The following is a 70,458-nucleotide window of genomic DNA, read 5'->3' as shown; positions in this document are numbered from 1 at the left end:
GGGTAATGTCAGTCCAGGTCTGATCCATATGTGACTCCTCCTCCTCCGACCTGGGGCTGGGAGGGACGTGCTCTTCTCTGGCCAGTTTACGGCGGCAAGAGGACTAGTGGAGCTGTGAGATGCCCCCGGAAGCCTGGGCTGGACCTGGCAGGTTGTCACTTCCACCTCAGTCCCCTGGAGTCAGATGGCTGACCCAATGCCCCACGTGGGCAGAGAAGAACTGCAAGGTTATGTTGCAGAGCCAGGGTCCCCGTCAGAGTGGGGTCTTCTCCCCTATCCTTCTGTAGATGGGTGTGCGTCTGCAGAGGGAGTCAAGCCTCTGCTTGCTCAGGGTGGTTTACATCGCTGCTCCGGAAACAACGGCTTCTTAACCAGCCAGGTAACTGTGGCTTCACCACCGAGTGGGATTACCTGATGAGATCCACCCCCCACACCCACCTCCCTCTGGGAGCCAGCCCACCCCCACCCACAGGCAGGAGAACTGTGGTCTTGTTGGCATCGATCTGAGTGTCCTTGGGTGCTTTATCGGGAAGTCAGTTTCCTTCTGGGGAGAGCAGGTGTCTGCGTCCTCTGCGGGAGGCAGGCGTCCTTCTGGCAGGAACCGAGGAGCCCCTGGTGATGGGAGCACATCCACCCAGGCTGGGCTCTCGGGCACCCAGGATGACCCAGCCGGGGCGTGTCTTCATCAGCTCATTAGAACTCAGGAGAGTTTTGCATTTGAACTTCTTTCTACAACCAAACCTTTTATGATGGAGATTTCAGGGGCCGCGGCAGTCTCTACGGAGCCCTCCCAGATGACCTGGCTCCTGTGAGCACTCTTGCACTGTACTTGGATGGCCCCACCTGCCCGCTCTTGCCCTCGCTGGCTTGGTTTACCATCTCTCCACACAGAGGGCATTTGGGTGGGACCATGGTGGGTTCTGGAGATGCAACTGCTTTTGAATCTCTGCCCTGCGGTCCGGTGTGTGACCCGAAGTAAATTGCTTACTTGCTCAAGCCTCAGTTTTCTCATCTGTAAAATGGGACGATGACACAGGAGCTGCTCTAGTTTCTGTGGGTTTTCATTGTGATGGTGGGCAGAGGCCTCAGCACAGAGCCTGCATGCAGCGGGCCCCCCAGTGGAAGCCAACACACCTGCGTGTGGTCCCCAGCTCCCCAGACAGGGCTGGATTCAATGCCCTGACAGTCTTTTTTGCTACTGAAGTATCGCTATTGAAGTATCGTTGACTCACTATCCTTAGTTTCTGCTGTACAGCGAAGTGACTCAGTGATACACGTGTGTACATTTTTCGTATTCTTTTCCACTATCACAGGATACTAAGTAGAGTTTCCTGTGTTGTACTGCAGGACCTTGTTGTTTATCCATCCTAGATATAATAGCCTGGGCATGAGCTCGAGCAAGCTCTGGGAGCTGGTGATGGACAGGGAGCCTGGCGTGCTGCGGTCCATGGGGTCACAAAGAGTAGGACACGACTGAGCGACTGAACTGATATCATAGCTTGCATCCCTCACGACCTTTAATCACATCAGGGTGTTTTTAACTGACAGGGACTAGAGGGCCGGAAGTCCCACTCAAATGGCTCTGACTATGCCTTGTGAAAATAGTGACCCACAGCCTGTTTTATGCTTCGCCCAGACTTTTCTTAACATTCCCAAGTCTCAGAGAAATTTTGTTCTCAAGACACGCAGAATAAAAACTTTCAGAGTAATCAGGTGAGAAGGACCTGAACCAAAGAAAGAGATTATAAGCGAGATTTAAGAGGCATTTGGGTCGGTGACACTTCCGGTCACCTGAACGCTGACCGAGACCCTCGCATTGTTAGCCCCGGAAGTCTTCCAGCGGTGTACCTGCCCACATTTCTCCCAGAGTAAACAGCACCCGCCGGCTGTAATTATCTCTTCCCTGGTGACTGAAGCCTGCTGTCCTGAACGTCGGGGAAGATGGAGTGAGATGAGAGGCAAATAGAATTACAGTGAGGCCGGAATGTTCCCTGGAAAACAAGCACTGCCACTGAAAACCCTAAGATTGCTTCTTCCTCTAAAAGGAGTGTGGGAGGAAAAGGCCTGTCCGTTTGGGCTGTGAACAACCAGGGTTTGCCTGTTCAACTAGAAAATATCGTGGGTCAGGTCTGCCTATTCCGCCGTCATCTTTGCGCAGCTTCAGGTTGTTAACATGAATCCTCGCAGCGCCTCTGATTTTAGATCTGGAAAATGTAATTTGGGTTAAAACTCGATGGGGAGTCGCTGGGGCGCTGGGTTGCCGTGGTGACATGCTGGGGCGGGGAGATGCGTGCAGGAGCCTCTGGGTTGGGCTCTGTCTTTGCACCAGCTGGTGGGCCTCCTCTTTCCAGGCCCCGCCCCCACCTGCTGCCTCCCTGAATCACTGCCCACTACAGAGATGTTCCTGGGGTCCCCGGGCCTGGCGCAGGCTTGCTGGCAGAACTCTGATTTTCTCTACCTACAGAGGGACCGAGAGCCTCTGAGGAGCTAACCCTTTCTAGCTCCAGTGGGTAGATCTCAGTTGGTCTGAGCTAAACATCATCATTTTCGTTCCATGCCAGTGACTGAGTTGGGCCAGGTCACAGGACAGTTCTGGATAATGACAGCGGGAGTCTGCCAGGGGCATCTGGAACTTTCCTTGCAAACAGGAGTTTACAGGCGAGGAAATACTTGTTCGGACTCTAGGTGTCGCATCTGAGGATTGGAAGCTGAGAACCACAGGTGACATCGGATACTTGTGCAGGAAAGTCAAGAGGATGGCAGAGAAGCTGAACCAGAGTCGGGGTATCACCGAGACGCTGAGCTAACCAATCTGGGCATGTCTTTTTATTGGGAGACAAACTTTATTTCCGAATTGCGCTCCCCTAAATTCGTATGTTGAAGCCCTCCCCCTTGTACCTATGAATGTAATTGTATTTGGAAGTAAGGTCTTTTTTAAAATTTTGCTTATTTATTTTGGCTGTGCTGGGTCTCCGTTGCTATGAGGAATTTCTCTAGCTGTGGCGAGTGGAGGCTACTCTCTAGCTGCGTGTGGGGCTTCTCACTGCCGTGGCTTCTCTCGTTGCGGAGCACGGGCTCTAGGCGCTCAGGCTCCAGGAGTTGCAGCAGGCGGGCTCAGTAGTTGTGGCACTTGGGCTTCATCGCTCCGTGGCATATAGGTCCTTCCTGGACCTGGGATTGAACTGGTGTCCCCTGCACTGCAAGACGGACTCTTCACCACTGGACCACCAGGGAAGCCCGAAGTTCCTCTTATAAGAGACTGGTCAAGTTGGATTATGAGTTACTGCACGGCTGTTAGCATAGCAGATGCCGTCTTGGGCCCATACGCTCCCACGTCCTTCTGCTGACCCCACCAGGACTATACTCTGCAGTACAGCTCCTCTCTGTCATCAGGGGCTTTGTGGTGGACAGGGACTGTGTGGCCATCATCAGGTCCAGGTGGCCTCAGGCTCTCTTAGCCTCCAGACAATCATGTAGACCGATGACGCGTTCCGGCAGCACCGAGACTAGTGACCTATTCACAGACCTGCCCAGCCTGTGGCCTCCTCACAAGCCCCACTCCTCTCATGCGCTCCTGCTCAGGCATGTAGACGGGCTTCTTTTTCCACTGTCCCTCAGACGCACTGTGACCTCACGCTGGCGTTTAGCATCTGCTAGTCCCTCTCCCAAGGAGTCTGGACACGCCTCACCTGCACCCAGCCGCCTGCACCCGCCCATGCGCAGCCCTCCCACCCTCAGAGGCCTGCCTGTGAACCGACCATCCTCCTGGGGTGGGCAGGAGTGGGTTGGCGGCCTTCAGGTTCCCTGTGCTCGCTTGTGCGTCTGAGTCCTGCAGTGGCCCCCCAGGGAGGGTCTGGGGCCTGGGTGCTGGCTCTTGGCTTCCGCCCATCCCCACGTGACCTCTCGGTCAGCAGTCCTTCTGGGCTCTGAACGGGACGATCAGACATTCCAAGAGGGCAAAGGTGAACGTTTCCATGTCCCTTGAGGCCTGGCCCTGCACACATCACTCCCTTCATTGCTATTGGGCAGCCCAGCAGTGTGGGAAGATGGAAGGACATCAAAATTCATCCTTTCCTAATCTCGGAACATCTCAGAGCACGTGAGGCTCTCCTTTCTGGAGCTGACCCACACTCCTCTGTCCTCTGCAAACCCTGAGTGGTTGTGGTCAGGACGGTGGTCTTCTCTTATCTTCCATTGTAACTCCTGCACTGGTACAGTGCCCAGAAGAGGGAAAGGGCTTTAATATTTCTTGAATGATCAGATGAATGAGACACAATGATGTCTCCAGGTTCATCTAAAAAGCAGCTATTTTGCTAATGAGGATCCTTTGTGAGGCTAAATCATCCCCCCTTTAAACACCTGAAACGACTTGACAGGAGCGGGTAGAAGAGTTAAGGAGATTCCGGTGCATCTTCTCCGTGGGATATTATACGCAGCTTTTATAACAGTCACCGCTGCGCAGCACGTGGAGAATATACTGATGGTAGAGAACCGATTGAGAAAAGCGGGCCATGGAAGACACGACTGTTGCGTCATTCCATCGCTCAAATGCTGACACGTCGTTCCCCGTCGACACAGCTGCTCCCGCCGGGGGAAACGCCCGCTCCTGGGAGCTGGTGGTCTCTGTCGGTCCCGCCTGGCCGCTCCTGCTTGTCCTCAGAGCCTGGCTCAAGCGTCGGCGCTCGGGAAGCTCTGAGGTCCAGCCACACGCGTGCTGTGACTCTCCCTGCCCTCGCCCATGCCTTCCTCACGCCGTGTCTCTGCACCTGGCACAGCTGAGATGTTGTGCCCAGGGGTGCCAGGGGGCTTAACAGAAGTGCATTTCCTCATGGTTCTGGACACCAGAGGTCTGAAGTCGAGGTGTCGGCAAGGCCGCATTCCTCCCGAAACCTCTGAGGAGGGCCTTTCCCGCCTCTACTGACATAGAGCTGAGGCTGATGACCATCAGCTTACAGTCACATAGCCTCAGCCTCTGCGCCTGCCACCCCGAGGCTCTCCGTCCGTGTCTTCCTCTGGGCGACGGTCTCTCCTCTCCTTCCCGGACCCCAGTCACCCTAATGACCTCTTCTGAGCTTGACCATCTGCCAAGACCCGGTCTCTAGATAAGGTCACCTCCACTGGTGCTGGGGCCGGGCACAAATCCTGGCAGACACAGCTCTGCCCATGACAGTGGGAGAGGGAGGGGAGGAGGAAGCTGGCTGCAAGATGCAGGCGCCTGAAGCTGAGACTCGCTCCCAAGCCCAGCCAGCTTTCCACGCACCTGGCTGGCACTCACACCTCCCCTGGGGGCTCTGGGCTGCCGGGGTCTCCAGCCTTAGAGGACTCCCGGGGGGCTGTGCTCCTCCAGGCCCCAGCTTAGGGTCACCGGGGCGGCTCGTCTCTGGCCTCTCAGCTCGTTTCCCAACCACCCCTCGAGGAACAGCACCACTCCCCAGCCCGGCACCCACATTTCTGGGGTCTTGTGGACAAAACTTTCAAGAAAGACTTAAGCAACGGCCACCACTTCCACCTGCAGGAGACTGAGCTTTCCTTGACGGGTGGGGTGGGGCGCCACCCTCTTCAGGACAGCCTCGCACCCAGGGGTAAGGGCTCGACTCCCCGGATCAGCTGGGGCTCCGCTTAAAGGAGACAGGTAGCTTGGTGGTGGGATGCAGGCAGACCCTGGGCCCCTCTCGGCTCTGTGTCTCAGTATCTGCCCAGGAGAATCTGCTGGTCGCCCACGCTGACACCCGGGACCAAGTGCTGGGGGTGGCTCTGGGGGTTCAGGCGGCCTCGCTCACCCCACTGGTCCAGGCGGGGTGTCTGCAGCCCCCACCCTGCACCGCTGGTTTCTGTGCCCCTTGCTGAGCTCGCTGCCCTCCAGGAAAACGCAAGCACCTTGAAGGCCTGGCTGGGATCTACTCCCGAGACTCCCCTGTCCCTCTCGTCACCTTGCAGACTGCGAGTCCTCGAACGCGGGTGACTCCTGAGCCTTCAGGGCGTGTGCCCAGCACGGTGCAGGAGTGGGCCGTGGGGAGAGGGGTCTGGACTCCCAGGTCACGCGTGCTCTTTTGCTGGAGTGGTGTCAGCACAGGGGCCAGCAGGCTGCGGGCTTCCCGGGCACTGTCCCCACCCACAGGGCTGGGAGGGGGGTGCCCCCAGCCTGCCCTCTGCAGCCCCCAGGGACCATCCCAGCGACTCCGACACCTGCCTCATCTCCTCCCCATTTCCAAATCTCACTCCCAGCAAGAGAGAGAGAAGAGGCCAGGAGAGAGGAGGAGGCAGGCGGAGGGAGGAGACAGGCGGGCCCAGCGGAGGGGAGGGCTCGCCCTCTGGCAGGCAACGTGACCCGCCAACCCCCCCAGGAGGCTCCAGGCCCGCCGCCTGCTCTAATAAACTCGAAACTCCAGTGACTTAAGTGAAGATTTCAGATTAACATTTAAATTAATGCCGGACTAGAAATCTGGAGACCCAGGTCGCTGATGTGACTGTGTTAACTTGTTCTGTGACCTGGGGCGAAAATGTGAAATGATCTGTTCTGCTCGAGCCACCCCTTCCCTGCACAGCGTCGGGACGCAGGCCTGGACGACCTCACGCCCTCCAGGGCTGTCCGGGAAGCCTGGCCTTCTGCGTGGGTGCGGCTTACCTCTTCCCCAAGCTGCTCTGCTTGACCGGTGAGTGTGGTCTCTGGAGGCTGGAACTCCAGGCCGCTGGTGCCACAGAAGAGAAGGCAGGGCCAGGGGCGTGGGGACCACAGCAACCCCGCCATCAACTCTTTCCTCTCCCCACCTGCCCCAGCGCTTTCCAGACTAGGCCCGAGCTGAAAGGAGCAGGACATTAACAGGACCAATTGCCCAGGGGTAGGCACAGCGGCCAGGTTCACCCCATGGGCTCCCCAGAGCCTGGGGCACCCTAGACCTGCCAGATCCTGGAACATCCTGGAACCCGAGTCTGCAGACACAGAGCAGAGAGCCGTGCAGGCCTGGGGTCCCAGGAGGGCTGCCAGGTCCAGCTGGGGAGGGGTGTTTGGTCTGCTGAGTGGATGTGGACGCTAGGTGGCTTCTAGGTTATCCACTCCTCTGATGAAGAGAGAGCTAAGTGAGGCAGAGTGGGCGAAGCAGGCACCCCAGGGCAGGCTCAGAAGCCCCGGGCTGTGAACAGGGACTCCGCTGCCCTCCAAGCGGGCAGCTGTATGAGGAAGGGCTGGGGGCATTGCTGGAGCACGGAGGCCCCCAGTCCCCCGGGCCCTGCTCTGTGGGGCTCCTCAGGCTGGCCTGCTGCGGCCCTCTTGGTGGGGGGACCCATATCGCCCCCTGGAAGCCACCTCCTGGCCCCACGGCCACACCAGCCACTGCCCCTTCGCACTGACCGTTCCCTTCCCTGCGGCCGAGAGACTGGTTCCCACTCCCTTCCCCCTCCTGGGAGCAAGGAGTGAAGGGGGTCGGGAGCCTCGAGGACACCGTTCCTCACACCTGTCCGTCCCCAGGGACCCTGAGCCGTCCTCAGCCGCAACGGGCACCTGTGCTTTCTTCCTGAGAGGCCTCCCGGCCAAGGTGCTGGGCCAGCCGCCAGCTGCAAGGCCGGGGGTGTGTGGTCCCCACCCCCGCCGGTGGGCTCGGCGGGTCAGGGACCCCCTGGAGACTCTTTTTTGGGACTGTAATGGACCCAGAAGGGCAGCGCTGAGGCCCCTCACAAAGGAAGGAAGTTGCCGTCCAGGGGGCCAGGGGAGCTGCCCTGAGCGCCCAGGGCGCTGGTCCACGGCCACAGGAGGGCATCACGGGGCCAGGGGCCTTCAGGAAGTGCTGGGATGCCAGTTACAGGGCCCCGGAAGCTGGGAAGGGGACATGCGGCTGCAGGCTGGGCTTGGAGGAGCAGGCCGTGCCAGGCTCTCCAGGCTTTGGGCATCCATCCGCTGCCCTTCCAGCTCCTGCTGGCTCCATGTACCAACGAGCTGTTCTCAGAGGCCTGGGGATGGAGAAAGAGGGGGTGCTGCTCAGGAGGCCGGCACCTCCATAGTAGGTAATCCTAACGATCAAGGACGGCTCCCACTGCCCGAGGGTCACCGGGTCTGCAGCTGGGCCGGGTGACCCATGGCCTGCCTGCGCACCCCCGCAGACGTGCTGGGCGGCCTGCGGAGAGGGACTAGGGAATGTCGTCCAGTCTCTGTAAGCCTCACCGTGACACAGGGTCACTCTCCAGGCTCCGAGGAGTGTCGAAAGCGTGGCTCACGGCCCAGCACGGGGCAGGCAGGACGTGTCTGTAGCGTCGGCGTCGGTGAGACTGTGGTTGGTCCTTGCTGCCATTGACGCGGGCTGAGCCCACGCCATCCCACTCAGGTGTTACGACCAGGTTGTCGTTCAGTCGCTCAGTCGGGCCCCACTCTTTGTGACCCCATGGATGGCAGCACACAAGGCTTCCCTGTCCTTCACCATCTCCCAAAGTTTGCTCAAACTCAAGTCCATTGAGTCGGTGATGCTAACCAGGAAACAGTGCTAAAACCAGGGTTGGTCATGCTGGTGTTCAAATTTGGGAATTTAAAGGTTATGCTGTTCGCCCCCAAAATGCAGTGCTCAAAACAGACAGAAAATGTGCGCGCGCCTCGTTTAACACCAGGCGAGGGGCTGTGAGCAGCCCAGGCTTTGCTGGGCTCCTGCAACATCCATGTCAGAATGAGGGCAAAGACAGCAAGTTCAGAACCAGAGTCCTGTTGAGCAAACGAGGCTGATGTTGGAGGCATCATCACTTCGTTTACTTTTTCTCAGTGAGAATTCTCAGCTGGGCAGCCCTGCCTGAGAAGAGGAGCAGAATCAGCTCTAGAGCCGGGTAGAAAGGTCAGTTTCAGAGGTTCCCTGAGATTTTAAATTCAGCCAAAGCATGTCTTTGGGAGCAGGGCCCCGTTTCGGACAAAATGTTTCCCTTTGCTGAGGCTCCAAGGGTGTAATGACTGTGACCCAGTGGGGCTTAGGGAACTCTGAAGGACTCGGAGCGGAGGTCTCTCTATTCTTTAAAAAAAAAAAGTGTGTTTTACATGAAAACGTAAAACGTATGTGGTTTATGAAAAACACAGGGGGCAAAAGGACAAGCAAAGGAAGCCTCAGTCTGGCTGTCTGAAAACTCTGCGCGTCTCAGCCTGTGCAGAGGCAACCAGAGGACAGGAGCTTGTCCCAGCCCCGGGGACCGTGGGCTCGCATCCCTGCAGCTGGACTGAGGCTCGGGGTGGGGGGCCCTTCCAGGAGTAACACGCGCTCCTTGCCTTGTTTAGCATGCAGGGCCCTGATGGACGAAGTGGAGCACGACGTCACCAAGGCTCGGCAGGAGAAGACCAAGGTGGGCTCCTTCCGAATAAATCCTGATGGGACGCAGGAGAGGAGAAAGGTAGCGGAAAAGAAATTATGTCCCCGTGTATAATTGCGGGTGCGGGCAATTACCAGCCATTTATCCAAACAGCAGTTGGTCTTAATCTTCTAACCTTTCTCTTGTTCAGGGTATCAGCTCTAAATTGCTTCTGAGTCCTGGGGGACCCAAAGTAATCTTTAAGCTTGAAATTGAAGTCTCTCTCCCAGCACCTAAATTTTGTGTCTTGTCAAGTCGGAAGGCGTTTCGGCACTATTGTGCATCAGGATAAAAATAGCGCTTGCACGGTTCTTGGGCGAGGCCTGCAGGGGACCCAGAGTGGCTGCCGGGGCTGCCTAGGGACCTCAGAGGCTGAGCGCCTCCCCCGGCTCCCCACCCCTGCCGCCAAGATCCGCAGAGGATTCTCCTGGGGGTAAGGATGCGAGACCCTTCTCTGAGACAGACTCAGTCACTTGTCTGAGTGGAAAGATGGATATGTTTCCTTCATGGAGCCCACCTGGGAGGGCCCCCACCCCGGCCCGCCCTGCCCCACCCCGCCCCGCCCTGCAGGGGTCTGAGGATCCAGGAGGGAGGGGCTAGGTGGGCCCAGGGCAAACCTGGGCTCCTGTCTTCTCCCCCCACCCAGCGCTCAGGTGGTAAGTGCTCGGAATAGTAAGCGATTTCATAGTCATCCTAAGCAAAACAAGGGCTTCCCTGGTGGCTTAGCTGGTAAAGAATCTGCCTGCAATGCAGGCGACCTAGGTTCAATCCCTGGGTGGGGAAGATCCCCTGGAGGAGGGCGTGGGAACCCAGCTCAGTATTCTTGCCCGTGGACAGGGGAGCCTGGTGGGCTACGGTTCACGGGGTCGCAAAGAGTCGGACATGACAGAGCGACTAACACACACAAGTGAAACAAGTCTGGAAAAGGTGTTGCACAACGTCACCCAACGCGCTCAGGGCTGAACGGAAGCTGGGTTTGGATTTCCTGATGGTTTGGTGCAGGACTTGAACAAATGACCGAGTTGGGCCGTTGGCTTTTTCCACCTCTTTCTGGAGCACTTGCCCATCAGAGAGCATGAGAGTGGGCTGGTCAAGGCCCAGCAGGGCACTCTGAAGGTTGTCTTTAAGAGACATGTTGGGTCAGGAGCCACCCCAAGAAGGGCAGGGCCTTCCTTCCCGCATCAACCCTTCTTCCATAATTTCACCAAGTAATTCACCAGAATTATTGGATAATTCTGATAACTCGGGTGCTTCCCCAGGAAGGACCATGATGACTTGCATTACCGTGCACCCATGGCAGCTCCATTCAGGCCGATTCCCTGTGACAAGGTGGCCCCGGCGGTCACAGTGACCTGCAGGGGCGGAGCAGCCCTGGCCCCTCCCACCGTCCAGCAGGGCAGGGAAGGTGTGTGTGCAGAGGCCAGTTCGGCCTCTAAAGTAAAGGGAGGGTCACTATGGCAAGAGGTTAGACTGTGGGCTACAGGACCCGTTGCTGGTGCATCTGGGCCAGGACAGAGGAAGGAGTCTTTCTCTCAAGAGCGACCCAGGGGACCTGGAAGGTCCCGGAGGAGGTGGCGGGGTGGGGATCTTGGGGAGCTGGCAGCTGTTGATCGAGAACCCCGCCATGCCAGCCTTTCAGTGACTTCCTGTCCTGACAGCGACCTGCAGAATAAACCTGCTTTCTGATGAGAACACGCAAAGCAGCTCAGCGGTGTCCCAGGGTCCCGAAGGACAGTGGGCCCTGCTCCCTACAAGCTCTCCCACTGCATCCCTGGGGGTTTTCCCTGGGGTCCGTGCGGAGTGCCCCGAGCTCCCACGTGGACTCACCTCCAGCAGCAACAGGCCTGCTCGCCCCACTTGGTTCTGCTCTGAAACGATCCACTTGAAACCACATTTTCAAAGTCGCCACAAACTGTCTGCTGAGCCCTGAGAGCCGCCATTCTGCCGCGTCCATCCCTCGGGTCAGGGTGAGCTCAGAGTCCCGGCAACTGCGAGCCCGGCTGTCCTGGGGCATGTTCAGTGGTTGTGGGGAGAGGTCCCCCTCAACTCCGGCCCTTGGCGTTGGAGCCGGACGCTCTGGGCCGGCATGGGGAGGCTCCACGGTGCCTGGAGAAGCTGGGTCTCCAGCCACGTGTCCTGGAACCATGCGGCTTTGGGGTCAGGGCTGGAGGTCAGTCTCCCGGCCTCTGGCCAACACAAGTCTGGTGACCACAGTGGCGTCTACGCTTCACAGAACCCAGCGGCCTTCCCTCCCACCCACTCAGGAAACGCTCCTCGGCTTCAAAGCCCCATGGCCATTTTCTTGGCCAGCCGGACTTGAAACGCAGGGGCCTTGTACAGCATGAAGTCAGGGCTTCACCCGCTGCCTTGGATGTGGGCCTGGCGGCCTGCCGGCAGGGATGGTGTACAGGTCCTTCTGCTGCAAGCAAGCAGTGTATGCTCAGCTTGGTGTTTGAGAAGCACACATGCGCGCGCGCACACACACACACACACACACACACACAAGAAGCGCCCGGCGGGACTTGGCCTGTGCTCCGGCTGGGAGAGGCCTAGACTCAAGGTGCGTCCCAACATGCCGGCCAAAGGCAGCGAGACACCCCCCGCCTGCCCTATCCTGCTTTCTCGTTTCCTTTTTCGGTCCTGTTTCTCCAAGGATGCAGGGAAGCACTGACCGGCGTGCTGCGCCCTCCAAGCTGAGGGTCTGGGTGTGGCGGGGGGTGGAGAGACAGGCCTTCCTTGGAGGGAGGGGAGGGCCCTGCTGAGAGGCCCGAGCTGGCCTTTCCAGCGTGGTGTGGACGATTCACACCCAAAGCGGCTGGTGATCCGTGCAGGCTGCTTGCCTGTGTGCAGCCCGGAGCTGGGGAGGGTGGCGTGGCGGCAGGGACGTGGACAGCTGCTCTGGGCTAGGTTGCGCTTGGTGAGTGGGCTGCAGCCGGCCCTGCCCAGCGTGCTCCATCCCCCGTGAAGGTGGGCTCGGAAGATGAGGCGCAGGCGGGGGCAGGCCCCGAGGGGCCATGTGTCCCCAGACGGCAGCTCCTGATGCCCCATCGCTGCCGTAGCCTGAGGGACAGGGTGCCCTGTGTGCCTCCCTGCAACCTTTTCTCCACCCTCCACGCTCCGCAGGGGCAGCACTGGGGCCTGTGCAGAAATCCACCTGCCCTGTCTGTTCCCTGACTCCTTCCATGGGCATCCCGGCTGGGAAGCCACAGCCTCTGGTCCAGGAGCCGGGGGAGCCCGGGAGATGCCCTCAGGGAGCTCCAGAGCCTGTCCTCAGGCCACACCTGCTACAGGAGGCAGGCCCGGCTCTGCAGGGTTAGGACCTGCCTGGCCCCGCCACCGGCCGGCTTCACCCTGCTTTGGCTCAGCCAAGCGGCCTCGGGTGCCCCGTGGCCCTGGGCTAGCCTGGCCTTGAGCCCTCCGCCCCTCTTTCCTCTCTCAGCTCCGTACACACCTGTGCAGGGTGGCCTGCTTGGGAGGCTGCTCACGGGACCACAGGCACCAGGACACGCCCCCCGCGGCCACCTGTAGGATGCTGGGAGATGGGGACGTCCGGAGGGCTGGCCCTAGGAGGATGGGGTGGGATTCGGGTGGGGTCAGGTCAGGGTTGAAGTCAGGTTTGGGGTTGCGGTTGGAGGTCAGGGTTGGGGTGGGAGGTCGGGGTTGGGGTGAGAGTCGGCGTTGGGGTGAGAAGTCGGGGTTGGGGTGGGAGGTTGGCATTGGTGTGGGAGGTCGGGGTTGGGGTAGGAGGTCAGGGTTGGGGGTGGGAGGTCGGGGTTGGGGTGAGAGGTCAAGGGATGGGAGATCGGGGTTGGGGTGGGAGGTCAGGGTTGGGGTGGGAGGTCGGAGATGGGGTGAGAGGTCAAGGGATGGGAGATCGGGGTTGGGGTGGGAGGTCGGGGTTGGGGTGACAGGTTAAGGGGTGAGAGATCAGGGTTGGGGTGGGAGGTTGGGGTTGGGGTGACAGGTCAAGGGGTGGGAGATCAGGGTTGGAGTGGGAGGTTGGGGTTGGGGTGTGACGTCAGGTTTGGGGTGGGGGAGTTGTGGCAGATGTGGCTTCTCCCGTATCCCCAGGGGTTCCCACTGACTCCGGGAGCCCTGCTCTCTCCTAGAGTTTTCTCCAGTGAGCAGAAAGGGCCAGACTGGGGGTGGGGCAGCACAGGGAAGGGGGTCCAGTACTCCCGGGTGCGCGAAACCTCTCAGGAGCGCTCCCCCAGCTCTGGACCATCCCCAGTGGGCTCGGGCCGCAGCCGCCCCCAGAAGATCCACCTTTACCTTCTGCCCCCACTTCTGCAGGCACTGCCCCCTCCCCGCCCGTGTTTGGAGAAGGGAGGGGAGGGGGTAATGAGCCTCCAGTGAAACACAGACCCAGAGAGTTACTGTGAGGCCCTCTCAGGCAAAGTGCCCCTCTGGTCCCCCCTGCCCAGGAGGGCCACTAGGCCCCCATCAACTCCCCACCCGGCGTAGTGGGCCGGGAGACCCTTGGGGAGAGGCCCCATTTTCTCTGAGTGGTAACCAAGCAAGGCCTGAGATGGGTGCTTCGCAGACTCAGTGGACAGGGGAGCTTGGGGCTCCCGCCTGGTTCCGGGCCCCAGACCCAGGCAGGCCTGAAGGGAGGGGCGCACAGTGCTGAGGTGAAGAGAAGTCTCATTTGCTTGAACTGACCCCATCCTCATGGCGGCACGGAGGCCTGTTTCCCAGAGAGATGAGAGGGTGAGTGTTGGACAGTCACAGGCCGCCTGGGGGGCAGAGGGGAACTCAGTCCCGTAGTGATGGTCAGACTGCGGGGCCCCCCAGCCAGTGGGCCATCAGTCAGCGTCCAGGGGTGAAACGGCGTGGAAGCATGTACATGAAGTGTCAGAGTGCATCTTGACGACGGAAACTATTGTCTCCTGACGCTTTATGTAATGAGTTGCATCTGAAAAAGTGGGTCATGGCCCAAACATTGAGAGCCACGGCAGCAGATGGCCCTTCTCAGCATGGGACAGCAGCCTAAAGATATTTCATTAGGGAGGACTATTCGTACCCAAACAATGCCACAGGAGTTGCTATTCCCCAAGCGGAAACCAACAGAACCTCTCCTCCAGGGGTTAATGGCAGAAAGCAGGCTGGGTGTTGGTGGTCTGCGCAGTCAGTGGACCCAGGAACCAAGGCTCCCTGGGCATCATGGGTGTCTTCCCAGCCCACGGGGGCCCTGGCAGCCTGGCTCCTGGTTCCCTGGCTCCCGGCTCCCAGTCGCTGTAGCTCAGAGGTTATGCTCTGGACCTAGGCCACCCTGAGCCAGGACGCCTGGTGTGTGTTCAGCCCATGCTGGGTGTGGTGGAGAGAAGTTCTCGGAGTTCAGAGGGGAGCAGCGTGAGCACTGCCTGTGACAGCAGTGAGAGACAGATCTGGCCTTCATCCCCACTCCCGGCATCAGAGCTTGATGGTGTGACCACTGCTCGTTTCAAAAAGGCGGCCCTGGGAAGCTCTCACTGTCTAACAATGGGCCAGCTGGCTAAAGCAGCGTCTCCTGTCCTACACAGGAGACAGTCTGTGTGCCGGTGGCTCTGGGGGTGAGTTCAGAGGTCCACGGACCCCAGGGATGACTGAGCCCCTTTCTGTTTTTCCTGTCTGCCGATCTTGGCAGAAAGAGAGCTCGGCCTGGTGGGCGGATTCTCCCCGTGGTCCCCGATGAGCCACCCGTCTCCTGGTGTCACGTGTAGACAACATTCAGAACAGAAAAATGGAAAAGTGTTGCCTTACGCTCCTTTTCAACAAGTGGGGAATTTGTCCAAAAGACCCCGACACCCCAGCCCCCAGACACTCCGGATGGTATCTTACGGTCAGGATACCACAAGGGAGTGTGCCCGCCCCGGGAGTCCCCGTGAGGTGAGGCCCGCCCGGGGGTGGGGGCTCCTGCCTGAGCAGAGGAGGGGCGACAGGGGCGGGTCTGTCAGCCTGAGGGTTGGGGGGTGGTGGTCTTGTGGCAGGTGGCCACCCGGCGGTCCACACTTCCGCCCTGTGCTGTGAGCGTGAGGGCCCAGAAGACAGTGCGGAGACCCTAGTGCGACGATGGGACTGAAGCGGGATGGGGGACAGTCCTGAGCTCTCTCTCGAATTTTCCTGCAAGCAATAGAAAGAGATGGTGTGCGGATGGGTGCAGGGCCAGAAGCCTCACCGGCAGGCGGGAGTCGGGGGACCACCCCTGACGTTCTATGGACGTCGTCAGCCCATGGTTGTGTGTGTGTTCAGTGGCTCAGTCACGTCCGACTCTTTGTGACCCCGTGGACTGCAGCACGCCAGGCTTCCCTGTCCTTCACCATCTCCCAGAGCTTTGCTCAAACCCACGTCCATTGAGTCAGTGATGCCATCCAACCATCTCATCCTCTGTCGTCCCCTTCTCCTCCTGCCCTCAATCTTCCCCAGCTTCAGGGTCTTTTCCAATGTGTCAGCTCTTCGCATCCGGTGGCCAAAATATTGGAGCTTCAGCATCAGTCCTTGTAATGAATAATCAGGTGTTGCCTAACACCTTAATCGATATATTACTTTGACAATTGTAGATAAAATTAAGTTCACATGAACCTGTGAATCAGCATGTAAAAAATCAGAAAGATGTAGTGCAGTTTTTAAGTACAAAAAGGAAGTGACTACTCAGTGTATACAGACACTCCCCATGAGTGAGCATCTGGTCTTGGAGGATGGGGACACAGGATATATGCCTCAATGGTGGTGGGGTCATCCTGGCATTGCCATGAGGCTTTGGTTTTTTTTTGGCTCATCTTTCTAATGTTTTCCCATCGTGGACAGATTATTACTGTGTAATTAAATTAAGTTTGGGTTGTTTGTTTTTTTTTTTCCGAGAAATCAAAAGAATTCCATGTCATTTCAGGAATTCCAATTCTCAAAAGTAGCCTTTCTCTCAGTGAGGTGGCAGGCACACATGGCTATCTGCTACACAGAACACGTGCCAGAAGCAGGCAGGTGGCCACCGCCTGGTCCATGCGGCCTCTGCCCCCGGTTCCTGGTGGCCCCCCGGGTCAGCGGCGGGGGCCACCTTCCATCCCCGCCCTTGGGAGGTTTGGGCAGTCCCGGGAAGGCAGCGCTGGAGTCAGGGGGCTGTTGTCTCTGTTGCTGATTCTTCTCTCTGTGAGCCACGGGGGCCCCGGACCCTGTCTCTGAGACGAGCGGATCTCCTACCTCAGACGTCCAGAGGACGCGCGCAGAATCCGTGTGTTCCATCCTCAGCAGCCTGGCTGCTCTCCTTCTAGGCCCCCTTTTCCTTCTCTCCCAGAGAAGAGTGAGAAGGAGCGGCCTTTTCGGCTTTCAGGCCTGTGCACTTGGGGCTCTCTGCGCCTCCGTCGTTCGCTTGGTTGGCGGCTCTGACTGTGTGTCGTCTTCTCTTTTCTCTCTCCTTTTCTTTCTTTTCTTTAAACAAGTTACATTTGAACTTGTTTCTATGAAGAATCCTTTTAAAAAAAAATCCATTTATTTATTTTCGGCTGTGCCGCGTCTTCATTGCTGCACGCAGGCTTTCTCTAGTTGCAGCCAGCAGGGGCTACCCTCCGCTGGGGGCGCACAGACTTCTCACGGCGGCGCCTTCTCTTTGCAGAGCACAGGCTCCAGGCACATGGGCTTCAGTAGCTGTGGCTCGCAGGCTTTAGTTGCCCCGTGGCATCTGAATTGGCAGATGGATTCTAACCCACTGAACTGCCAGAGAAGTTCCTCTTTCATTTTTTTAAAAAGAGAAACCCTCTGGCTGTTGTTCTGATTTGTTGATTCAGTGCCTCGGGCATCTTTCCCGTGTGAGTCCAGGGAAGGCTTCCACGACGAGAGCTGCCCTCCTGCCCACCGGCGCAGGAGGCCGGGGGAGGCCGCTGCCGTGGTCATCCGGGGACCAAGTCCTCGGGGTCCCGTGCATGGTCCGAGGGAGGGCGTGGACTTCAGGGCAGGAGGCTCCTGGGGAAGGTCGGGGGGCAGATTGAGAGTGGAGCATCTCCCTTCTGCCCGGAAGGTCGGGGGGCAGATTGAGAGTGGAACGTCTCCCTTCTGCCCGGACGCCCTGGCTCGGGCTCTGGCACCCACGCTCTCCTGGTTGATTGCCAGGGAGCTGCGCCCAGGTGACCGCAGGAGGTTCCGCCCTGTGGCTGCTGGGGACAGGCTGTGCCGCGGTGGTCACCAGGCATCTATGGCGTCACCCAAGTGAGGGCTCCTAAACCGACGACCTGCAGCCCCAGCGCAGAGCAGCTTGAAGCCCATCTCCCCTGCACTGGGGCTACTCGCCTACCTGGGGTTTGTCGAAGCCCAGCCTCGCTCCACAGACACTGAGGTCCCGGGAGGCCCCAGACGGACGCCACTGCAGGCCTGAGACTGGCAGGGTCCCATTTTACACGTGACCCGGTCTCAGCGCCTCTAACTGGGTGAGGCCGGCCAGCTCAGGTCTGCAGACGGTCCTTGCACCCATCACGTCTCAGTCAGGGGTCTGCCGAGTGTAAGAATCTCTGCGGTGATTTTAAACAGAGAGAAATTGAATCCAGGGTTTCAGGGTTTAGATGCTGCCACGCAGCCACCAGAAGGAGGGTTGGGGACCGAGGCCGGTGGCCAGAAGGTTCAGGAAGGTTGGCGCCGAGCGGGCGCAGCTGTGGCTGCTCCAGCCTTGGGGCCAGGACCCTGGGGCGAGGGCGGGAGTTTGGATTCCTCAGCCCTGTGTCAGCGGAGGGTGCTGCCTGACCAGCTCGCCGCCCCCTGCCCAGCTGGTGGACGTCTGGGCCCTGCAGGACTGTCAGTTTCTTTCTCCCCCGGGGCTGACAGGCTGACGGCCCCTGCACTCTGCAGACTCCACGCCAGCCTCCCGCCCCTGCCAGACGGCCCCGAGCTATCTGAGTCGCCTTGGGCCTATCCCCGGGGCAGCGTTGCCACTGGCCGGACCACCAGGTTGGAACTGCCCTCGATGGCCAAACCCTCTTCCTCCTCAGACTCAGCCGCCCCCCGAGAGGCCAGGGAGCAAATGCAAACCTGGGGGGCAGGAGCAAGTGTATGCAGGTGTGTGTGATGTGCGTGTGCACAGACGTGTGAGCATGTGTGCACGCATGTGTGCGTACCGCATGTGCACGGGTGTGAGCGTACACACACACACACACACACACACACACACGAATCCGCGAGGGCGCAGTTGCCCGTCTCAGAGCAGAGAGGGAGACTGGGTCACCCGAGTGTGGTGGGGGCGGTGGGAGGTACCAGGGTGGGCAGGCCTGGCTGGGACCCACTCAGAGAGGGACCCTGGGGGCCCTGAGCACCGAAAGACACAGCTCTGCCCACGAACCTCGAGCCCTCGGCCGGGTGCTCAGTGCTCTTCCGGGCAGGGCCACCAGGGGGCCCTTTCCCCCAGGGCTTCTCGTCCAGCTGGCGCCTCAACAAGGGTTAACCTTCCCCCAGCCCCAAACCACGGGGATTAAACTTCCACAGCGTCCCCCGGGCATGCAGGGTAGAGGGGTGACGCAAAATTAAAAGGGAAGGAGATTATTTTTAATCCTCTTGGTAGGTGCTGAAACAATGCAGGAAGGGCCAAGCCGCCGAGTCGGTCGCCTTAGACTGAGGCTGGAAGGACCGCCGTTGCCACTGGGAGCAGGTAATTACAGACCGCCTATTTTCCTTTCCTAAGGAAGAGAATTGCTTTAATCCCATAGAGATTGCTTCTCCGGTCAAAGGTGCTCAGATTTTCACTCCGCTTGACGCTGTTGGTGAGTGGAATTCAGAGTTGAGGTCGACCTCTGCCTCTGGGGTGGACTGTGGAAGGCGAGTGTCCCGCGCGTCCTAAAGAACACCCTGCGGGTCGCCTGGTCTTCTGTGGGCCTTGTTCCGGGAACTCTCTTTTCCCAGCTGTCAGCTGAGTGATCTGCAGCCTCTGCCGCCTGGGCGTGTACTTAAAAATTCAGGGAACAAGCATTCATTTTGCTTTGAGAGTCTTTTCCGGGATGGCATGAGCTTTCCTTTTTTTTTAATCCAAATTTTACACTTTTTATTTTGTATTGGGGTATAGCCAATTAACAACATTGTGGTAGTTTCAAGCGAACAGCCAAGGGACTCAGCCATACATACACACGTATCTATTCTCCCCAAACCTCACAAACTTTCCTTTCTCCCTTCTCTCTTTCTGACTGATCGGCACGTTCCAGGATTGAATATAGAGCAGTTCCTTTTTATGTATTTATTTTACTGAAGTAGAGTTGATTTACAATGTTGGGTTGATTTCTGCTGGACACCAAAGTGACTGAGTTATGCACACAGATGCATTCTCTTCTGTCTTCTTTTCCATTGCGGTTTATCACAGGATGGTGACTGTGGCTCCCTGCGCTACACGGCAGGACCTCGCTTGTCCATCCCATGTACCCCAGTGTGTGTCTGTTCACCCCAACTCCCAATCCCGCCCTCCTGCACCCCCACCCCTGGCAACCCCAGTCTGCTCTCGAGGTCTGTGAGTCCACAGCAGTTCCACTTGCTGGCCAACTGAAGTCGTGTCAAGGTTCTGAGCTGCCAGCCCTGGCCTGTTCCTTCCTCCTGCCTTCCGAGCTGAGGACGGGACAGGAGGCTGCGATAGAGAGGCACAGACACGTGTTGTCCGGGGTTCAGCCCATGCGGGGGTGACCGTGGCGGGCGCGACCCTGGGACGCCTGACTCTGTAGTTATCTGTATGTGGTCACACCGAGGCCCAGGTTATCTGTAGGTGGTCACACCGAGGCCCAGGATATCTGTTATCTGTAGGTGGTCACACCGAGGCCCAGGTTATCTGTTATCCGTTTGTGGTCACACCGAGGCCCAGGTTATCTCTACGTGGTCACACCGAGGCCCAGGTCACCACTCACACATGATCTGCGTGTGGTTTATTCTTAGCTCCTCTATAGCATGGGCAATCCCCCAGAGATGTCCTGCTGTCTTTGATCTGTATGTCAGCAGGCTTGAATGGATATCCATTGCAGATCTTTTTGGTTTTACTGAGTGATAAAGGAGAAATTAGTGTATTTTGTTTTCTGACTATAGTGTGAGGAAGAAATGGTTGGTAATATAACATAAAGCCATGGCAGAAAAAGGTGTCCTGCTCCCCAAATAGTCAAAGAACCATTTAATAGGACAATGACCCAGAGAAAGAAACAGCCCTCAGGGCCGAGCATGAATTGGCAGGCAGAGCAGATGGAACTGTCTTTGTTATAAAGCCGCTATTAGAGAATATCAGGTGAACTTTCAGAACCAATTTTTTTCCCCTTTTCTAAATTTCAGCATCATTTTCACTTACAGAGGGTCCTACCAGACACTGATCTGATTGAAGTAAACTCCTATTTATGATGTTGAACAGATGTTGACACGCATTCTGGTTGATTCGCTCAAGCTGTCATTGAGATCCAAGCTGACTTGGGTCTCACACTTTCATACAAGGTTCTCCAGGGAGTTGGGTGATTTACAGCGCGTGAGCAGCTCTCATTCTCCCAGGTCTGTCTGATATATCCTGGGACATGCGGGGCTCAGGGCTCAGCCCTCCAGGGACCTGACGGGCGGTGTCCCCCTTCCCTGACGACCGGGCATTTCCCTGGATCTCTGCCCCTCTAGCCACTAGCCACGTGGCCCTGCATCTTGCTTGGATTCCCGGCTGTGTCTGCCTGATGGACTGTGAGGCGCTGAGAGCAGCCAGAGCTCCTGAAGGCTCAGCTGAGGAGTGATTAGGAAGCAGACAAATCAGGGACCAGCGCCCCTGGGAGTGCGGACTGCGCATCACCAGCCATCACCCCTGACAAGGGAGAGCTGGAGTCCCAGTGCAGAGGGAGAGGACGAGGACGGCAGGGTGGATCGGCTGATGAAATCACAGGCCCCCAGCCGAAGGCGCGCACACACACCACCACCTGGCCGTGGGCTCAGCGCACCCTCAGTCTAAGGTTTGAGGAGCCCTCCTGCCTCGAAACACATTTTTAACCTTCTAAGTCCAATCTGAACCTCCCTAGTTCAAATGTCGTGGCTAGTCTAATGACATACATGCTAAGTTCACACGATCTTGAGGGAAAGAAATTCTTTAATTTAGCTTCATGTTAAGCAATAGTGGCAAGTGAAAGTGAGAGTGGCTCAGTCATGTCCCATTCTTTGCGACCCTATGGACTATATAGTCCATGGAATTCTGCAGGCCAGAATACTGGAGTGGGTAGCCTTTCCCTTCTCCTGGGGATCTTCCCAACCCAGGGATCGAACCTAGGTCTCCTGCATTGCAGGCAGATTCTTTACCAGCTGAGCCACAAGGGAAGCCGAAGAATACTGGAGTGGGTAGCCTATTCCTTCCCCAGGGGATCTTCCTGACCCAGGAATTGAACCTGGGTTTCCTGCATTGCAGGCAGATTCTTTACCAACTGAGCTAGCAGGGAAGCTGTTGCTAATGTCCTCCACAAAAGAAGTGCATGCGTGCTCAGTTGTGTTCAACTTTTTACAACTCCGTGGACTGTAGCCCACCAGGCTCTGTGCATGGGATTCTCCAGACAAGAATACTGGAGCAAGTTGCCATTTCCTCCTCCAGGGGATCTTCCAGACCCAGGGATTGAACCCACGTGTCTTGCATCTCCTCACTGGCAGCAGGTTCTTTACCACTAGCGCCACCTGGGGAGCCCTGACATGGACCCTATTCCTTGAATTTCAATTTAAAAACATAAACGTGAAGGAGAAGGCAGCAAAGACTGATGGTCAGGATTTAGGTCTAGTATGACCCAGTTTTTTTAAAGAGTCTATCTATGATGAGAAGCCTATTCACAAATAAAATGGGGGTGGGCACCAGCGTTCAGTGCCTGCGGTCAGCAGAGGCCTGGAGCTGCTGTGCATCTGCTGGCGAGGCAGGGGGTGGGCTGGGCTCGGCTGCTGATGATGCTACCACGTGCTGCCCCGGGGTCGGCCCGGACGCAGCCGCCAGCAAGCCCAGGCGGCCAGACGGCCTCCTTCCCCATCACGGTGACTCAGAAGAGGCTTCCGCTCAGAACCTGGTCTGCGGCCGTGGGTGTCCGCTGGGGGCGACCTGGAGCAACACTGGAGACACGGCTGGCGGGCAAGTGGGGGGCCAGGGAGCTACCCGGCCTCGCGGGGAGAGGCGGGCGCTGTGGGCACAGGACAGCCACCACAAAGGATTTGCTGGTCTTCATTGTCCACAGCACCGAGCTCAAGAAGCCCTGTTCAACAGGAGTCGATTTTCTCTTTAGTCGGTGCTTTCTGTTTGTGCCGGGTCTTGGCTGCTGCTCGGGCTTCCCTCCGCTTGGGGCCAGCCGGGGCTGCTCTCCCGTGGCGGTGCGCGGGCCTCTCACTGCGGAGGCGTCTCTTGTTGCAGGGCACGGGCTCCAGCGTGCATGGGCTTCAGGAGCGTGGCTCCTGGGCCCTAGAGCACAGGCCCAGTAGTTGGAGTGCCCCGGCCTAGTTGTGGGATCTTCCTGAACCAGGGATCGATCCCGAGTCTCCTGCATTGGTAGGTGGATACTTTACCACTGAGCCACCAGGGGAACCCAGGAGTTTTAGTTACTTAGACTTGGAATTCCAGTGTTTAGAGAAAGCTGTGGCTGTCACTTTACAAAGGATGGCCACCTGGAGTTGCGTGGCTCTCTTACGATTGAAACCCTGGCTGCAGCGGTTGGCCCTCGGCTGTGGTCAGGTCCACTTTGGAAGGTGTAACACCCCTGCAGAACATGCAGGGAGGAAGGTGCATGGAAGAAAATCACATGCGAATCTGGTGATTCGCTCTGTGTTGAATAGCACCCACCCCCCATTCACATCCACACAGAGCCTCAGAATGTGACCTTATTTGACAACAGGACCTTAGGAGATGTTTGTAGTTAAGATGAGGTCATGCTGGACTGAGATGGGCCCTGATCCGGTGACTGGAGTGCTTATAGGAGGGCCAGCAGGACTGGAGATGCTCAGAGGGAGACGCAGGCAAGACGCCCGGGACGGCCAAGGGCGAGGAGGCTGGAGCAGGGGAGCAGGGACCCTGCTTGGAGACACGGTGTCCTCCGTCTCCCAGGCTCGGGGGCCAGTATCCCCTGCTGGGGGCAGTAGTTTTCCTAGCAGGTGCAGAATCTTTGCCTGTAACCGGGTCTCTGACGAAGGAGAGACGCCTGGAGGATGCAGAGGACCGTGCTTGGAGGGCGGAGGGCTGCGGGGGGCTCTCGGTGGGCGTGAAGACCACCTCCTCTCCTGCGGGGTTCAGCTCTGGATGCAGAAACCGCCTCAGCTTGCACAGCCTTCTGGGGGGATGGATGGGGGGCTCTGATGCTTGGTTTTCAAGGGCTGGACCCAAACGCCCCTCCTTTCTGCTCCCATGTGACTTCCACGGTGGGGACAGGCCCTGAGTCCCCCTGTCGAGTTTGACGTGGGACAGAAGGAAAAGTCGGGGCCCTGCTCACAATAAGAGAGGCCGAACGGAAGGGCTGGGGTGGGCACAGCACCAACCAAGAGGCTTTAAGATTTATATGAAGAGAGAATATACTCTCCTGTCCACTGTTGAAGTTCGGTTAAAAAAAAATAATTAGGCTCTTTGGGCTCTTCTCACGCTCTTCTCCTGAACTTCCTGGAACATCAGAGGGAAGAAGGCGTCTCTGGCCCCTCGACTGGTCAGAGTTCAGTCCGTCTGGAGAGCTCTACAGAAAATGTGGGGTGAAGAGTTGCCTCTCATAGTCCAGAGGCCGCTGGGTCCACTAATAAGCTCCTCTGTGAGCAGCTCTCCCTGTGTTTCAGGGGAGGAGTCGAGTTCTCGATGGAGGGTCAGGCGATGCTGCCCAGAGGCTGGGTCTCTGGGGCCTCCTGGGGTTGGGGTCCCCCAGACAGGTGGGCTGGGAGCCCCTGATGGGTGTTCAGCGGTTTCCAGGTGGTCTGGGATGCACCTGTGTCTGCTGACTATTTGAACTGAAGTGGGGTCGCAAAGAGTTGGACACAACTGAGCGACTGAACTGAACTGAACTGAAGTAAAGTTGCTCAGTCGTGTCTGACTCTTTGCAACCCCATGGACTGTAGCCTACAAGGCTCCTCTGTCCATGGAATTTTCCAGGCAAGACTAGTGGAGTGGGTTGCCATTTCCTTCTCCAGGGGATCTTCCCAACCCAGGGATTGAACCCAGGTCCCCCACATTGCAGGCAGATGCTTTACCATCTGAGCCACCAGGGAAGCCCGCTGACTATTTGGGGTTTTCAACTTTTTTTTCTTCATTAGAAAACTTAAATTATAGAAGTAACATGGTAATTTTAACTTGAGATCCACACCAAAAAGTTTGTCAGTGACCCTTCCACCCTCCCCTGCTGGCTTCCCACTCCCTCAAATAATCCAGGATGAGGGCACTTCCTTTTTTCAGCATCCTCCTCAAACCTGAACAAACACACAAATCTGATATGTATTCATTTTTCTCTTTTTATCATTTAAAAATAATAGTAAAATCAGGCTATATATATATTCCCCTGAAGGCCATGGAAATGTTAAACCGATTTAAATGTTAAGTTTAAATGCGTTCCTCGCCCTGTAGACCAGATGGTTGTCCACCCCCTCCCCCGATTCACATGTCGAACCCTAACCTCCCCACCGTGTGCCTGTGTTGAGGTCTTCGAGGAGGGGATTCAGGGTAAGTGAGGTCATGGGGTGGGGCTCAACTGCATGGGACTGGTGTCCCTGTAAGAAGAGTCGGAGATGCCAGCCCTCTCTCTTGGCCGTGTGAGGTCACCAAGAGGAGTGGCCGTGGGCCAAGCAGGAGGGGAGTCGTCAGACTCAGCTGCGCCCTGGATCTCGGATGTTCAGCCTCCGGGACTGTGCGAAAATACTTCTACTGTGTAATCCACCCAACGGGTGGTGTTTGGTAAAGGCGGCCCACGCCAAGACACTCCCTTAATGAGCACACATCATGGATGGCCCCCAGGTCAGTGGACAGAGACCCAGCCCGGTTACTGGGACTGTTCTACAAGGGCACACACAGGCTGCTTCCAATTGTTGCCACTACAGCAACACTGCAACCAGCCTCCTGATTATGTGTGTCTGTGTGTTAATCGCCTAGTCGGGTCTGACTCTTTGTGACCCCATGGACTATGTCCTCCAGGCTCCTCCATCCATGGGATTCTCCAGGCAAGAATACTGGGGTGGGTTGCCGTTTCCTCCTCCAGGGGATCCTCCCAACCCAGGGATCGAAGCTGGGTCTCCTGCATTGCAGGCGGATTCTTTACTGTCTGAGCCCCCAGGGAAACCTGATTATATATGTGTGGTTCCCGTGATTTCTGCAGACAGACTCTCCATGGCCTAGGGCTCCCAGGGGAGGCATGTCTTGACTCGAATCCTTGCCACCAGCTTTTCTCCCCACAGGTTATTGCCACATTGTATCTGCTGGCCGCATGTGGGCTCTCCTGTGCTCTTGCCAGGACTGGGTGATGTCATTGTTTAATTCCTGGTAATACATGAAAAATGGTGTCTCACTCCCATCTCAGTTTCCCCTTCACTGGCTCCCAGGATGTTAAGCAGATTCCTGGTGCTTCGAGTTGCTTATTGTGACCTTGCCCGTGTTCTGTGAGGCTGTTTGCCTTGTGTGTTGTTATTTCCCGGGTACCGTGTGGGGCGGCTGGCTCCATGCCACCCACGCGAGTTCTGGGTGGCATCTGTCCGAGGCCTTGGCGCCTCTGCCCCACACATGGCGATGCCTTTGGGTGTCTCACCTCGTTCAAGGCTGCATGTCCATCTTTGTGCTGATTGTTTCTGAGTTTTCTTCCGACAGTTTGTGCTTTCACGTGTCAACGTTGAGTCTATACAGAACTCGGTTTTTGGATGTGGTGTGAGGTGTGGTCCGGCTTTCTTTGCTCTGGCAAGCTATTTGTGTTAGCTCTGTTCACTTAACAAACCACACTCCCCCTCCCTGTTGCATTAGAATGACATGTTGTCAGCTGTTCAAGGATGCATTTGTCAGGAATTGAAATACAGACATTCCCTCGCAAGATCCGAACATCCGAAGTATCTTTGTAGCTTTTTCAGAGTGTTTGTTCAAAACCGTGATTTATCCTGGTTGCTTGTGTTCTGTCGTACTTCTCTTCCTGAAGGACATGCTTTATCCTGAACTCATGCTCCCTACACCTCACAGCATAATATTTGGCTCACAGTGTGTTCATTCTCAATTTCTGTGAAATAAAAGAATAACTGTTTGCTTGACAGATATGTCACTTCTCCTTTAGTTCTGCGAGGTGTTTGGGGACTGTTTCCACTGTTTTGTGAAGAGCCTGGGAAGATGATGGAATGTCAAGGAAACAAAGTATTCGGGGACTTCCCTGGCGGTCCAGCGGTCAAGACTCCCTGCTTCCACTTCAGGGAACGCGGGATTAATCCCCGGTCAGGAAACTAAGATCCCACATGCTGCACGATGCGGCCAAAGAGTTAAAAAGTGAATAAATAAAAACGTAATAAAAGAGGGCCGGCACCGCTGAGCGTCCTGGGCGTTTGATCTGACGATGTTGTGAGTGTGGTGTCAGGCGTGTGCTGAGCAGGCGCAAGGGGGCCTGAAAGGAGCCTGTGACGCCAGCATCCGCGTCTGCAGACCTGGGAAGGGCTGCCCTGCGCCCTCAGCCCTGCGCACCCCGGGGCAGCCAGGCACACGGCCAGCCCCCGGCCCCGTGGCTCCCACGTCCTCTGCCATCATGGTGCTGCTGGACGGTATATACGAGCCAGACAGAGGCACCGTGGTCCGGTTAGTCAAGAGAAAACACTGACGTTAGCATCTGGGCGTATAGAACGATTCAGTGCCACGCTATCCTCGGGGAGAGGAGATAAAACAGATGATTCAGTAACCATGGACAGATAAAAATAATAATTATCAGAGGGCAGAAAGTGATGGGAGAGAGTTAAAGATTACAGTAGCTTAGCACAGAATTAAGGTTAATTAACCAAACTCTGGCCACGCGTGCGTTTCAATTGATCGCTACAAACAAAAGGAGTGATGCCAACTCACGGTACCGGCTAGCGGCCTGGTGGCTGCTCCCTCTCCCCTGGCCTGAGTCCTCCCGGGACCCTGAAGACCATGGGAACGCCCCCCTTTCCCACTCAGATCCCCGAGGGAAGTCGGTCTTCCTCTCAGGACAAGATGGGAGTGTGGCTTCCGCAGCGCCTCTGTCCACAGCTCGCCTCCTGCTCTGGGGCGTCTGGACTCACTCAGTAGCTCTTCATTTCCTAGACGTGTCACAAAGCACTACAGACCGGGCCTCAGGGACGGGCTGGCTCCCAGTTCAGGAGGCCAGAGTCCAAAACCAAGGTGTCAGCGGTTGGTTCTTTCTCGGGGACTCAGGGAAAAATGGATTTCCTACCTCTCGTCGCTGCAGTCCTTGGCGTTCCTTGGCTTGGAGATGTGTCCCCCCGGGTCTCTGCCTCGGTCAGCACGTGGCCTTCTCCTGTCTTACTGTCTGTTAAGATCAGTTCAATTCACTCGCTCAGTCGTATCCAACTCTTTGCGACCCCATGAATCGCAGCATGCCAGGCCTCCCTGTCCATCACCAACTCCCAGAGTTCACCCAGACTCACGTCCATCGAGTCAGTGATGCCATCCAGCCATCTCATCCTCTGTCGTCCCCTTCTCCTCCTGCCCCCAATCCCTCCCAGCATCAGAGTCTTTTCCAATGAGTCAACTCTTCCATGAGGTGGCCAAAGTACTGGAGTTTCAGCTTTAGCATCATTCCTTCCAAGGAAATCCCAGGGCTGACCTCCTTCAGAATGGACTGGTTGGATCTCCTTGCAGTCCAAGGGACCCTCAAGGGGCTTCTCCAGCACCACAGTTCAAAAGCATCAATTCTTCGGCGCTCAGCCTTCTTCACAGTCCAACTCTCACATCCATACATGACCACAGGAAAAACCATAGCCTTGACTAGACGGACCTTTGTTGTCTGTGCTCTCCTCCAGTTCCTAGCAGGACATCAGCCACACTGCATCAGGGCCCACCCGAACTGAATATGCCCTCATCGTAGCTCCTTACCTCTGCAAAGACGCTCCTGCGCTCACGGTGCCAGGTGTGTGGATGTGAGCTGATCTTTCCAGAGACAGGTTTAGACTTGGCGACCCCGGAGTCTTCCAGCTCTGTCTTTCTGATTCCACCAGGCTGAGTGGGTTTGCCTTCCCACCCTGCCCTTCTGCTGAGGGTCCTCAGTGACAAGCGTGCCACAGGGCGGGTGGGACCCTCACGTTCGTTCAGAGGCTGCTAAGGCCGCGGGCAGCGGGGCTGGGGCTGGGACGTCCCACCCCATGTAGGGTGGTGGGCAGAACCACACTAAAGACTTTAGGGAAACAAACCCTGGCCCTGACCCTGACCCCCACCACCCTCAGGAAGCTTGGCCCCCTTCCTGGCCTCCGTCTGGGCCTGCATGCAGCTGAGGGCCCTGTACCTTTTGTCTTTGATCTTTGCGTTCATTTCCAGTACGTGAGACTGTTCTCCTCCTGGCTGGTTCAGACCATTTGGCAAGAATAACTCCACGAGCCTGGAATTAGACGCTGCACAAAAGTCTAAATACATAATGCATTTTGTAATTCTGTCACACTAAAAACAAGCTGTCAAAACTGTCTGGCATGACTTATCCTTAATAAATCCCTCGCCCCGTTAATTGCTCCTTATTCCACTGAATCAGAATTGTTCAACTCCACAATCGGGGAGGGATAAAGGGATGCATTTAGAGGATTGTGCCGTTTTCCCAGCGCAACAGGAGCCAGGACTGGCAGTGGGTGCCGTGCAGCCCTTGGCAAGGGAGCTGGGTGGAACGCACTACAGCTTTGCATCTGCAGTTTCAAACAGTTCTCTCCTTGGAAACTGGAGGGAAAGCAACATGCTGAGTCTTGAGAAAGACGGCTGAGGTGTGAGGCTGAGTCCCCTGACACTGGTTATTCACTACCATCAGTAGCTTCGGGGCCCCCCCTCGGTGCCAGTGGTCACAGGTGTCTGCCCAGGGCAGTGTGCACCCCACAAAGGCTCGGGAGGGGTCATGCCCTCTGGCCCCCCGCGCTCAGGCTTTAGCCTCAAACAGACCTGACTAGCTTCTGACTTCAGCATGTACCCAAGTTCCGTGACCTGGAGCAAGAGACCAACCTCTCGGTGGTGCACCTGGAGAAGTGGGATAGGGCCCCCAGCCTTGGTGGAAGGAGACAGGAGAGGCACAGCCTCGCAGGTGGAGAGAAGGGCATCTCACTGGGAGAGGCCCCGGACAGCAGGCCCTGGGAGCCACAGACATCTGCTGTGTCCGCTGTGGGGCCGGCTGTGTGGCACCAGGGGCAGAGGCAGGCCTAGCCCCCTGAAATCACTGAGTACATGTCTCGAGGCCTCCGTTTCCTGGCCTGCAATACGAAACAGCAATACCCACCCCAGCGGTGTGTGGGGGGGGTGGCTCCTAGACCAAAGCGTGCGGGAAGCTCCACGACTGTGGTGAGTGTGGCACCACTGCGGGCGGGGGGAGAGCAGGCCCAGGTAGAAGCCGCCCTAGGCTCCCTGGGGGCCATGAGGCTCCCTCAGTATCTGCATGTGTGTCCATATGTGTGTGCACATGCTTGTGTGCACGCGTGTGTATGTAAACACGTCTGGGACACCTGTTGTTGGGTCCTCCGGGAGAGAGGCACCGTGGGCCGCCAGAGCAGGGAGGACGCTGGGGTGGTGGGAGCTGTGGAACCTGGACCACATCACTCAGAGGGTGGGGCCGGGTGGGGGATGGGGCAGCGGTCAGGAGCCCACCCGGGCACCGGGGCTCAGCTCGTCAGAGGAGGGCTGGGCAAGAGTCTTCTGGAAAGAACCAGACAGATTTACCATGGAGACTGAAATTTGAATTGCATTTAATTTTCATGTGTCACAAGATATTCTTTTGATTTTTTTTCAAGCCATTTGTAAATGTAAAAACTGGTCTTGGCTCATGGATACAAACCTCGAGGCCAACATGGCCCTGTGTGATTTCCGGTGGGGGCCAGACCACAGGTTCTGGGAGGGCAGGGGCCACCTTAATTTTGCCCACTGCTGTCTCTTCACGTCTAACCCAGTGTCTGGACCCCAGCAGGTGCTCAGTAAAGCGGTGATAGCCTTCACCGCTTGGGTCTGTGGGCCCTAACCCTAACCGTTCTTCCGGCTGCCGCGCGGGTGGGGAGCTTGCCCTGTCCTCAGAGCAGTCCACTCATCCGGCTTCCCAGCACTGCGCTCGCTGAGTGGAGTTTAGCCATGCCCGTGGCCTCTGCGATCCAGGAGCCCAGTGGAGAGGTCCCAAAACGCTCACTCCACCCCCGGCCCAGGCCCCACCCACAGCTCAGGCCCCACCCACGGCCCAGGCCCCACCCACGGCTCAGGCCCCACCCACGGCCCAGGCCCCACCCACGGCTCAGGCCCCACCCACAACCCAGGCCCCACCCACAGCTCAGGCCCCACCCACAACCCAGACCCCACCTATGGTCCAGGCCCCATCCACAGATCGGCCCCACCTACGGCCCAGGTCCCACCCACAGCTTCCCTTTGGCAGCGATCAGATAAGATCAGATCAGATCAGATCAGTCGCTCAGTAGTGTCCGACTCTTTGCGACCCCATGAGTCGCAGCACGCCAGGCCTCCCTGTCGAACACCAACTCCCGGAGTTCACTGAGACTCATGAACATTTCTTACTCCCAATTTAGAAATATAGAATATATTTAGAAATATAACCCTCCTCCAAGATCTGGGTGTTAAAGAGCAGAAAGATAACAGTTATCCAAACGCACAGAAATCAGGGAGAAAGAGCTTTCGCATTACCTCTTGAAATTGTTCATTTTTATCCAATAGTGAAAAAGAAAGCTTGGCTCAAATGGAACAAAGCGACCTCAGGCCCAGCTCCTTTTGGAAGCATTAGTAAGGGCCAAAGTGGAGACACTGCTGTGAGCGAGCAGAGCCCCATGGACGCTGAGCGGTGCCACAGGCCCTGTGATAAACCCCAGCTGTTCCTCCTCTCACCGCCCCCCTGGAGCAGGCTTCCTAGGGACTTGGCACACAGGCCTGGAGGGAGCCACTCCTCTTTAGGGAAACCGCTGAGGCACTTTGCCCGGACTGGGTTCGTCGTTTATTTTCACAGGTGTCTCTCTGTTAGGCAGACTGGGGTTCGTGGTCTGACGAGAAGCATCAGTAGATAAAAACAAATAGGACTTAGTTATGGAGAAGGAAATGGCACCCCACTCCAGTACTCTTGCCTGGAGAATCCCAGGGACAGGGGAGCCTGGTGGGCTGCCGTCTATGGGGTCGCACAGAGTCGGACACGACTGAAGCGACTTAGCAGCAGCAGCAGCAGCCTACATTAAGGAACACGACCTGAGAAAATAATCCAACAGGAGAAAAAGTATCTCATGTGCAGACATGCTCGGAGCAGAATCATTCATCTCGTTTTAAATGTGGGCAACTCCCTACATGTCCGAAGTGAAGGGGCTTCGAGGAGGCTGTGGATTCTCATGGGCGCCCACCACTCGGACAATCGGACGATCGTGGAGCCGGGGGCTCCCGGAAAGGCCTGTGATGGGGTAAGGGGGCAGCGGGGACGCAGGAGGGGCCCGGCCAGGGCCGGGCGTAGTACTGAGATGACGGGCGTCTCCCCCTTTGCACGTGAGCCCGGTTGCTTGAGTGAAACAGCACCTCCTTGCACACTTGGCTTGTGAAGGCGTTGATTTGGGAAGACTCGAGTTTACTGGCGGCCCTCAAGGAGGAAAACCAAACCAAACAAGCCAAACGTTCTTTGGGACAAAACAAAGCTGACTTATGAACCGTCTCTCTTTTTTTAATTAAAAACATTTTCTTGGCGGTGCTGGGTGGTTTGTTACCGCGGGGGCTTTCCTCTGGTTGTGGCAAGCGGACACTAGTCTAGTTGTGGTGTGCAGCCTTCTCATTGCGGTGGCTTCTTTTGTTGCAGAGCACAGGCTCAGCAGTTGTGGCTCACGGGCCCAGCTGCTCTGTGGCTGGTGCGATCCTCCCAGAACAGGGATGGAGCCTGTGTCCCCCGCAGTGGCAGGTGGACTCCCAGCCACTAGACCCCCAGAGAAGTCCCTTCTCTGTCCTTCTGTGGAGAGAGGTTGGGGATCTCAATCAGGCCCATGTTTGTATCCATTCTTTTGAGGCTTTAAGAGATGCTGTGACTTGGAACCCAAGAATTAGCAGGAAAGCAGGAGCACCGATAACCCTCCCCCCGGGCAGGGGGTGGTGGCTCCCTACACAGTTCAGCGGTTTACTGATCTCTGGCCCCCATTGCACCTGAAGCTACAAGACACCTGGTCACCACCCCGGGACTGACTGGCTCAGAACTGGGTGCCTCTTTTTTTCTGTTTTTGACATTACTGTGCAGCATGTGGGATCTTACTTCCCAATCAGAGACCAAACCCGTTCCCCCTGCACTGAGAGCTTGGAGTCTTAATCACTAGAATGCCAGCTCAGTTCAGTAGCTCAGTCCTGGCTGACACTGGGACCCCATGGACACCAGGCCTCCCTGTTCATCACCAACTCCCGGAGTTTACCCAAACTCATGTCCATCAAGTTGGTGATACCATCCAACCATCTCATCCTCTGTCGTCCCCTTCTCCTCCTGTCTTCAATCTTTCCCAGCATCAGGGTCTTTTCCAATGAGTCAGTTCTTCACATCAGGTGGCCAAAGGATTGGAGTTCCAACTTTAGCATCAGTCCTTCCAATGAATATTTAGGACTAATTTCCTTTATGATTGACTGGTTTGATCTTGCAGTTCAAAGGACTCTCAAGTCTTCTCCAACACCACAGTTCAAAAGCATCAATTCTCTGGCACTCAGCTTTCTTTAGGTCCAACTCTCACATCCATACTTGACTACTGGAAAAACCACAGCTTTGACTAGAAGGACCTTTGTCAGCAAAGTAATGTCTCTGTTTTTAATGTGCTGTCTAGGTTTGTCCTAGCTTTTCTTCCAAGGAGCAAGCGTCTTTTAATTTCATGGCTGCAGTGATTTTGGAGTCCAAGAAAATAAAGTCTCTCACTGTTTCGATTGTTTCCCCATCTATTTGCCATGAAATTATGGGACTGGATGCCATAGTCTTCATTTTTTGAATGTTGAGTTTTAAACCAGCTTTTTCACTCTTCTCTTTCACTTTCATTAAGAGGCTCTTTAGTTCTTCTTCGCTTCCTGCCATAAGGGTGGTGTCATCTGCATATCTGAGGTTATTGATATTTCTCCCGGCAATCTTGATTCCAGCTTATGCTTCATGCAGTCCAGGTTACTCTGCATATAAGTTAAATAAATAGGGTGACAATAAACAGCCTTGATGTACTCCTTTATCAATTTGGAACCAGTCTGTTGTTCCATGTCTGTTTCTAACTGTTGCTTCCTGACCTGCATACAGATTTCTCAGGAGGCAGGTAATATGGTCTGGTATTCCCATCTGTTTAAGAATTTCCCACAATTTGTTGTGATCCACACAGTCAAAGGCTTTGACATAGTAAATAAAGCAGATGTTTTTCTGGAATTCTCTTGCTTTTAATATGATCCAATGGATGTTGGCAATTTGATTTCTGGTTCCTCTGCCTTTTCTAAATCCAGCTTGAACATCTGGAAGTTCTCGGGTCATGTACCGTTGAAGCCTAGCTTACAGAATTTTGAGCATTAGTTTGCTAGTGTGTACAATGAGTGCGATTGTGCGGTAGTTTGAGCATTCTTTGGCATCGCCTTTCTTTGGGATTGGAATGAAACTGACCTTTTCCAGTCCTGTGGCCACTGCTGAGTTTTCCAGATTTGCTGGCGTATTGAGTGCAGCACTTTCACAGCATCATCTTTTAGGACTTGAAATAGCTCAGCAGGAAGCTAGGGAAGTCCCCAAGCTTTTTTTTTTTTGGTTTCTGAGACAAAGGCACTTCCGAGCCAGGAGGAGATGCAGGATCTCAAATGTCGTGTTAAAGCTGTTTTAACGCTGCTAGTGTTGGGTGACCTGAGTTTGGCGCATCAGAAAAAACATGACCCTTTTCTGTTCTACTGTTTTTTACTCCACGGCCTGGGCGCCCGGCTGGGGCAGAAGGGTGTGCCCTAACATGGACTCCCAGCTTGGGATGATCCTCCCGGCACCAGGACCTCCCAGCAAAGTCACACCGGGGACCACACCCCCGCCTGGTGTGGGTTTGCAGAACAGAGGGAAGGCCAGAACCACAGGAGAGAAAAATAATGGCACGGAGAACGAGCTCAGTTTTGTTTTCAGTGTTCAGCCTTGTAATCGCCCCTCAAGGCAGGTGTCCAGGAAGGCTGTGCCCCTCACCGTCACCTCCTTGGCCCCTTCAGTTTTCTCTGCTTGTGGATGAAAGATCAGGGCCCTGGGTCTGGGTCTGCTCACTTGTCACCTGCTGTCTCACTCAGCTCAGCACTCATCATGGTAATGGGGTAATGAGGTCCACCCAGAGGTGCTGTCCGGGCTGAGGACCCAGGCCTCTTTGCAGGTCACCCCACACGCATCTCTAAGGACAAGCCTTTGACTCAGTCTCTCTGTACAAATGGCCGTTCCTCCAGTCTCTGCTCTTTCTTAGGCAGAGCACAGAAGCAGAAAATAGAAAATCAGAGCGGGCAGCCCCCTCTTGCCGCCACCGTCCCGAGCGTCAGCAGGATCCCAGGCTGTGAGGCCCCTCCCTGTGCACGCAGCACCTGAGGGGCCCGGGGACGGGGAGAGTGGCGGCGGGTCTGAGGTAGGGGCACGGGGTCCTGAGGCCAAGACTGCTGGGCCTCGGTCCACGCTTTGCGTGCCATGGGTTTGGATGCCCGTGGCTGGCAGCTCTCTGATTCTGAGAGGACGGGAAGGGGTGAGAACGGTGAGACGTCCTCAGGCTGGCTTTTCAAGGCGCTGCGTCAGAGTCCCAGCACTGTCTACTAGCCCACCGGTAGGGAGGCTGCCGAGATCGGTCTGCGTTCCTTCAGTCCGCTTCACTTGTGAGGTAATCCACATGCTAAAACAGTCGGCGTCCATCAGAGGGAAAGACATCATGTCCTTTTACATCTGTGTGTCGAGCCGAATTCTCAAAGGGTCTTCCTACCAGTTGCTTGCCCTGGTCAGACACACGAGAGCAGCTGGGGCTTTCCTCCCAGGTTTATAGGCCAGGCCTCTGGCGAGCGAGGGGGCCAGCGTGTGGTCCGGCCTCCGTAGGCTGTAGGCAGTGCCGACCAGGGTGGAGGTGTTTGAGGGTGCCTGTGCAGGGTCGCCCTGGCTCGGACGGGATCACAGCACACGTGCACCAAGGCGCCAGCCTGCGTCTCGTGTTGCTCTGTCCCCTCGTGACAGCAGGCCCTTGAGCAGCCCCGGTCACCTCTTGGGCGTGGGCTGCACTCGCAAGACTTCAGGCCGGGGCTGAATACGGTCTGGGACTGCGTTAGGAGCTTGGCAGCCGAAGTCCCACGGACCAGGCGGCTTAAACAGCAGAAAGATATTGTCTGCAGTCCGGGGCTGGGACTCCCCACCCAGGTGTGGGCAGGGCCGGCTCCTCCCGAGGCCTCTCTCCTGTCTGGTCGATGCCATCTCCCCCACCCCCGCCCCGCCGTGCCCTCACAAGCTGTCCCTCTGCGCGTGTCTGTGTCCTGAACCCGTCTCAGAAGGACGCTGGTCAGATCAGGTCAGGGCCCTCGGAACTGGTGACCTTAGCTTAGCTGTGTTGTTGTTCAGTCGCTCAGTCATGTCTGACTCTTTGTGACCCCATGGAACAGCACTCCAGGCTTCCCTGCCCTCCACCATCTCCTAGAGTTTGTTCGAACTCATTCACGTCCCCCACATCGGTGATGCCAGCCAACCAGCTCATCCTCTGCTGCCCACTTCTCCTCCTGTCCTCAATCCTTCCCAGCATCAGGTTTTTACCTTAATTACCTCTTTACCGGCTCCACCACCTGAGGTCTAGGGGAGCTGGGGGATGGCCCTGCTGCCCGCTTCGTGGGCCGCAGAACGGTGTGCCAACTGAAACGGCTCTGCCCGTGGGGCCCTGGCAAGTCGCCCCTGTCGGAGCCTCAGTCTCCCCACCTGGGAGGGAGTCTCCAAGGCCTTCCTGCCCCAGTGTCTGCATGGCTGAGTCCTCAGCGTGATGGCCTGGCCGCATCACGGCCGTGGAAGGAAGTCTCCGGGCCAGGGCTACTCAGCCAGGAAAGGGGGCGAAACACTCACCTCACCCCCTCAAAACTATTGTTTCAGGATAAAATAAGGTAAGACGTGTCCCCAGACTGATGTTTAACAAACAATCCAGAGGGATTCTGCCGTAGCTCACACTGGCCAGGAGCTCCCTTTGAACCGGTCCTCAGGACATGGGGCATCTTTGAATCTGCATGGATTTAAGTTTAGCCGCCTCGCCGTGAGTGTCCTTTATCCAAGGTCCAAGGGGAGACCGTCCTCAGCCTTCTGGATGTGCCCAAGCCCTTTAATCCCCAAGTGAGAAAGCCAGGGGCTGTGCTGGGCTTGGACCTTGTACAAAGAGGAAGACGCTCAGAAGTGCACACATGGACACTCACATATACACACATGCACTTGGACACACACTGAGACACTCATGCACACACAGACCCACATGCACACACACACATGCACACACAGATACACTCGGACACACAGACACATACAGACCCACACGCACATATACACATGCACACATGGACACACACAGACACATACAGACCCACATGCACACACACACATGCACACACACATACACTCGGACATACAGACACATACAGACCCACACGCGCACACACACATGCACACATAGACACACATGGACACACAGACACATACACACAGGCACACATAGATACACAGGGACACACAGGCACATGTGCACACGCACACATAGACATGTGTAGACACAGGCACCCAAGGACACACACAGACACACATACGTACAGACCTGCATGCACATATGCGTATAGACACATACACACATGCACACATATGCACACATATTCACTCACATATACACACATGCACATGGACACACACAGAGACACTCATGCACACATACACATGCACACACAGATATACTCAGACACACAGACACATGCACATAAGACCCACACGCACATACACACAAGCACACATAGACACACGGGGACACACAGGCACCCAAGGACACACAGGCACACAGACATACAGACCTGCACACACATACATACACACATGCACACGCATTCACTCACATACACGCAGCCGCGCACCAAGACTGTTTCTGGAGGATGGAGAGCTGGGCTTTAGGGTCTTGGGGAGGCGTTCTGGGGGAGGTGTCAGTCTTACTTTTTACTCTATGCTTTTGTTCCTTTCCGATTAAAAAAAAATCAGGTGAATATGTTACTTTTTCTATTTAAAACTATTTTTAAAGAAAGGGATTCCTTTGTGGCCAGCGGGACGTCTGTGTGCGCATGTCTCCGCAGTGAGGGAGACGAAACACCTCGAGTTTCTGCACTGACCCTAGTCTCCGTCCTTTGCCTCTGAGAGCTGAGACTTTCAGACGAGATCTCACAGGGTGACGCAACCGGCAAGTGCCACGGCAGAGTTCCCGTGGGTGACTTTTCACTTCTAGTCCAGGAAAGCAGTTTGCAGAAATGGTTAGAAATGGATACCTATTGTGTTTTCAGAAGCAAGACAGTGAAAGACTGGCAGATTTGGGAGGTGAGGGGCGGAAAATTGTAACATAAGGACGCGGATATGTATTTATGTGATCTTTAGCTAAGTTGATAGACAAGGAGTCATACTATCATCACTGGGATTTACTGGCTCTCTTCCAGGCAGTCTTTTTCAAGTATTTCTTTGAATTTTTATTCAGAATCACAAGAAAGTCCCCTTTAAAAAGCCTGAATTAGAGAGGTAAGTTTGCCTGATACGGACATGGAGTTGAATAAATACTGTTGGCTGAGTGAACACATTCCCATCACCTCCATCCGCTGCGGTTCTTACTGCCTTTGCCCTTTTAAGCACTGCCACTGTCTTCTCTTCCTTTTTTTCTAATCTGCAAAATCCTTCCGGGGTAAGCCGGCAGAGGTCAAAGCTCAGAAGCAGCGTGAAAAGGTCGCCCTAAATCCTCTCTTAGAGTGATTTTTAACAACGATTGAGAAATTGTAACATTTTTCACATGGATAGTTGTATTTCAGTTCACCTAAAAATGTTTGAAAAGCAAACTTTCTTACAAGACTAATAGAATACTTTTTAAGATGAGAAATCAAATGGCAGTGCCAATTTTCTATTTAATTATGAAAAGAAAGTATGTATTTTTTAACTTTAGGAAGTCAAATTAGGTTCAATGACCCCCATTTGGAGTTCGTTAACAGTGATCCATTATGCAATTTTTCTATACTTTCAAGTTTTCTACATCGTTTAGCTGAAAACAGGCTCCAGAATTTTTTTAAAATGTGATTGAAATTTTAATAGTTTTGAATTCTAGGAAAAATTTGCCCCAAAATCACATTATTATTTTATTATTTCTATTCTTCTCACAATCTGAGGATATACTTTATGTTGACATAATACGTCCAGGAATAAAAATAGGAAACACTTGCAAAATATTTATTTCAAATAATGACTTTTTCTCAGTATTCAGATTAAAGGAGGCAAAATTTTGATGTTGTTTTCATAAATTTATTGTGTCATTTGTGGTAAATTGTGCTGCAGTCTTTGTATTTTTGCCCCCAAGGTTTTATTGATTGCACAAATTTACCTGTTTTAACATCAAATTTATGTAGCTGAAAAAGCTAATATTAATTCTGTTATATGTTGGCTGGCTTTGGCTCTCTGAACAAAGGCTGCTTAAAATCTCTCTTATTGATTAAGTCCAGATGGGATTCATTTTTTTCTGATATACAGAACACTGGAAAATTTATCAACCTTTGTTATTCTTCATCGAAATGAGCTTCTTTAGATTTCTAATTATATTGTCCAATAAAACTAAACCGTCAATGCTATTTGCATATTATATGAAGAAGTGTCACACAACAAACTCATAGCAGTCAATTAACATAAAAGCTAATTATATATCTCATCAACTTACAAGAGTTTCTGAATTCATGGTCTCCCTGTTGTAGCCTAAAGCAAAGGGGGTTTGAATTTTCACTTCTAAATATTGACTTTTAACTAATATCAGAAGTGATTTCAGTATTTTTATGGATGAAAAGTTAGTGATTAAAGTAGATGTAATATTTGCTATAATGCAATTAAATTTTTTACATTAACGACACCTCCAGAAAGAAACCTTTGCAACAATGTGAAACTAAGCAGGTTAAGTGCTGGTTTCCTATCTCAGGGACATTCCGAAATAAGCATCCAGATAAGTAAGATTTATCTGAGATTGTCAGGCTGTTATGAAGGAGACAGCATGCCACAAGGACAGTGTTCACGTCCGACTGTGGACTGTAACGTAGTCGTATCGCTGCCTGATTGTGATAGCTATCAAGCAAGACATTTGCTACAAGATTAGCAGGGACATAGCAATGGACCAACACGGAGAGCACCCTGGAATTGACTGTTATTAAAGTGCTGTCATAACGGGCTGGAGTAATTCCCGAACTCCAGCTTTCTAGAGAAACTGAAGCCCAAACTTTCAGCTACCCTTTTCTGTTTTCAAGTTGGAATATGAGTACCTCCTCCCATCCCCATGTCATTGCTCACAGAACAAGCGCATGGTCAGAAGAGGCCTAAAGGTAAAAAAAAAAAAAAAAAAAGAGTCACAGCTTGGTTTCAGAAAGAGAAAAGTTAGGATTTTACTCTGAGAGTGCACTGAGACAGCAAGGAAATCATAACGGATTGTTTTTGTATTCGTAACTTACACCAAACGAGTCCATGTGTAAAAGTAATGGCTGGTGAATCAGTTTTCTCCCGATACAATGATGGCGGCCTTTTTCATTCATATTTTAATGAGGTTAGTATCTCTGAGACCCTCCTTCCAGGACGGAGGCAACGCTCCCCTAAGACTACAATAGGAGTTGCTTTATTGACAAGTACTATTCAAAATCTTCATAGTATAGAAAGAAAGCCTCGGTTTTATTCCACTTGTCTCAATACTTATTGCACTCTTAAAATCAAAACACTTTGAGGGGAGAAAAAGCCTCAATTATTCCCCGAACAGTCTTTAAATTTAGTGAAAGTAGTTCAGCTAAGTGGAATCATTTAAAACCCTAATTGTGTGCATTTTAAAAGTGGAATCATGTTAAACCCTAATTGTGTGCATTTTAATAAACGTATAAAGAGCTGCCATGCATAAGCATCTTTTTCTTTAAAATCTTCTCGCAAAATCAGATGCTTTGATTGGGATTTTAGGTCAATTTTTTAAAAAATATTCCTGTGGAACGAACTCTACTAGTCTCCTGCTGTGTGTGTTTTTCTTTCTTGCTCTCAGTGAAGACTGTAAAACGGCATTTTCTGAGCTCTCTGCCAGCAACATGTCCTGCTCTTTCTATTAAAGAACGTTTACTAGAAAGAGCCAGCTAATTACATCAAAAAGCCAGTTAGCCTTCAAAGGCGTATGAAATCCACAAAACTCACGTGTTGATCCCTGCATATCACATATTTGTGTTAAAATTGGTGCAATACTACTCTATTCAGACATACAAAATCCCACTTTCAAAACAAGAAAAACAATCCTGTTTCGTAGAAAGTTATCACGTGGCGATGGTTTTTTGTTTTGTTTTGTTTTAAAAAGCGCCAACCGGGAAATAAAATGGCTCTCAAAAGTAAGTTGTGGAAGGTCTCACGTTATTAACGTTCTGATTTGTTCAGATCTTATATACCCAGGGTTTTCGTACGCCGCTCAGAACATCAGGTCTGTTGTACAAAAGGATTTCGAAAGTGGTCTCGGCGCCACGGGAACTAGTGTGGCGTATTCGTCCGGGGTTCCAGCAGCACCCTCCAGCACGCAGAACCTCTCTCTCAGTGACAGCGTCTCCCCAACGCTGAGACTGGGGACTGGGGAGAGGGCTAGGGAGGGGCAGAGAGAAGGCATTCCCGATGACAGGTTTCTAAATGAAAGCGCCAGCTCTTCACTTGGAGGTTAAAGCGCCGCTTTGTTGACATCCAGGAAGTGCTAGGAGCCTCTTCATATGGACCAGACCAGGAGAGACACAGCATCACTCGCCTGGCAGAGTGAAGACCATACTCATTCTGTTCACGATCTGCTTGACTAATTGTAATTTAAGAACTGACTTCTCTTTTCTAGCTTTTAAGTCCCAACACGTATAATCTTTCGTCTCCGTAAGTCCATAAAATAGATTTGGTTGGTTAACCTATGTTTTTGGTTGTGTTTACAACTTATGAGGCTTACATGGCACAATTAGAAGTGTGATTCCATTGTATTTATTGTGTTTTTATTGTGCACTTTCAGCTACTTTTTAAAGGGTCTTCTGATCGTAGACATGAAAAAAAATCACTCCTTTAAAAAAAACCGATATTTTAGCGAATAAAGGATGTTGCAGTAGACTCCAGTTTAACAAACGACTTAATTGCCAAGTTGACCGCAGGGGCCTTGAAAGCAGCTCGGAGTCGGTCTCCAGGTTCGCGGGGAGAAGGTGGGAAATTTCACCCCCACGCCCGTGCTGGGGGCGGTGGAACGTTCCCGCGGTGCCCTGTCCCTGCGCACAGAGTTGGCTCCTTGCTGGGACCGGGGGTGAGCGCAGGGCCGCCGGCGCGGTCGGGGCTGCAAGCAGGTTTGCGCTCAGGGGCGCGGGGCGCGGGCGGCGGGCGGGGCGCGGGGCCTTTGTGCGCCCGGAGCGCGCCCGTGAGCGCCGCGCGGTCGCCGGCACCGGAAGGGTTCACACTGCGTCTGAAAGGGGGACAATGGAGGCGCGGTATATGCACAGCGCCGAAATCGAGTTCATTTGTGATCCGGCCCCTTTCACCCCGGTTGTCAGGCAAACTTCCTGCTTTGATCAGCAGAGGGTGGAGAGGCAGAAAGGCCCGCGGAGGCCGGGGCCGCGGCGCGCCCGCGGCGCCCTTGGCAGGTCCCCGCCCCCTTCCGGAAGGAGCCGCGGGGACGCGGCCTCCTGCACCTTGACCTGTCTAGACGGCCCCCGAGTAGGGTTTTTTCCTTTTTTTGTCCCTGTTACCAAGGGCGCGGGTGCTCTTTGACCCCCGCGCGGGGCGGACGTGGTGGTCACAGGGTCCCCTGAATCCTCGCCGAGGGAGAGGGGCGCGCGGAACCCCACACCGGCTGCTCCAAAGACGACGCGCCCGCGGCCGCGCCCCGCGAGCGGCGACACGCCGTCCGCCCGGCTTCTCCCCGCCACGCGGCCCCCGGCCCTGCCCAGGACCCCGGCGGCCGCCGAGGGGCCAGGCGGCTGCGGAGCGCGAGCCCGGGCCTGGGCCCAGCTCGAGGGGTGCGCGGCGTAGAGACCGCCCGCGCTCCGGCTCCTGTCTGTCGGTTTCTCGCAAGTAAATAGATAATAACAGCCCTTCTCTGTGGCTCAGAGCCTTCTTCTGCATGTTCCGTGATTTTCAGAAATTATCTCCTGTGGAAGGATAGTTGCTAGTTTGAAGAGAAGTTTTTCTTCTGATCACTTCCAAACATAGGCACCTGTTAAAAACAGGAATTTAAGCTAACCTCTTAAATGCTGTAAATAATATAACTGGCAGTTATCGGACAGGAAGACTTTTGCACGCGTGAGGGGTGGGGGTGGGGTGCTGCCACGTGCATTCAGGGCAATGGCTCTTAGGTAACACTAAGTCAAGTTTCCTGCCTTTTTTGTTTTTGTTTTTTTCTTCATAGATTCCCTTAGCCCAGTCGGAGGCATTCCTCACAGACCTCCTGGACAAAGTGTGCGAGCGGATGAATGACTACAGACTCGAAGAAGACCCCGTGACGAAGGAGAAGACTTTCAAGAGATTTGCTCCGAGGAAAGGAGACAAAATATACAAAGAATTTAAAAAATTCTATTTTTATTCAGATGCTTACAGACCGTTGAAATTCGCGGTAAGCTCTTTTTCCGCAGAGGAATTCTATGCTCCGTGAACGTGTTTTTGGTACTTTAAAGGAATTTCTTGCTGTTTGGGATTTTGTTGAGTTTCCAGACAGGCCCATTAAAATGTTGTCTGTTAGCGTTGCTGTTCTGCTGCTTTCTCGGTGTTAACCAGGCGCTCAGTGACTTGCCTTTCGCACACTGCATGGCCGTGGTATTTTCATCTCGTGGAGACCCTTAAGTGATATTTTCCAGAAAGTATGTTACAAGTCCTGGTGACTTGCAGGCACCGTTTGCAGGTCGCTTTGCTCCCGGGGACGGTGGGGAAGGCGACTCAGTCGGTCCCATGGGCGGGCAGCTCTCATACAGGCTCCCGTGTCAGGCATCAGGGGCTGTGGTTCTGAGATTAAAACCTAAATGAAATGAGTGCTGTTTTCAAATACGGATAGCCACTCGATGGAGGGAGAGTGACGCACACCACTTTTTTCTCCTCGGGCTTCACAGAAGAGGGAGAATTCTTTCTCCTCCGGAGTTAATTCAACTACTTTAGCACAGACTTGGTTAAACAAAGGCTTAGGTATGATCGTGGGCTTTGTGGCACATTTCCTCCCTTCATGATGTTTATTTTACTTTAACGGTGGCCTCTGACTCGGAATGTGCCTACCAAATATATGGCAAGAGATTTCACTTGACTTATGCTGTTGAGTCAGACCCAGTGATGGGAAAGCCTGTTTAAGAAATGTCTGTGATTCACGCGGTGGCCAAAATGTCAGACATGCCGACCCCCTGATAGAAGGGCTGCAGCTGACTTTGGAAGATTTCGTTTTAATTAAAAAGCCAAGGCAATAATTCAGGGCTGAAGATACTGTAGCAGGGGGACTGCAGAGAGGAAGTGTGCTTATATTTCACAGGCCTTCCATAAGCACGTGATAGTGGAAGGTAAATATTTTTAAATGCCATTTAAAATTTTTTTGAGTCTCACTTAATGAACTTGGAAAATGAGTTCCAAGTCTCCAGTGAACACCGTTTAGCATTACGGTTCCTAAGAGTGTAAGCTTGTGTTTCCCCAAGGCAGACACATACTCCAGTCAGAATTTAAGGGTTTCAGAAGCATGGGTACATTTGAGCACCCTCTTTTCAGAAATGTCAGATTTGGGGGCAGAGGGTGGGGGGAGCGAAGTGAATTTATAGATGGATCTCTAACTGTTAGAAAAGAAAGTTTCCCGAGTGACTGACAAGCCGTTATCCGGAGTGCAAAGGAAGATGCGTTTGTGTTTTCATTGCTGAGAAAGCTTAATTGTTTTCACATTTCAGATCCTGCTTTAGAACCGCAAAATGGATTGTTATGTTAAATATAAAGGAAACTGGTTTAACCATTTAAAGGAGCCATGTTCTTTAAAGTTTCCAAAAAAAAACAAAATAACAACAACAAAAACCCACCAAAAAAGTGAACACTTTTCAGCTCCATAAGTAGGAGCGCCCGCAATCCTGTTCCTTGAATTCCATTCCAGTTTGAGGAAGAGGAACAAATAAGAAGAACCATTTTCCTGCCTTACCCTCGTCTTTCAACATGACTAATCAGCCAGCTGCAATTAGCATTCTAGGGAGAGGGTTAATCCGAATCAATGATGTCTTAAACCAAAGGGCTAATAAAAATGGCCCACCTTGGTAACATGATGTTTTTAGCTAATAAAACGATGACAAGCCCTTCCTAGCAAGGTGTCCTGTGAGCGCACATCTACCCACGTCTGTTGTTGTTCTGTTCCTGCAGTGTGAGACTATAATAGAAGAGTTCGAAGATGAAATACTTTCACTTATCACCCAGGAGGCACACCAGCTCGCTGACACGCTGTGCGGTGAAAAGTCAGGTACTGTGTCTGATGTGGCATGTGCCCTCTCCCAGGCCCACCCCTCTCCCGCTCAGCAGCTTTTTTTTATTTTTTTCAAACCGAGCCTCTGTCTCCCTGCCACCGGCCAGCCTCTGCTGAATCAGAGAGGACTCCGTGTGAGTGGAAGCAGACAAGCAAACTGCAGGGCTGCGAGGCCTTGTTGCTTGCACTTCTGCGCCTCGACGTTTTTAAGTGAATTCAAACATGCTTGACTTCCAGCCGGGAAGGAGCAGAGGCTTGGTCAGCCCTGCCGGGATCTGGAGCACTTCTCCTTTTAAACTTGTAGAGCTGGGTTCTCCACCCTGGACCAGGGAAGGATTTCTTAAGGACTTGCCTGCTCACCTGCCCCAACAGAGAGTGGGGTCTCTTTAATAAGAAATTTGTAATGTTTTCCTGTTGGCTTATTTGGTGCTGAAATTTTTTTTTCAAGTTCCTTTCCCCAAATATCTATTTCTTAAAACATTTTTTTTTTCTGGTGTGGAAAATAATATTTGATTCGTATGTGTGTACACATACATACACACGACCAGAAGCTAGAAAACAGTACCCAAACATTATTTCCTATATACAGAGTTGAAACACAGGATCACCCTGACCCCCCTGCTTAAACACAAGCCTTTAGCCTGTGTCATTTTGATACTTTAAAATAGGTTTATAAGGTTGTAGGACAGGTTGCACATTGTTTTCAGATATCTTTGAAAAAGTGAGCGTCATATATGGAGACGATTGAAAGCTGGGGAAATACTTTTATGCAATTATGGAAGCTTCAGATGTTTAGCAGCAATTGTTTATAATAAAATATAATATACCTGCATCCATAGGATCAAATTTAGTGCCAAAGTCCTTAAAATAATAGTTACTGCGATCTGAAGATAAATATTTGTCATTCGAAGTTATTGAAGAAGAAAGTAGTAGATTTCCATTAACATGGCCAAGTTTTCTTACTGAGTAGCTGATGGGGTTGCTCTCTGTTTAAAATCCAGTTTGGTTGGGAGTTTGCAGAGCATGGTGAAATGATATACTCAGGATATAGCCAGGAATTGCAGAGCTTTTCCCACTGATTTTGGATATGTACTGTTGTAAATGGTGAACATCACATAATTGAAGTGAACTTCACATCATCACAGTTTCCCAAAGAAATTGCTTTTGAAGGTTTTCAAGCAATTCAGAGATGAATGTGTCTGTTAGGATGTAAACAAAAACGTGATGAACGAGATTGGGAATGTTTGTTTCTCTGTTTTCCCTCAAAGGGTTTGGGCTTGTCATAATCGTCTTTGCTATGTGAATACCCGCTCAGATATTATGGAAGTCTGTAGAAAGTTTTGCCAACTCTTTATGGCAGGAGTTGCTTCAAATAATAAGATTCTGAGGAAACACTGTTTCCAAGTGCAGCAGTTTGGCTTAATTTCAATTATAGTAACTATCTCTTTTCATTCCTTCCGTATGATTATAATTGGAAATAAAAATTGATATTATCCTAAAGAAAATACAGTATAAAGCGTAAACTTAAGATATGTGCAGTATTACTAGTGTAGAATAAAACACGATCAAGTCATTCTTAACAGTGTCGATTTTTAAAAGACTGATGAAGTGTTTACATTGTAAACGTAAGTATCAGCGCTCCAGACCTATTGCCAAGGCGAGGGAGCCACTCCAGAGGCTTCCCCGCCACATGGCCGCTTCCTAGTGAAGGGGTGAGCGTCTTCGGGCTGTTTCTCTGTGAGACATACTTACGGGTACTCTAAACAATTTATGGATAAAAACTAGGAATCCATTAATTCTAAAAAGAGGCAAGAGTCCCCGCCCCTCCTAACTGCCCCCCACCCCCCGCATCATTGAAGTAAGTAAACCGCATAACAAGGTCAGGGGTTTTCCAAACTTAAAAATTATTGTCAGGAAAAAGCTGAAGTGACACAGTAATGAGAATAATCCTAATTCATGATGCAGCCAACAAAGAAATAGTATGTTTTAACATATCGGGATGGTTTTAGAAATCTGTGTAAAAGGTGAGGCTCTCAATCATAGAGAAACTCCAGATGCTTTTAATGTATTCTGAAATACAAGTACAGTAAGTTTCCTATGACAGCATGAGGGTCAGCCTCTGTTCTGAAAAGATGAGGCTTTGTTTTATCCTGTTCTGCCACAGCTTCACTGCGATCCCTCTGCACGTTTAAATGATGCTTTAAAGAGATGACCGTGTGTGTGTGTGCGTGTGTGTGTGTACCGGAGGTTATGAAACTACATTGACCAATACTTTACCTGTATACTATGAACAAACACTACACTGAGGGCTCGTAAATTGTCTACATTGCTTTTAGGGAGATTAATAATCTTTTCAAAGATAGATATTTTTAGAACTAGAAGTTTGGTTGGAAGGTTAATATACTTTATATACACCTTATATATTTGTGTGTGAGAGAGAGAATTTTGCTTTTTTTCTAGGTAAGGTAGACCTTTTCACTTTATTTTTAATAGTTAGCATGGGAGCAGATCAGTGCACATTCACAGACTTCAGCATTTCAGCTTTAGAGGTATAAATGACCTGGGAAATTTCTGTAAGGCATTTAGAGTGTACATCATGGTGATTTGATATGTGCATCCATCTAGTTAATTAACACACGTATGATTGTTTAAAATATAGGAGTCTAAGGCCCACCCCTGTACACAAATAAATGGGGAATAATGGAGAAAACATATGTTAAAGTTAAGATGACTATGTTTGGCTTTAAAAATAATACTTCTGTGAGATTTTCATAAATGTGTTACCTTTTCGATGAGTGGGAAGCATGTCAGTGAAGTGCTGTGGGTTTGCAGGTGGGCCTGCAGACACCACTGTAGTCTTATTCAGTGGCGAGAAGAAAAATTATCAAGTGCACTCTGTTTTAGGGGCGTGAGACAGCAGTAGTGGTAATAGGTTATTTCTTACGTATCTCCTTTCTTTCCTAGGCAGAAAATAAGAGTTCATTAGACTTTCCTAGTTGAATGTTTTGTAGCACATGACCCAGGCTTCTCCAGATTGTCATTTTAATGTCTTGAAGTAAAAATGGTATTTTAAAATCTTAATAAGATACAAGGTCATGATTAAAAAGATGGCTATATTTCACTCAAGGTTAGACATGTCACTCTAGATTATGGATGAATGGATTCTTTGGTTTGTGGAGGTATTCATTAGGAAGAGTGAGTTTATAAATATAAATACATAAATATGTTTTATATACACATCACTTCTGCTTTGGTATCAAATCTTAACATTTAAAAAAATGAGACCAATAAGAATTTGTGACATGAACATTTTGAATGGCTGCCTAAGGAATAAGGTCTCAAGTGTTCTGAAATGGTTAGCCTGCATTTAAAGTAAAAGCATTTTGACCTTTCTGTATAGACTTTCAAGCATTAAAGAGGGTAGTAAATTCTGATATTAAAAATAATTACTTTCAAGGGTAATACATGATACAAACCAACACAAAGGCTAGCCTATTTCCTATTTCAAATAGATTATGTAGCTAGAATAATCCATAACCGAGTCTAGAGAGCTGGCATTCATTGCTTCCAGTGGGAGATGTGCTAGGGATCCAAGCTTCTCCGCACCTTGGGTTAAGTGCCCAGCGCACTGATTCCCTGTCTCAAGTTTTCCTTAAATACTCCCATGGCCACAGGCAGGAGGACACAACCCATGGGCTTTGTTTCAAAATGCTCCAGGAAAAAAGGCTGGCAGTGCCATTGGAATAGCAGTGGTTGAGCAGTCTGCAGCAGAATAAACTGCCTTCTTCCCTCTGCAGAATAAACTGCCTTCTTCCCTCTGCAGAATAAACTGCCTTCTTCCCTCTACTTGTCTGTGTTTGAAAATGTCCGTAAGAAAGTTTTTTTTCAATGTGCTTCCACAAGAATGTGCTTTTGCAGAAAGTACGCGACCTATGGGCTGATGTTAAATGTGAGAGTGATGCCATCTAATTTTTTCCCCCAGGTCTGTGTGAAACTCCCACTAACCACACTGAACTCTAGGAACACCCGCCCTGCTAGCAGAGAGGAGTCACGTCACAGCCCCAAGGTCAATGTCCGCGTTTCTGTCTTCATGTTTCTTCACGAGAAGAAGCGCTGTGTCTCTTTTTCATACTGCAGGGCCTTGTGTTTGATACTTTATTGAATATCTCTTCTTTGGCATCTTGCAAGCCCCACTTCCTTCTCCAGGCACAGTACATGAAACAGTTACCTTTGTGGATTTTGGTATTTACAAACAGGCTTGGCAGGAAAGCATCTAGTTTAGTAATAGGACAAACGTGAAGACATTTCATAAATGAAATAAGGATTTAGTAACATGTGCTGCATAGTCCATGCACATATAGATAGAAGTATAGTGTCCTGTTTGATAAGGACTTGGTTTGATTTCACAAGTACTTGATTAGTCATGAAATTAAGAAAATGCATTGCCAAGTTCCAGGCTAATTTTCCTGGGCTGTATGGCTATCACCGAAAGAAACGAATTCACTTTATGTCAGGAATGAAATTTAAATTTCTAGAAACCTTAAGTTTAAATACTTTCTAATTCCTAAAATTTAACCAAATGCATAAAAAGCAGTGAACACTTTTATAGTGAACAATTATATTGGCCTTTCTAACGCACGCCTTCTGAATTGAAATGATTTAGAAAGTTGATTTATTATTCATGTATTTATTATCATGTATTCTTAAAGGCTGACACCAATAGACACGTTTATTTTGCTGCAGACTCTCCTGTCATGCTTTGTTTTTTAAAGATTTTCACCTAACATTTAGCATGTAGATTTTACTGCTGCTGCTGCTGCTGAGTCGCTTACAGTTGTGTCCGACTCTGTGCGACCCCATAGACGGCAGCCCACCAGGCTCCCCTGTCCCTGGGATTCTCTAGGCAAGAATACTGGAGTGGGTTGCCATTTCCTTCTCCAATGAATGAAAGTGAAAAGTCAAAGTGAAGTCGCTCAGTCGTGTCGGATTCTTCGCGACCCCATGGACTGCAGCCTACCAGGCTCCTATGTCCATGGGGTTTTCCAGGCAAGAGTACTGAAATGGGATGCCATTGCCTTCACCAACTATTGTTCTGTCTATGGATGTTTTTGTAGGTGTGGAGATGGAAGGAAAGGTGGAAACTTACAGAAAATTGCCTTTTGACCACCTTAATAATGGAGTGTAGTAATCTCACTCTTAGAGATTTCATTGTCTTTGGGAATCTAATTTCTTAGAGATTTCACTGTCTCTGTTAAATTTACATTTAGTGGAATAAAACTTTAATTGTTTAAAATGTCAGGGCATGCTTCACACACACGTTTTAAAGAAGAAATTCTCGTTGTTATTGCTGAGAAATTTACGAAGTGGGTTGATGTTCCGCCTCCCAAAGCAGAAACTGTTTGCCACGTGTTCCATGGTTACCTAGAAAGCACATTACTTAAACCGTTCAGCTGACGCTTCGGGAGAAAACAATTTGTAAGTTTAGAAAAATTGGCCAACCTGAAGAGAAGGAGGTTTCCTTTCTCCCTTTCCCACCTCAACTTGTGTTAAAAGTCAGGCTTCTGTGTTAACGTCATTCATTCACTGAGAAAGTTTCTGATTTCTTAGCGGATTCAGTAGTGTGTGGAGCCTACATATTATAACCCGATGCGTCTGTACCGCCTGCAGCTGACAACAAATGGAAATGGGATTTAAGAATCATTCGCGTCATTTTTCAGGATGATGGGAAAGCTGCCTTAAAACATGGTGCCTAAAACTTTAGTAAACTCACCTATTCAAGTTTCGTTCACGTATCAGATAATAAGCCATAAATGTTTTCCTACCTTTGACTTCCTTGGTAAACACACTAAACTGTTTCTTCACGGGAACACGACAGAGACACTGGCAGGAAGTCCCTGTTGAAACCGTAACACTTGTGTGTGTGTGTGGGGGGGTGTTGCTGGCAAACCCTCACACACAGACAGTGCCCGTGCCAGTCATAGAATTTAAGAGAGTGTGGGCTTTGGTTTCCACCCTGAGCGGCCGTGGGGAGGCCTGCCTTCCCTCCACTGATGGTGTTTCTCGTGGATGTTGATGCTTCTGCTGTGACGAGAACCACACGCTTCGCCTCTGATGGTGAATATCTCAGGTTTTGCTCAATATGGCTATTCAGTTTTTTTCTTATTTCCTAGTAAAAATAATCTTGTCTCTTAACAAGATTTTCAGTATCTCATGACTTAGATATTTTTCTTTCCAGATCAAACTTGTTAAACTCATGTAAACATTTGTGATTGCTGATTAAAACTACATTTGAGTCCTGGATATGAGTCACTGCGTTTCTTACGGCTGTGATGACTCTTAGGTTTCCCTCTGGGTCGTGGTGAGGCTGTGCCGCTTTTGCTAATGAAAAATAATGAGAGAGGAGCCGCTGGCTCCGTCTTCCCTCCAACCACGTTTCTGCCTTTTAATGACTTTTATTGACCAAAAACCAAAACAAAAGCAAAAAGCCAGAAAAAAAGGAAAAAGCAAACAACACCTAGGGTGTAACAGAAAAGTTTCTCAGAGCCCCTGAAAAGCAACCAAATACTGAGAAGAAATTCCCAGAGAAAATGTTGGGGGAGGTTTACATTACTTATTAAAATAATGAGGAGAGAAGATGTGTTTGAGGTGGATGGTTTCAAATTGCACTTGTATGAGATGGTTTCTTTGGGTCTCCGTGGAAGACGTCTGTGAGCCTCTTCTCATAAGAGAAGGACCACATGGGCTGAGATGCACAGCTTATATTTTGGTACATGGATTACTATTTGCAAAGAATAAGCCAAGACCAATGAATCTATTTCACTGAGGAGTGGAGAGTGGAATAGAGCAGAGTCCCAAATGGGAGCAATCGATACTTGATTTACTAAGACAAGCCCTAAAAAAAGAGAGTCAATAGCTGGTTATATTTTTTATACCTCTTTCTCTGCTTGGTTGACATTTATTCACATATGTAATAGTATGATCTAAATAAATATTTTAAACTGTATATCAGTCTATCTTAAAATTCATGTTGTAATGAATATGAGAAAAAGCCAGCCTTTGATGTGATTGTGTATCCTGTGTTAAACTCTAAGGCAAATCTTTGAGGTAATCTTTAATCTTGACACCCAGTCCATAGCATATTCCATGGGTTTATACCAGAATGCAATTAACAGTATTATATAGTCATGATAAAAAGGATACCCATTAGATATGTGCATTTTTTATTGTGATCTTTAGCCTACAATTTAATCCCCCTTTATAAGTTTCTTAAATTCCTCAGATTATTTGCTTTTAGAGCAAGGACTTAAATAAATGAAAGGTCAAACGCAACAAATGAAATTGAAATATGAAAGTCGTAGAAACTCGTTGCCCATGAATTACCCAGAAAAAGAGGCAGGAGATGACATGCTTCTCTGGGGGTCCTGCTTGGCACCTCCTGCCTGAAACATGTATTTGCTGGGGAGGAAGGAGCCACCCTTTTCATCTGTTTTCAGGACTTGCCCTGCTCAAACAGATGATGATTACACTGAATAGAATGTTGGCTCGTTTGTCTGTAGGACCATCATCTGAAAGACCAAGCTTTGCTTCATAAGGACAGTTTGTGGAAGTGGAGTCTAAAGCATCAGATACAGCTCTCTGCCCTTGCCAGTCCTGGGGGGACTCGGAAGGTGGCTGGGTGGGTAGAAACCTAGGCTCGTAGATGCAGCCTACAAACCCACGTACATAGATAGGAACCAAGTCAGGGCTCAGAGAGGCCAGCTACAGCTTGGACTGCACCCGGGTGATCCCAGAGAAAAAGTGTCCAGAAATGTCTTTAATTCCTTAAAGAAAAAAAAAATCATTCCTATACGCCCATCTTGATTTTCAAGAAAGAAAAAAGGTAGCCTGTACTATAACACACATAGAAAATGTTCTGCCCCACAACAGCAAAGTGTTCGTGAGACACGTTTGATCTGTTACAAGGTTAGCGGGAGGCGTGCAGTGCCGAAAGAGGACAGACTGTATGGTTTCAGTACCTGGAGACCATCGGATTTTTGCACCACGGTTTATGTCCCTGGATATGTTTCAGTGCCTCCTAGTTTACAGTCTATGAGAACTGGAATAGAGTTCATGTCCTAGTGTGTGAAAATTATATAAATCTTAATTATGTTGAATTGGCTCATGGTGCTTTTCAGGTCTACTCTATCCTCCTACTTTTCTGCGTATTCATTCTGTTACTTTCTGAGAGTTTGATACTGAAACTCCAGCTAAAAATCTTCATTTATTAAATAACAGTAATACATAGTGGAACTATGCGTGAAGGACTGGGAGCCTGGTGTGCTGCAGTCCGTGAGGTCGCAAAGAGTCAGACATAACTTAGCGACTGAACAGTGAGCCACAATACGTAACTTGGTTCTTATTTCCTAAGCCTCTTGTAAGTGTGTTATTATACTTTCATAATTTAAAAAATAAAAAGGAGGAAAAAGTTACTAAGAAACAAAATAAGCCACAATGTTACATGGAAAATGTATTTGAATCTTACTATAATATGGCTTAGTATCATGGAACAAAATTTCAAGGAACCTTGGGTCAAAATTGTATACCGTCCCCCAAACGCAATAGCCCAAAGCAGAAGCCTGACCCAGCAGGGTAAGCCATTCGATTAGACGGAGTCGTGTTCTGTTGAACTACAGTGTAGGTCCAAGTTTCCGTAACTGCAGACTTGGTCGATCTGTGATGTACCTCGGAGGCACACAGATCTTTCCTTAGAGCAGAGATTCTAGCGACTTCTTTCTCCTTTAGGGATTGTTACTAAACCAATATCTAAGGAATGCAGGGTATGTAATGAAACATTGGAAGCCCAATGTCAGCTAATTAAGGGCCTGCCTGGGAGTCAGAAAGATCCTCTAAGCGATAAGTAAAAATGTTAATACCGGTCTCAAACTTTGTGAGCAGAGAAGTTGGCACCTGAAGAGTGCCGATGTCCTCCCGACATTCCGTGTTAGGGGTTTGCCCCAAGCTGCTCTCTGACCAGTGGGGATTTCTCTGCTGTGTGATCTGATAGAGCCGATAATGCTGGGGGGACACCACTGTCCACAGAGAGAGAAGACTTCAGTCAGGTGAGCTCCACTGTCTGATAGAAATGATCTTTATGGCTTTGTTGTTCTTCATCAAAGGACGTTGATTAAGCACCTTCATGCCCTGTGGTTTGTAGAAGAAAGCAGAGAACCAAAAAATAGACTATTTGGTCCCCATTAAAAATGGACCCCACTTAAAGCAACATGGTATTAAAACACAGCGAGATCTCATACAAATGCAGCTTCAATAAGTGTTATTAAATTATTAGACCTTTAGGTGAAAATATACCCGCGAACTGCCTTTATATGCAATCAAAGCTGTGATTAAATATTAATGCCCTAAGATTAAAGGGTCACTTGAGTAGGTTTTCTTAAGCAATACCCCCAAATGGTGAATAGGAGATGTTGCAAATTAGTTGCCTTTTGTACACTTTGTGGGCGCTAAAACCTGGACCAGTTCTGAGGGTGAAAACCGCCAGGGTGTGGGCCAGCCGTGCACGGGCTGAGGCCCTGTGTGCTGGACGTGCGTTCTTTCCTGTCAAACCACAGGAGGCTCATCCGGCCTCGCACCTCCTCCCAGTGCCTCGCAAGGTCCTTTCGCAGGAAGAGAAGTGTCTGAAGCAGCGTTTGTGTTTTATAAAACCCAAGGACGAGCTGCTGCCGACTGTCCATATGAACTAAGGGTGTGTGAGACCTTCAGCCTTGAGAAAGGAATACTTGCTGCTCGTTCAGAAATCCTTTTCCTTCTCCTCGGCCTCGGGTCAGGTCCAAGGGAGCCTTGGTGCCCGACGACATACCCAGTGGTGGAAGCTCTCTCCTGCGTTCCCACGATTGCTGAGGGCCCGCAGTCACCCTGTAGCTCAGGGGACGGCAGTGGGACCAGAGACCCCCTTCCCTCCGGGCAAGGTCATCACGTGGCCCAGGTAGGGCCCCCCCCAGGCCCTGGCACTGAGGGGGCGCCCAGGCAGGCGAGGGGAGCAGGACCAGGGGGAGCGGTCCCTCTGGGGGCTCATGCGTCCTTGCCCTGAGCAGCCCTAGCCCCTAAGCCCAACTGTCCTCGACCCGAGGCCCCGGGGAGCAGGCTCCTCGGCTGGCCAGCCCGTGACGCTGCGGGAAAGCCGTGGGAGTGTAGGGGGGCCCACCAGCTTCTTCAGCTCGTTCTCATTGGTCTGAACCTGGGAGCCATCCTGGCTCGCGGCCCTGCTCTTGCTTGGCTGAGAAATGGAGCTTCCTGGTCAGATCCTGAGTGAGCAATGCCCCAGCCCGTCCTGGATGTCCCCTTGTCCGCCCGCAGACCCGGGCCCTCACTCCAGGTGGCTTCGTCAGCTGGCACCGCACCAGACGCCTGGCGCCCTGTCCCGCGTGGGGTCCCTGTGTGGCAGCCGGCCCCATCACGACCCCTACCCGCTCTCCGCACACCTGGCCTTGCCCTGCTCGTCACTGTCCTGGGTCCAGCGGGCCCCTGAGTGGAGTGGGCACCTAGAGGAGTCCAGGGAAACGCATCCGTGACCGTGGGCACTGCACCCTCCACGCCCTGTGGAACCAGAACCTGACATGGGAGGAGGGGCATGTGTGGAGGGAAACCATGCCGGGGTCTTCAGCGTGAGAGCTGATGTCCCCTCGGGTGGACCTGGGTTGGGCTCTGTGGTCCCCCCGCGAGGACCACCTCTTCCGGGGTGACCAGCCCCTTGGAGGGGGTCAGCGGGTGCAGAGAGGGTGAAGACTTGGCTGGAGGCTGGGGAACGCCTGCGGTAAACACGGCCAAGGACAGCTTTCGGACTTGGAAGGTATGTTCCCTGGCCCGTGGCCTTTGCTAGGGTTGAGAGAAGGGGTCTGGTATGAGAGCATGTGAGGCTGAAGAAGCAGAGCCGTGAAGGAGGAAGCTGGAGCCCGCCCGGTGCCAGATGCCGAGGATGAAGGTGTTCTTGCCCCGCCCCCTCGGGGACACCTTGGTACAGGGGCTCCGCGATCCTCAGCTAAGGGACAGAGGCCAGCCCCACCTCAGTCTGCTCTTGGTTTTGCAGGGGGACTGGCAGGAAGCGTGGGGCCCCATTCTGGCCCCAGGGCCCCCGCTGTGCACCCCAGGGCCATGTGGGGCTGGGCAGCTTCAGGAACCTGCCCTCCGGGCTTTCATAGAACTGCGACCTCCTGGGGTATGCCAGGGCTGTGGGCACTGCTTGAGTGTCATGCCATGCTCTGATGGTGGAGCTGCTTCATCTAGTTTGGGTAAATTTCAGTAAGGGAGAGGGCACTCTGTTTTATTTATTACCTTAGGTTCTTGCAGAGCAGAAGGTGTCCGGGAGGAGATGGGCACTCGCGGATCCCCTTAGAGTCTGTGTCAGGTGACACCCCTGGGCCAGCCTGCATCCTGGCGACCGCCCCCCCCCCCCCCGCCCCGGCCGGGAACCCTCCCTTATCCGGAGGTGGCAGGGTGGACCTCCAGCCTTGCTCAGCTGCTCTATCTGCTGGCCCCATCTCCGTGCTCCTGAGCCCCCGAGTGGACGTTGCTGGTCTTCTGCTCATCTGGGAGACCACATTCAAGACCACCTAAGCCTCCTGCCCCGCACTGGGTCTCCCTTTCTGGGGTCCACAGGGCGCACGCTGTGGGAGTCCTCGGTCCTCTGAAGGTTCAGAAAGTATGGTTCAGACCAGAGCAGGCAGGGCTGGGGCAGGTGGGTGCCCAGGGCCGCCTCCGTCTGCCCCGACCAGGGAAACTGCAGAGAAGGGCATTTCTGTCTCTTTAACTTAGCTTTCCTTTTTTTAAACCAGACAAAACAGGGACTTCCCTGGCGGTCCGGCAGTTCGGACACCATCCTTCCCCAGAAAGGGGTGCAGGTTCGATCCCTGAATGAGGGAACTAAGATCCCTCATGCCATGTGGCCAAGAAAAAAAAATCCAGACAAAACAAAATGAATTACACAAAAAAAAACCCCTATGTTCTTTCTTATAAGTACAAAGAAATACATGTATTTAGAAAATATAGATTTAAAAAATAAGAAAATAAAACTTTTCTCAGCTTCATCAGCTAGTTGTTCATCTCACACATGTATGTCTTTGCACACGTGTGTGTACACATGTGTGAATTAGACATCGTCCCTCCTGCTTGTGAGTAGCCTTTGTCCTCAACGTGCGGTGAGCTCCTTCCCTGTCGTCTCATCCCCTTTAACACCATGACTCTGACGGCTGCCAAGTGTTACCTCGTGTTATCACACACGACACATTCGTTTAGTCTCCTGTATTGGGTTATTTAGATTATTTTTAGTATTTTTATCATCATGAAAAAGATGGAGGTGAGTTTTGGTAGCTGCGTGTGTCTGACTCTATGACCCTGTGGACTGTAGCCTGCCAGGCTCTCCTGTCCATCGAATTCTCCAGGCAAGAATACTGGAGTGGGGTGCCATGTCCCTCTCCAGGGAATCTGACCAACTCAGAGGTCGAACCCACATCTCCTGCCTCTCCTGCATTGGCAGGTTGATGCTTTACCACTGAGCCACCTGGTAGCTGCGTCTTTAGCATATTCAAGGAAATTTCCTGTGGATGAATTTCTGGAAGCAGGATTTCCGGCATTAGCACATGTGAATCACCGGGCTCTCTGTGTGTCCCTTGCGAGGTGGGCACGTCCCCATCAGCCTGGACCAGGTTCCTCGTGGTCCAGGGAGGCCTTACGGAGCCTTGAGTCTCTGGTATCCACGATGCCTTTGGAGTCCAGGACGGTGCTGTCCTCCTGGGGAGATCTGGCATCTAGAAGGGCCGTGACCTGCTTGGCAAATTCCTACATCTTCACTCCAAAGACAACGGAACCTGGACCAACCCAGGCCCGCCTGGCGAGGTTCCCAAGCTGTGGGCTGGAGCCAGTCACCCAGGGTTCAGATGAGCCCTGCCACACCCCACCCCGTCTGGCCCCAGGAGCTCTCCGCTGCTCTGATAACTGCAGTCCTGGTGATGCTTCCAGACCCTTCCATGGGCACTGGTGGTTCAGAAATACAGTTACCACCTTCACTTGAAGCTGAAACAACCAGGATCTAGGACCTCCTTGGTGGTCCAGTGGTTAAGACTCTGAGCTTCCACTGCAGGAGGCATGGGTTCAGTCCCTGGTCAGGGAAGTGATATCCCACGGGTCGAACAGAGCAGCCAAGAAATAAGGCAAATAAACCAGTGTCTGGAGAGACATGTGACCGGGTCAAAGGCCCAGCTGTCCCTACCGCAGGGCCAGCGTGCCTCCCTGGAGTGCCCCAGTGTCAGACCCGGGAAGCAGGTCCGGGGCCCCTCGGCGGCCCCGCCGGGTCATCGGCACGAGCAGCACCGTGGGGGCAGCCCCGCCGGCTTGTCCTCGGGCGACATCTCTCCTCAGGACCACAGCAGGGACGTGGTGCCAGTGAGAGGTAGGTGGGTGGGTGGCGGCGTGGGTGGCGAGCAGGGCCGTGCCATCCTGTTCAGGTTGCCGACCTGGCTGGGTACTGCTGGATGATGTGGTGCTCACCAGTGCCAGATCAGCCAGACCCGGGAGGAGTGGCCCAGACACCGCCCTGCAGGAACCCGCTTCTCTGAACACAGGCAGGTCACAAAGTCACCCCAGGTCAGCCCTTCACCCCTCGGAGTCCCTTCCTTGAGTTCACCGCTGCAATAGGAACACTGCCGGTGAACTCAACTTTCCCCTCTTCTGCCCTAAAGAGCTGCTTCTCATGTAGCCAACATTCAACCCCCTCAGTACCCCTCTAGGCAGAGCTTATTAACCTTTTTTTAAATGCCATGGGAGCCCTGGGAACCCTCATTAGGCAAAGATGTTTAAATGCATAAAGCGAAATACACAAGACCTCTAGGAAACCAATTAGATTTAAAATAGTTTTAAAATACACTTGTGATGTATGTTTCTTTACTGATAGGTTAACTAACGAGGTCTCATCACCGGTTTTGAAGCAGCAGACACAGAGCAGAAACTGTATTGTTACCTGTAACAACTGTAGCACAGTACCGCAGTATCTGTGGTTTATACCCCAGTGTCACAGGTGACGCAGTCCTTGCCATAGCATCACTATGCCTATTTCATGATGAAACGAACTGGCCCGTTTTAGTTGACAGATGAGAACAAGGATGGGTTTTTCCCACCCAAATTCACAGAACCCAGGTGAGTAACTCCTGCCCTAAAGGAAACAGAAGTAAGCAATCTTGTTGAGAGGACAGATGAGGAATGAAGTGGCTAACTGTTTGGTCCAAGGCCACACAGCAAGTTAGAGCCCCACCCTTGGGCTCCTGCCAGAGGTGCTGACCTGCTGGTCTGGCTCAGCCTCTCCCCTTCTTACCCGCCAGTCCTAAAGTGACCCCAGGTTTCATCCTGGAATGCTCTCCCAAAGACCAGTCAGCTGCATTTACTACTATTAGTAAAGGCACAAAATGGTCTCAAAAGCACTTTATTGTTCAGTCACTCAGTCGTGTCTGACTCTCTGTGAACCCACGAACCGCAGTACATCAGGCCTCCCTGTCCTTCACCATCTCCTGGAGTTTGCTCAGACTCACGTCTGTTGAGTCGGTGAAGCCAACCATCTCATCTCATACGAAAAATTTTATGGACGATACAAAACCTGAATCCGAACCCCGTAAAGAGACTTGTTCCATCCAGGGGGGATTAGAAGATTCATTTCACGTGAGAAACATCGCACAAAAGCCAACCACCTGTGCTTTCTTTCGGGAGCACTCAAATCAGTAACGAGGCTGCTTGAAGAAATCCTTCAGACCAGCGTTCAGACTTAACGGAAGTATTTACAAATAAGTCAATGGTAAGCTCCACTTATACTTTGGTGGCAAAGGGAGATGTGACTATAAGGTCTTTGGGTCTTGTGTTGCCAGAATTCTTTACAAAATGAAGTGCTCTGGGGGAAAGCGGGCCCCTCAAATAGACTAATCTCATACATTTCCAGTAATAAATACCAGAAAGAATGGGGGCCTTTCTGGTGGTGCAGTGGATGAGAATCCACCTGCCAAGGCAGAGGACCTGGGTTCCATCCCTGGTCCGGGACGATCCCCCATGCCACTCAACTAAGCGCCAGCACCACGACTACTGAGTCTGTGCTCCAGAGCCGGGGAGCCGGAACCACTGAGCCCAGGAGCTACAACTCCGGAAGCTCCCACGCACGAGAGTCCGTGCTCCACAACGAGAAGCCACCAGAATGAGAGCCCTGTGCACCGCAACGGGAATAGTAGCTCCCACTCGCCACAGCTCGAGAAAAGCCTGCAGCAGTCATGAACACCCAGCACAGCCCCAAATTTAAAAACGGGGGAAAAGAAGAGTGGGATAGTACATGGTATTTCTTCACCTAACTGATCATCTGAAAGGAAAGCGGGCAATTGGATGTTCTCTCTTTTCATCTGTCAATAGTGGGACTCCCCCCCCTCACCCCGAGTGTCCCTTCCAGTCACATGTTCCTACTTCCCAGGGCTGCAGAGTTACTGACTGATGGATGGTCTCACCTCCATTGCCCGGGATGCTCTGAGCATCCCAGCGAGCTCTCAGGGAGGGAGCTGACGCCCGTCTGCCACTTCCTTGGGGGCATCCTCCCCTGTGCTGCCTGGCCCTGGCAGGCATCTCTGCTGCTTCAGCTGTCGCCATACTGCCCCTGCCCCAAACCTACCACCTCCCGCCCAACTCCTGCCCCGGGGTCCTCCAGGCTTCATGGACCAGGAAGGCTCCTAGCCTGCCTCCAGCTGCCCCCCATCCTCCTCTCTCAGCCCAAGTTCGGCCCCTTCTTGCTTCTCGGGTGTTTCTCTCCAGTGTTGACTCCTCTCGCTCTCTCGACGTTCTTCCTGCCTCTCTGGGGTGTCTGGATGCCCGTATTCGGGTGTGACTGTCTGAATAGCAGCCTGACTATACTGTGAAATGCTCGCCATGATAAGTCTAGTAAACCCACCGCCTCCCGTTGTTGCCACGTTTTTTCCCCATCGTGATGAGGATTCTTAGGCTTGTTCTCTCAGTCGATTCCCCCTAGGCAGCGTTGTTCGCTCTGGTCATGAAGGCAAGCACCACGCTCTTTTGCGATGTGCGTGAATATCGAGTCTTTACACTGTACACCCGAGATGAGCATAACGTTACCTGCCAATTCCCTCTCGGTCAAAACAAACACATAATAAACAAGAGGCAGGTTAGGGGTGTTGGGGAGAGAGCTTGCAACACAGGGTGGAACCCAGGGGACCTCGGCCTGCGAGTCGCCTTATGCTGTCCGGTCCCGGGGCGCAAAGGCCCGGCTGGACGGTGGCTCCGCCCCGCGGTTCTGTGAATTTCCGGACGCCTCCGCCCACGGTGATGCACGGAAGTACTTGCCGTCGCAGCAGTTTGCAGTCCTCTTCCTGGCCTCTTCGGCCTGCTCGTCTCAGCCGTGTTTCTGTCCCCACGTTCCCACATCGGGCGACCCGTCCTCGGTCCAGGGTCTACCCCCACGTCCCGGGAGCCCCCAGGCCTAGCAAGGCCTCCCCCGCCCGGCCCTCGCCTCCGGCTCAGATGCTAATCGGCGGCGCGCTCCTCTCCCTGCGCCCCTTCTCAGCCCCCTCTGCCCTTCCAGGCTTTGTTGGGTTGTCTCCTCTTTTTTCCCTTTGTTGCTGTGGGTTCCCCAGACTGTTTGCACATTAAAAAAAAAAAAAAAAATTTCCGTCTTCCATGTCAGCGCGTTCTCTCCTGCCCTATAGAAGCCACAGCCCCATTTCCTGCAAGCCTGTGGATGCCTGAGGCCCACCATGGCAACGTCGGAAGGGACCGGAAAGCGACGCCGCGGATCAGCCCCCGGCCAAGACCTCCCCTCCTTGTTAGAGGAGGGGCCAGAACGAGCAGCCAGTCTCCGGGGTGGCGGGAGGAAGAAGGTTGTGGACACCCAACCCTGAGTCCAGGTGCTTAGGTGGCCCTCCCCTGGCGTGCTGGGCTCTGGGGCCTGCCCGTGGAGAAACAGCTCTTTGCTCTCTGTGTACTGAGTCGATTAGGTCGTGTCCGACTCTGTGACTCTAGCCCACCAGGCTCCTCTGTCCATGGGATTCTCCGGACAAGAACACTGGAGTGGGTTGCCATTTCCTCCTCCAGGGGATCTTCAGGAGCCAGGGATCAAACCCGCATCTTTTATGTCTCCTGCATTGGCAGGCGGGCTCTTTACCTCCAGTGCCACCCTCTAGTGTTGCTAAAAAAAAAAAAAAAAAATAGCAGGCAACTGGAAATACCTCCTTCATGCCACGGAGCCGTCCTGATGCCACAGTTTCAGGCCTGGCTCGGGCCGGCTGCCCTTCCCACTAACACTCCTGACAGTCCCCCTTCCGGGGACGTCAGCCTCCTGATGCGTGAGCCCCCTGTAGCCTCCGGTCCCCGCTGAGCCCTGTGGGCCGGGGCAGGGTGCATCCTGGCTCCGGGTCCTGATTAGAAATGTAAAGGAGCAGCTGCCCATCTCTCCCCAGGGTGCGCCCCTCCATCCCTCCGCGGGCCAGCCCTTCCCACCGCGCACACAGAGCGAGGCAGCCAGGCGTGCCGGGGGCGGGGGCCGCTAGTGGCCCCTTCGCCCTTTGCCTTCTGGTGGCTTCTGAACCATGAAGTCCTGGTCAGCGGTGCTCAGGACCATTCCTGGAGTGGGAGTGGGGGCAGGGAGGCAGGGAAGGACCCTGGGGGAGCGGTGGGGGGCGGGTGTCCTGAGCTCATGTTTCCCGTTTGGAAGCATCCCTCCTTCCCAGGACTTGGCGGCTGACCCAGGCTGAGGATACAAGGGCTGGCTGAGAACACAGCGACACTCAGCCAGAGAGCGTGGTCCTTGCCCTGCGGCGATGCCTGCCTGGAACCTCGGTCCTCCTGGCCTGTGCTGGGTGGGGGAAGGGGAGGGCTGCTGGGTGGGGGCCCTCTGCCCGCTCCAGGGAGGACACTCCGGGTCCTGGGCGGGGTGGCAGTGGAGAGATAAAGGCCCAAACAGGAGCCAGGCTGCCCCCAGCACCACTGTGCCCGCTGACCCTGCTCCCTCTTGGGCTCCTCTCTTGGCATTCGCCCCCTGACACCTGGGTTCAGGCCTCATCTCTTCTCTCCCGGCCCCTTGGAGGCCACCCCCCTGCAGCCCACCCTTTATCTGCTCCAGGGACCTCTCACCACTGTCCCTGACACCGCCCCCGCCATCAGGCCCTGCCACCACCTTCAGCATCACTTTCTGTGGCCGACCTCTTGGCCCTGCAGGCAGTTCCAACTTCCCCTGAGCACGCCTGCCTCCCCCGCCCCCCCACATCTCTGACCCCACTTCCATGCGCACGAGTTCCCACATGGCTTCCCTGCCCAGGATCCCAGCAGTGGGGTGGTCTCTGGGGGCAGGACAGAAACACAAAGGGACAGGGGACTGTGGGCTGGGGTTGCACGCCCGAGTCCCAGGCAACTTCCATTGCAGGAACGCATGCCTGTGCGTTCTGACCCCGTAGGGGCTGTCTGTCCGTCCAGCGGTCCTCCCCGTCCTGCCCAGGGCTTTGCGCATCAGGCCGGGGTCGGGGTGGGGCTGTACCCCTCCTCAGTGTCCCCTCAGGCCAGCGGGGAGGCCCCTTTGTCCCTCTCAGGGATGCCGGGGAGGTGAAGTGAGGCCAGAATCATCAGAGTGCCCCTGGATGATGGACGCACCATCAGATGGGAGCGTCATGCTGCTGGGCAGAGTGTGACCTGCGGCTGCAGCAGCCAGGGCAGCTGGACCCCGGGAGCAGGGAGCCCAGCTGAGGAGGTCGTGGACAGGCCAGTGACGGGCAGGCCGGGACCCCAGCCTGGCTCAGAGCTCAGGCTGGCTGCATCATGTGGGCAGGGAAGGACCTGAGCTGGGGGCTGAGCCAGGTCGCCGAACCACCCAGGGGGTGACGTGACTGCAAGGGGCCTCCAACCCGTCCTTCGCCAGTTAGTTCTACGACAAAATACACGCTACGGATCCAGATCCGGTGTTAGTAGCACAGCGAGACCCACAACCGTCCCTGGAATTCCTTCTCCCTTCACAGCCCCACCTCCGACCCCAGCGAGTGGCTGCCCCGCCCTCCCCCCACCCCCCAACCCCCGTGAGAGGAAATCCTCTGAGGGACTGTGAGCTGGAAGCCTCCGGCCACCTCCTGCAGGCTGTCCCGCCACCTCCAGCATCGTTGCGCAGTCTGGACCAGGTGGATAGCGGGGAGGCGCCCCGGCGAGGGCAGTGCCCAGTACAGAGGGTACTGCCCAGCGCAGCAGCCAAGAGCCCTGGGGAGAGTTCCCTTAAATTAATTACAATTAAATAAAATTAAAATTCAGGTCTTCCACTGCCCTGGCCACTTTTCAAAGGCTGGACAGACATGTGGGCGAGTGGCTTCCACGTCAGCCGGCATGGAAAGCCCTCCTGGACTGCGCTGGGAAGCGCCTAGGTCTCTGCACGGCCCCTGGGGACAGAGCTGCCCGGGGATCTAGGCCCTGCTGGCAGCAGAAGGGTCTCCAGAGAAGTGCCTTCAGCGTCCTGTGCAGAATACCCTGTGCTTGGGGGCCTCCTTGTAACGCTCTGTTCTCACAGGGTGGATACGCTTGGGGGAGTGTATACACGTAATGGATGTATTTTTGAGCGGATACATATGTACACATATATAAATTATGCCTGAGATACATGCGGCTGCTGACATGGTTGATAAAATGTCATTTAAAAGCCCCATGGAGGGCTTCCCTGGTGGGTTGGTGGTGAAGAATCCGCTTGCTAGTGCAGAGGACATGGGTTCGATCCCTGGTCCAGGAAGATCCCACATGCCTCGGAACAACTAAGCCCGTGACCCGCATCTACTGAGCGGAGCTCTAGAACCCTGGAGCCATGACCACCGAAGCCCATGCGCCCTGGAGCCTGAACTCTGCGCCAGGAGAAGCCCTCAGAATGAGAAGCCCGAGGACGGCAACTAGAGAAAAGCTCACACGGCAGCGAAGGCCCAGGACAACCAGACATAAATAAACATAAAATTGGTTTTAAAAAAGCCCATGGAGCTGAAAGGTGTTTTTCTGTCTACGTTTTCTCAGAAAGCACCACCACCGTAACAACCCTTAGGCTGCGGATCTAATCTTCGGATGTTAAAAAGAGATCTTTTTGCCTGAAAAGGCCAGGAATCACTGACCCAGATGAAAGGGATGGGTCGGGCTGGAAAGGAGGAAGAGGGGTGTGAGTTCCTTCGAGCCGGCGTGAAGAGCTATGTGGGCACAACAGGCAGGCCCAGACTGCCTCTCAGGGCAGAGGTTCCGGGCACAGCAGGCACGCAGGGCGTCGGGCCTGGGCATGCAGTCGCCATCCCAGAACGGATGAAGAGAGCACCATCAATGGGGAAACCGAGGCACAGACCCGAAGACCACCGGCTCCCGTACTGGGCAGTGGCGGGGCCCTGCCTGCGGCCTCCCCAGAGCCCGCCTTGGGGGGAGAGGACAGCACCGTCCCCCCAAGGGGAGACCTCCCGTTGCCGGGTCTCCCCGTCCGCCCTGGCCCCCGTTCAGCCTGTCAGATTACAGGCAGCTGTGCTCCGAGTTCTCTCAGATGTGCAGACACACCCCCGGGAATTCACAGTGGCAGCCAAGAAATTAATTTGCAGAGGTCACCCAGCACCCTCTGCTGAGGGCTGAAAGCTCCCGGGTCTGCCCCGGCCTCAGTGACGGGGACCCATGGAGCAGCACGCTCCCCCTCGCAGGCCTGGGACCCCAGGAGCAGGGTCTCTGGGTCACAGCACCTGGCTTGTGACAGATAGCCTCAGAAGACCCCTCCTTGACCCCCATCTAGGGCTCCACCCGACATGCCTGGAGCAGACAGCAGCCTGGGAAGGCGTCTCGGAGAGACGGGAGTGGTGCCCTGATGAGTGTGGTGGACACCAGTCAGGTCAGGGTTCCGGGGAGTCCCTGAACTTCTCAGAGTAATTGTGACCTTAGAAGACAGACAACCCAGCAGAGGGGTAGGGGTGATGGAGGGGGCAGGGAAGGGGCTTGCCAAGAGGTAGACCAGCCCATGGGGAAAGTGCCAGCCCCAGGGCAGGAGGGGACTTTGCAGGAAGCCCCACTGTGCTGCGGGAAAGGGACAGCTGGCCGCAGGGACAGCTAAGGAGCCACCGGCTTACTGAAGCCGAGGACACCCCAGAGGTCACGGCGGAGCGGCTCCGGGTGGCTGGCTCTCACAGGTGGGCTGGTCTCCATCACACCTGTGCTCAGAGGCCGGTGTTGGCCCTGGTGGCCGGGGTCCAGACGGCAAAGGGGCTGTGCTCCCCTGAAAGGAGAAGGGGGCCCCAAGGGACCCACAACAAGGCAAGTGACCCCCTGGGTCGCAGCTAAAGAAGGACCTGGTGGCTGAAGCAAGGAATACGGGAGACCCTGAAAGTTACCGTCGGGCCAGCAGAGTTGAGTGAACGGAGCCCAGGGCACAGCTCAGTCTGTGTCGTAGCAGGAGGCATCATGCTTTGCAGTGTAAAGAGGGGGTCCTGACCTCGAGTGGGGGTCACAATGGACATGGTGTGGGGGCTGGCCAGGTGGAGACCAGAAACCCTGCAGGAGTTATCTGGACACTGTGCTAAGTGGCTTCAATCATGTCTGACTCTTTGTGACCCCGTGGACTATAGTCCGCCAGGCTCCTCTGTCCCTGGATTCTTCAGGCAAGAATACTGGAGTGGGTTGCCATGCCCTCCTCCAGGGGATCTTCCCGACCCGGGGATCGAACCCATGTCTCTTACGTCTCCTGCATTGGCAGGCGGGTTCTTTTACCACTTGAGCCAGCTGGGAAGCTCCTATCTGGACATGAGCATGTCCCAAGAGGAACAGCTGACAAGCTCTAATTCAGCACTAACCTGGCTGGTCTGAGCCAGGTCTGCGGTGGAGGGGGGGATGGGGACAAAACGGCTTGGAAGAACCGGGACAGTGGCCTGCCTGCAGCCTCACCTCAGATCCTCAGATGGGCCCCTCCTGCATCCGCTGCCCACACACTTCCTTCCACCCAGGACCCTGGGTTTCCGTGGGTGCCTCCTGGAAGGGGCTGGCCCACCCCCAGCTCCAGGGTGATTGAGCAGGTCAGTCACCTGGAGCCCACCCCCAGCTCCAGGGAGGGCTCTGACGGAGCAGGTCAGTCACCACGTCACCTGGTCATTGGCTCAGGAAAAGCACAGACCCTGATGTGAGCCAGTGGGGCATCAGGACATGCTCACTGGGAGCCTCTGGGAAGGACCTTCCCTCTCTCTAAGTGTGGGACCCAGGGGCGGGAGTCCTCTGGGTGTGAGCCAGGAAGCTTGAGACCCCCATTTTGGCCAGAAGTCAAATCGTATCCATGCAGAAAGGAAGCATTAGGATGAAGCCAACAACCTGGAAGTCAAAGGGCGAGACAAAGAAAGCCAGCCCTGGTGACATTGGTGAGTCTTGCTCAAGTCTTACCTGAAGCCATCTTACTGTTGGACTTTGGGGCTTGTTTAAGCCAATTTTTTTTTTCCTGTTTTTGTGACTGAAAGCATCATGACACAGCTATAAATCCATTTTACATTAAACAATGCTGACAGGCTGTTCAAAAAATTAAGACCATCGCATCCTTTTTAATCACTTCATGGCAAATAGGTGGGGAAACAGTGACAGACTTTCTTTCTTGGGCTCCAAAATCACTGCAGATGGTGACTGCAGCCATGGAGTTAAAAGACGCTTGCTCTTTGGAAGAAAAGCTATGACCAACCTAGACAGCATATTAAAAAGCAGAGACATTACTTTGCCGACAAAGGTTTGGTTTTTCCAGTAATCATGTACAGATGTGAGAGTTGGACCATCAAGAAAACTGAGTGCTGAAGAATTGATGCTTTTGAACTGTGGTGTCAGAGAAGACTCTTGAGAGTCCCTTGGACAGCAAAGAGATCCAACCAGTCAATCCTAAATGAAATCAACCTTGAATATTCATTGGAAGGACTGATGCTAAAGCTGAAGCTCCAATACTTTGGCCACCTGATGCAAATAGCTGACTCATTAGAAAAGACCCTGATGCTGGGAAAGATTGAAGGCAGGAGGAGAAGGGGAAGACAGAGGATGAGATGGTTGGATGACATCACCAACTTGATGGACACGAGTTTGAGCAAGTTCCGGGAGTTGGTGATGGACAGGGAAGCCTGGCATGCTGCAGTCCATAGGGTTGCAAAGTTGGATACAACTGAGTGACTGAACTGAACTGACAGGCTAGGTGAATGAGGGTCTCATGTTTATAACGATATCTGAGATGCTGTTGTGATCAGTGCATTTAAAAACCTTACTTTATTCATCATCTTATTTTCCCCTTGTGGGCTATCTCAGTGAACAAATAGTAAAGGTCAGTGACCATCACGCTATGGCCCTCACATCTGGATGTTTAAAAGGCCTCCTGTTGGTCTTGAGAGTAGCTAGACCAACAAGGACACTCAGAATTTTCATAGGAGAGGGAAAAAAAAGTGATAGTCTTTGGAATTGTATCCTGATTTGGTTCCTTCTCTTTCCCGGAATTGGAGGCCCAGAGCTGGAAGCAAGACTGCTTATCTTACTGCAGAGTCTGGACTCTCTTCCCAGGCCCATGGCAGGGGCACCAGACTGGTCAGAGGGTCCCAGGTGTCCCCATGACCCCGTTCTGCCTAGGAAGCCTGGTTCCTGTCCACAGGCCTGACACCCCCAGCCCCAGCCATGCCTCTGATGACAATCTGGCCCTGATTTGAGTCCTGGAAGCAGGGAGCTCCCCACATCCTGCTGACAGCGAGGCTCTAACCTCTAATGCTCTGAGCAGATGCCCAGTCAGTCCTCAAAAGCCAGCAGGAAAAGACTCTGACCTCCAATTCACTCCATCACGGCTTGATTTCAGGCCTGCAAGCAATTAGCAGTTGGCATCAAACCCAGTAACAGACAGAGGCTGCCCCCCACATACACACGACTCACATAACACACACACAGTCAGGTATACGTGTGAGTGTGCACAAGTGGGTGTGCACCCACAAGCACCTGCATCCACACGTGGGTGGGCACACACAGGTTCACACGTGCACAAAGTGTCACATCCGTTGCATGGGCTGCATGCAGGTGTGCACACACACGGGGCTCCCTTGTAGGCTGCACACTCACACACACATGCGTGTGCATCTCAGTCACAAGCATGTGCAGGCACCATACCAATGTGGGTGTGCAGACTCGCACGTGCACACCTGGGTCAGCCCCTCCACATACGTGGGATGCAGGACGCTTCTCCGCTCACCCCTCAAGATGCCTGCGGCCACCCCCGCCCACCGCTCAGCTCACATGCCAGACAGAAGGCTATCAGGCCCCCGGTGAAAACGCTGGTGTTTCCTCTGTCTCTAGGGTATTTTTAAGTTTTCCGAGAGACTGTATTCTTGTATTGGAGAGAGGCTTGAATTAGGAAGCGGAAAACCCAATCATCCTTGAAGGCTGCCACAGGTGGGGCTCCCCAGGCAGCACCGCTGAGCCAGGTGAGAGTCTTCCAGCTCCGGGGTTTAAATGGCACGAGGCTGGGGAGCGGCTGGGCTGTGGGGCAGCCGCCACAGTGAGCCAGACGACCCCGGGGAGCTCTGGAGCCCGGCTGGCCCTTTGGAAGGGCCCACACTGAGGAGAGGGTGTGCGGATGCTCCAAAGCAGCTACGACCTGGGGGAACCATTGGCTCCCACCTTAGGAAGCAGCACCCGCAGAGCGCAGCTGAGGCTGAGACAGATAACAAGGGTCACAGCAAAGTGTCACCACCAAAACACAAGGGGCTTTCACAGAGTGGGTTCCTCTGCCGGGGGCTCACCCTTAGGACATGGGAGTCGCTGCTGTGACTGTGGGAGTCGCGTCTTGACAGATGTTCTTAGAGACCACATCGGCTTTAGCCAGCCCACAGAGAACATGCTAAACAGAACGGATGGACTTTGTAGTGGGTGAGGGGTGGTGAGATGCCTGGTGACTCTGAGTGGCAGAATGTAAACGTTCAGTTCAGTTCAGTAGCTCAGTCATGTCCAACTCTTTGCGACCCCATGGACTGCAGCACGCCAGGCCTCCCTGTCCATCACCAACTCCCGGAGTTTACTCAAACTCATGTCCTTCGAGTCGGTGATGCCATCCAGCCATCTCATCCTTTGTCGTCTCCTTCTCCTCCTGCCCTCAATCTTTGCCAGCATCAGGGTCTTTTCAAATGAGTCAGATCTTTGCATCAGGTGGTCAAAGGATTGGAGCTTCACATTCAGCATCAGTCCTTCCAATGATGTTAGGAAGACTGACGCTGGAAGGACTGATGGTCTAACCAAGGGCCAAGAATTTAAGTACAGCTCAGGCACGCGCCTTGCATGGAATATGAAATAAACACCGGAACAGGGAGATCAGTGAAAACCCTCCAGAAATGGTCCCCAAATCTCAGATGTGGGCAAGGAAGG

At 53.1% G+C, this 70,458-nt stretch overlaps 1 protein-coding gene across 1 annotated transcript; it reads left to right on the top strand.

Moving 5' to 3' along the window:
• The first annotated feature begins 42,161 nt into the window (after window positions 1–42,161).
• CNPY1 (canopy FGF signaling regulator 1) lies at window positions 42,162–52,291 on the top strand. The gene is made up of 4 exons (XM_015470860.3): window positions 42,162–42,653; window positions 42,988–43,191; window positions 44,949–45,045; window positions 49,031–52,291. The coding sequence occupies exons 2-4, from the start codon at window positions 43,048–43,050 to the stop codon at window positions 49,066–49,068; spliced, it is 279 nt and encodes a 92-aa protein (XP_015326346.1). The 5' UTR covers window positions 42,162–42,653; window positions 42,988–43,047; the 3' UTR covers window positions 49,069–52,291.
• Window positions 52,292–70,458: the final 18,167 nt, after the last annotated feature.

The sequence above is a fragment of the Bos taurus genome, chromosome 4 (genome assembly GCF_002263795.3).
Source record: "Bos taurus isolate L1 Dominette 01449 registration number 42190680 breed Hereford chromosome 4, ARS-UCD2.0, whole genome shotgun sequence".
Classification (NCBI taxonomy): domain Eukaryota; kingdom Metazoa; phylum Chordata; class Mammalia; order Artiodactyla; family Bovidae; genus Bos; species Bos taurus.
The sequence above is the reverse complement of the archived record's forward strand: the minus strand, read 5'-3'. Positions and strand labels throughout refer to the sequence as shown.

Bases quoted from the DNA above. Each gene is read 5' to 3' on its own strand.
- CNPY1 (XM_015470860.3), top strand. From the start codon at position 43,048: ATGAATGACTACAGACTCGAAGAAGACCCCGTGACGAAGGAGAAGACT. The intron at 43,192-44,948 runs GTAAGCTCTTTT...CTGTTCCTGCAG, and splicing joins ACAGACCGTTGAAATTCGCG to TGTGAGACTATAATAGAAGA. The intron at 45,046-49,030 runs GTACTGTGTCTG...TTTTTCCCCCAG, and splicing joins GCTGTGCGGTGAAAAGTCAG to GTCTGTGTGAAACTCCCACT.